Here is a 60,948-nt window from a genome sequence, read left to right as displayed (position 1 = left end):
CGGACCATGACATTCGCTCCCCCGCTTGTGCAAAGAAGAAGCAAGCGAAGAAGTTTCACAAGTCGCCTGCAAAAATGGATGTTCCTACAAGTAATCGCTTTGCAGCTCTCGCATGTGACGACAACGACTTCCCTGAACTTCCTTTATCTGAGCCTGCTGCTCACCATATGTCTCCTCGCCAGCGTACATATGCACAAGCGGCTCACCTTCCCGGATCCAATGGTACGCCAAAACGTCCAGTGCATCCACCACATGTGCATACCACAGATGAAGACACAGCTTTAGACAATGCAATCGCGGAGGCTCGCCGCCGACTAGACGAACTCACCCAGCGCCGGGAACAGCGTCGTTCTCAATCCTCTCGAAGAATTCTCATAACTCGGGAGCAATCATCAGAGGAATCACCTAGGGTAAGCACTGGCCCACAATCAGGTGCCGACCACCTGTTAGCCGTGACTACCCCGACAGTGGATAAGATATCAGCGCTGATGAAGCAGGTGACATCCCTCATCGTGGAAGCTCTTCGGCCTCGTCATGGATAGCGCATCATCATCGGTGGTGGTGCAGTGGAACTGTCGAGGATTCGCTAATAAGGCCTCTGCAGTGAACATCCGCCTTCGCGACGGAAAGCTGAGGGCATGGGCGTTCCTACTGCAAGAGCATAATGCACTCCCACGCCTTTCAGGTTTCTGCGCATACCATTCACCTTCTATCCCTGACCGCCGTTGCACCGCCTCCTCCCTCAGCCCAGGTAAATCTGCAATTTATATTCACAGTTCAGTTCCGCACACACCGCTCGACCTTTCACGGTGGTGCAACACACGTCAAGAGGTTGTCGCCCTTCTCGTAAAACCTGCACGCACACCCCTTATTCTAGTTTCTTTTTATACTCGTCCTGGCTCCGCATCTCCCAATCTGGGATGGGTTCGTTTTCTACGTTCTACCAACTCGGGTATCCCTATTCTAGTTGGTGGTGACTTCAACGGCGCACACACTGCGTGGGGTTACCCATCGGATTCCTCAAGGGGTTCACACATCCAAGGGAGCTTTTCGGATCATTCCTTTCAACTTTTAAACCACCCGAATACTTCTACCCGCCCACGAGGTGGCCCGTATTCACCTGATTTGACTTGGTGGTTAGGCCCCGGTAACCCTCGTTGGGCTGTTGATTCTGATACTTGGGGTAGCGATCATAGCCCTATTTTTATCTCCCTCACGCCTACGCGTCTACGGAAAATACGCCGCACTGTACGAATAACATCATGGGACTCTGTGCGCGCAGACAATCATTTATCTACATTCAACCCCTCTTCAGCATTGTCTACTCTATCTGCTGTTCTCGCTACTCACACTATTACCACTACTGTAAATGAAGACGACCCAAACCCGGACATACATCTCTTGAATCTGCGGGCTCTTCGTCGCCAGGCGGATCTTTACGCTACTCGTCACCCCGATGACCCTTCGGCTCTTCCTACTCTTCACCGCGCTACCGCACGGGCGCGGCGCTATGCAAAGCGGCTAGGCAGGCAACGCTGGGCTGCATGGTGTGCCCGCCTGTCCTCTACGCAGGGCAATCGACATCTTTGGAGAGTGTTTCATGCCATGGAGCGCCCTTCTCAGGTTGAAGATTACACAGAGAGCATTCGCCTCGCGCTCAATGTGGATGAGGACACATTTCCACAACAAGCGGCCCGTCAATTTTTTCCAAACCATGACTGCACCGCTACGTCTCTACCTGACTTATCGGTAACAGAGCCCCCCGATGGGATTACTTCTGACCTCACCATGGCAGAGTTGCTGGCCTCCATTGACCGTTTAAAAACTACTACTACTCCCGGGCACGACGGCATACCTAACTCCTTATTCCGTAACTTGGAAGGGAGGGCTTTGGAAACCCTACTTGATACTTTTAACGAAGTGTGGCTTTCTGGCGTCATGCCGGGAGACTGGAAGCATTCTATTGTGGTTCCAATACCCAAGTCAGGTCAGCCTCCAGTATCTCTCTCGGCGCTTCGTCCAATTTTCCTTACCCCTACCATCTGCAAGCTTTATGAAAACATTCTAGCCGCACGCTTATCATGGTGGCTGGAATCCCATGATTGTTACCCAGATTCCCAAATTGGTTTCCGCCCACAAACTGGAACGGAGGACGGCCTTGCTACTTTGGCTCACTCTGCCATTCTTGCCTCCCTTCAAACTCTTGGTCTCCCTCACCGGTTCCTCCTCTCCATTCACGCCTTTTTAGCAAATCGAACCTTCAGCGTGCGCGTCCACGGAAAGCCCTTTGGTAATTTCACTTCCAATAGAGGAGAGCCGCAGGGCTCCGTTCTCGCCCCCACATTATTTAATGTGGCTTTAATTCCTCTTGTTCGAGCCCTAGAGACCATCCCTTCTATCCGCGTGCTTGCATATGCCGATGATATCACCTTGTGGTGCTGTCATCCAGATGCGTCTATTCATCAGTCGGTCCTTCAACACGCGCTGGATGTATTGACATCTCGCCTCCCACCTCTGGGTCTAACACTCTCTCCTACTAAATCATGTTTCATTCGAATTGGAAATAAAGCCGCCTTACGGAAAGCTCCCCCTTTAAATTTTAGGGTACATAATTCTCTGATTCCTCAGGTAGAAACTGTTCGTATTCTTGGTCTTCTCCTCCATACATCTGGGACTGGCACCCCGTGGCTGACAGCCACCCGTAAATCGGCTCACGCTACTTTAGGTCTGATTCGTCGCATAGCTATGCGCTCTGGTGGCGCACGTGCTCATACGGCCCGCCAGCTTGTGCGCTCTATCCTTCAGCCACGGATAGTATATCAGGCTCAATTTCAACGTCTCACCCGCAGACAGTGGGACTCCCTTGAAGCTATCAATCGTGAGGCTATGCGCGTCATAACATATCTGCCTCGTTTAACACCCATACCTGTGCTACAGGAGTTCGCGCAACTTAATACACTCAGTGAAATCATCGACCAACGGGTGGCAAATAGAGCTCGAAAACAGTCTCTCAAACTTCATCGTTTAAAGACACTTCCACCGTGGTACTATTGCCAGCTCACTGACAATCACCCCACTGTTTCCCCGTCGGTATCAGCAGCCTATCTGCCTGAAGGGTGCATATTGTACACGGATGCATCACATTCTGCAGAGAGGGGAGTTACTGCTGTGTATAGTCCATCTCATCCGCGTCTCAACTCTCGCGCGACGTATACTGCGGATACGTGCACTCCCCTGGCATTGGAACTTCAAGCCATTTATAATGCCATTGCTTCCCTTCCGCTCGTTCCAACATTCAATGCAGTTCACATTTACACCGACTCCCGCGCCGCCCTTAAACAGCTTAAGGCTGTTCGACGAACGTTCCAGATTTCACAATCTATTCATGTGCTCTGCGCAAAGTATCCATGTCCTGTGCGCATACACTGGATTCGCGGCCATGCCCAGGATCCACATAACATTCAAGCGGATGCTATGACTCATCTTCATACATTAGACGATCCGCCACCTTCCCCTCTTCCCCCAGATCCGTTCCTGTCCTATGTTTCCGATTCCGAAGTTCTGCGCCAGCGAACACTCGCTCTAATTCCTCCGTGTTCGCACCCTCTCCCCCGTAGTCTTACTCGGCAGGAGGAGGTATCCGTGCGCCGGATTCGGGCAGGGGCGGCTCTGACACCATCTGTCCATCATCGGTGGCGTGCCAAAGATCTGCCACTACCTGACAGGTGCCCTCACTGTAGCGCTGCACCGGACATATGTGATGTGCGGCACTTGTTGTGGACGTGCCCTGCGACGGCTGCTATCAGAAAACGGCTCCTCAGGGAGGTGGGCCTGCGGTGGAACCGCGAAAGTGACTTCGTGAAGTGGACAATGAACAACCGTTTCATTAACAACCTCTGCGACTACCTCAGCGCAACGGTTCTTCACTCCTTTTAACTTTCAATCTCGTGCATTCCTTCCCCCCTTTCCTTTTTCAACTTATGCCTCATGGCACACTTCTCGAATAAAAAAAAAAAGAATGCTGCTAGACGGACGCAGAAACGGCTCGCTCCGCTAGGTGTCGCAACGGCTTTTGTTGGCTGGGATGAAGCTCGCTCCGCTAGGTGTCGCAACGGCCTTTGTTGGCTGGGATGAATCGGTTTCTGGACCACCCCCTGGTTATCGCTTTCTGCTACCGTAGCTGCCATTTGACGAATGTTTGCGTTAATGCCTTTTTTTGCACGGTGATATTTCGAAGCGTCCGTATCGAGTAGAGGACTTCCGTCAACCATTTGAAGATGCCGGCGTCCTTATGGATATCAGCAGCATTGGTGCTTACCAGATGTGCCATCTCTGGCTCGTGATGTTCGGCACCCAAGAGGCGAAGGACGCTGTACTTGCGGTCGGAGGCTTGAGTGCGAAAGGCAGCTACTGTGCCATTATTGACCACTGTCGAAAGGAGATCAAGGCCAACATTAATAATTCACTGGGTGCCATTTCGCATACCCATTGAGACCCTTCGGAAGGCCCTGAGCGAGTTTGGAGAAGTGCTGGAAATTCGGCATGAGGAATGGAATGTTCCAAGATTTGAATCAGCGGAGTCGACAACACGTGTCGCCAGAATGGTGCTTAAAGGGGGGGGGGGGGGGTAACGGCAGAGGAGCTACCGCATCTTTTCAAATTCTACGGGGGCTCCGTCCTTGTGGTTGTGCCCGGTGGGACACCTGTTTGTCTCCGGTGTCGCAGACGCGGTCATATCCGCCGCGACTGCCAGACGCCTCGCTGCACCAAGTGCCGCGTCTTTGGTCATGCCCGTGAGGACTGCATACGTACGTACGCTAATGTGAAAGGGGCGGCTTCAGAGTAATGTGGCGATAAAGAGGACATCATGGACATCGAGGAAGCTGAAACGGCGGCCCCTGATGACAATCGGAAGAAGAGCGTGTCTGGTGAACAAGGAACGTCTGGGAAGGAAACATGAAAACATCATCGAGCCAGACGCCGAACGAGCAAGGTGCTGTGAGCAACGCGACTGGAACGCCGCCGATGAGCGACCAGACGTCTGCAATGGACGCCGAAGCGGAGCCAGGCCAGGGTGACAGGGCATCACAAGATGACACCTTCGGCCCGGCTAAGCGTGCCAAGACAATGTTGCCATCCCCTTCACAACCTTCCGCCGAGGTCAGGTTGCAACGCCTTGAGCGCCGGTGGCTCAGAGCCACCGGGGCCAAGGGGAAATATGTGACTGAGTCTCAGTCCTCGTCCGCGTTTCCCGTACGCAGCGCAAGGCGCGCTGATTAACCGTCCCTTCTCATGGGGTAAGGCGCACGCCTGGTAAGGCACCTTTATCTTGTTCGTGCTCAGAATTCTCAGCATGACTTGCCTTCCATCAAATTTAAAATGCGACACGTTAAACGTGCGTAGACTAGCAGCTAGGCGTAAGCAATGCCAGCTAAGGTGTCTGTTGTATGACAAAGACCTTGACATTCTTGCAGTACGTGAAACAAAGGCAGAGAGTGAGAGCGCGACAGACGCTATGGTTGCGCAGTTCAAGTCGCATTATAACTTGCGTGCTAGTCATGCAGTGGAGACATCAGCGGGCTGTGTTCTGTTAATTAAGAACTGTCTTGGTATCGAGGAACAAGCAGTGGTGTGTTGCACGAGGAGAAGGCTTGTGCTGTGTGATCTGTTGTACGGGGAGGAAAATTTGAGTTATATGTGCGTATGCTCCTACAAAACCGCATGAACGTCTTTTGTTCTTCCAGGAACTGTGTGCGTATATCGAAAGCAATAGACTTGTCATTCTTTCGGGGGATTTCAATTGTGTTCTCTGTGCAGATGACCGATCAGGCTCAGTGGTTACCGAAAGCGAAAGTGCTGTTTTCTTGAATGAAAAGTATTCACTTCAACACGTAGCCCAGTTTGCAAAGGGAGGAATGAGACGTCATTATACACATTTCTAAGGGCATAGTTGTGCTAGGCCAGATAGAGCTGATGTTTCCCTTGAGCTAGCGGAGATTTGCGATAACTACTTCGTTGAACCGGTTACATTTAGCGACTCGTGTTGTGTCATATTCACCATGGGAAAGGACGTGACACCTCAAACGAAATTCAGCTGGGACTTGTGTAAGCTCAATGCAAAATTATTAAAGGATGAGACGTTTCTTTTAGAAACAAATAATGTCTTAATTATAGTTTGGTTGAGTTATGAGAAAAGTTGGGCAGAAAAGTGGGAGGAATTTAAAGTTTATGTCAAAATGAGGGCTATCGAAATGTCCGTAGAAATCAAACACGCTGAAAAAGCTGAACAAAAGAACCTAAAACAGATGTTGAAAGAATTAATTATAGAGGAGAATCGAGCTCCGAGACTATACACTGATCTTATCAGCGAAGTGAAAGCCAAGCTTGTGGTTATCGGTGTGACAAGGTTTCAGGCAGCTGCAATCCGTGCACGAACAGATCGCTTGCTGGCAGATGATATGCCCAGTAGGCGGTATTTGACGACAGACAATCCGAAGGTGATAAGAGAGGCTTTCAGTCAGTATTACCGTGATTTGTTCGCTTCCAAATAGGTGAATGTACAGGCCTTTCAGGCTGAATTTTTAAGTGTATTACCCCGACTCACCAATGAAGACACTGACATCCTGTCTGCCGACTTATCAACAGCGGAATTGGAATACGCCATTGATGAGCTCCAATTGGGGAAATCGCCCGGTCCTGACGGGCTAATAGCGGAATTTTATAAGGCGTTCAAGCGCGAAACTGCTCTCATTTTGCAACGTGTTTATGAAGAGTCATTTATAATGGGTTTCTTGCCTCCGTCGTTTTCCCATGCGTTACTGGTTATCAAGTTACTGGTTATCGGCCGATAACGCTTACCAATGTTGATTACAAAATTTTTATGAAAGTATTAGCCAAACGTTTACAGTCAGTTATGAACATATGGGCTGCCCCCCACCAGACGTGTGGAATTCAAGGGCGGACCATCTTCACAAATGTTCATGTCACTCGGAGTATACTGGAATGCTGTGACGCTGACTTTAGGCGAGTCGCAATGCTGCAGATTGATTTAGAGAAGGCCTTTGACCGTGTATGTCATGACATGCTTTTTAAGATCCTCGAAGATGTCCGTGTTGGAGAAGTTATTTTAAAAGGGGTTAAAATGGCTTATAGTAACTGTACCACGAATCTGGTTGTTAACTGAGAGCTCACAGACAGAATTGCCGTTGGAGCATCCGTGCGGCAAGGCTGCCCATTGTCACCGCGACTTTTCGCTCTGTACCTAGAGCCACTTTGCTGGAATGTAATAAATAACAGCTGTATTCGTAGTTTTGAACGAGAAGCATGCGAAATTAAAGCATTGGCTTATGCCGATGATGTGGCAGTTTTCTGTAGCGACCACAGCAGCATAGAACATGCGATGTCGGTTGCTCGCAGGTTTTGTGATGTAACCAATAGCGTTGTCAATCTTGACAAATGTGCGGGCCTTTGGCATGAGAACTGGGCATCAGCGCCTTTGTTTCATGCAAGTGTAAAAAGGTCACATGTTTTTTCCAAATACCTAGGTGTTCCCCATGACAAGTATCGAGATAACGATGACATTTGGGAGGAGAAAATTCAAGAACTGTTCACGCGTAAACAGAAATGGTCGGGAAAGGAACTGTGTATATTCGCGCGCGCAAAAATATGTAATGTGCACCTGGTTTCAAAAGTGTGCTATTTGTTGCAGGTCCTTTCGTGCTCTCGACTTAGCATTCAAAATTTCATCGCCTCTTCGCAGTTTTGTTTGGCAGTCCTCATGGGATAAGACTGAACGTGATAATTTATTTCTGTGTTTGAGAAAAGCGGGTCTTTCCACGCTTGTACCTGAGGCAGGTGGTGTCAAGGTTTATGTTTCTTCGAGATCAACGCGACCCTTTCCGGCGGACATTTATTCAAGAGAGGCTTCCTTCGGCTTTGCCAAACTATGTTATTTCCACTGTAGGCGGAATGCGATACAGTGCAAGTAGATTTTTGAAAGAAGTGGCCTTTGCTTTCCGAAATACCCCTGCATGCTACGTCACAGATCATCGGGCAGTCTTCGTTTCTGTCAAGCAAAATGAATAAAAGATGTGTATACCCAGTGTCCCTCATTGCTAAACATACAGTGACCACAACAAGCTCAGCCATGGAAACGTACCTCTCGCTACGTATATCCTGGCATAGCCGAGCTAAGCCATGGCCAATTTTTCGCTCACGGCCAACGCCGCCGACGCCGAAGACACCGGCTTTTCTGCGACATGGGGCCCTTAACGCTTTCGCGTTAAAAATATTAACGGCGGCTTAGCTCTGCTATGCCTAATATACGTAGCGAAAGATTCCGCAACGAGCAAGGCTTCTCTTCTTCCATGGCTTGCAACTGACGGCCTAGCGTGTGGCCTCCCGTAATCATTCGACCCCACGCGCATGCGCAGTAAGGCGCATAGCTAGTCGTGGCGTCAACGCGCAGCGGGGGAGGGGACGAGGCGGCGGAGTCGGCGGCGCGCGTTCGCGGCAGCGGCGCAGCTGTGGCGTCACAGCCGTGCTGTCCGGACGCATTTTTCGGTGCTCTTCGGATTACGCGTGGTGACCGGGACCGGACGGACGACTGCGAGAGCGCCGTGACTACATCAGATAGATGAGCTCTTTCCTTTAATATTTTGAGTGTTTAGATTTAGTCTGGTTTTAGTTAGGCTAGTTTTTAGATTTAGGCTAGTTAGGTGAGGTGCAGGCGAAAGAGCAGGTCATTGACCTAACGGCCGGGTCTATTCTTGCCGGCAGCTATAAATCTTCAGGGCTCATTTGTGAGTTAACCGGCTTAGACAGGTAGTGATTCCTTTTCCAGGTGTTCGGCTTTTGCGGTAGGCAGAATTTTATTTGAGCAAGTGGTGGCAAGTGTTTTTTTTTCTAACATTTTGTGGTAGCGATAATAGTGTGCTGCTAAGATGGTCAAGCAAATGAAGGTTAAATGCAAGGAGTGTGAGGCGTCGGTGAATTTGAAGGAAACACGGTTCGAATCTGTAGAGGAGGCCGGAGGCGCGGATTTTATGTGCAAATGCTGCGTGTTAAGTGCACGCCTGGACAGGGTTGACGAAGCGAACACAAGCCTAGCGTTACGTACGGATGCTTTTGAAAAAGAGCTAAAGGTAGAGAGGGCACAGAAGCGCAAACTCCAAGAGCAGCTTAGCGAATTGTTGGAAGCAAAAATGGCTGACACCGCCATGCGAAGTCACAATGGCGGACATTCCAGCGCCAGCCACATGGATGGGGCCTGCACTGGCATGGAAAGCAATATGAAAGTACGTCAGGCAGGTTCAGAAAGGAAGAGCTACACACGCGTGGCAGCTAGGAAGTCTGGAGGCGATGGAGAGGAGAGGAACAAGCTAACCCCAAGGAATGAGGTCACAGTCGCTGATAAGAGGCAGCAAAATCTGGAAGCTAGGATGGAGGAAAGGAATAGCGAAGTGCTTATCGGTGGTGACTCAAATATGAGTAGGTGCAAAAGAACTATAATGGAGCCTGTAAAGGGTGATAAGCGGGTAGCAGTCGAGGCATTCCCAGACAGGACAATGGAGGCAGTACTAAGAGAGACAAAAAGCGAACTTTCTGAGAATGTTGCAGAGCGCAACTTGGTAGTGGTAGGGGCAGGGCTAAATGATGTCCTGAATGGTGAAGCTGCACAAGTAGTGGAGAGATTAGCGGAGGGATTTGACATTATAAGGGCGACAGCACAGCAAGTGCAAATCGTGGTGTGCACAGTGCCGGAGGTGCAAGGACGGAACGTAGAGGTTGCCAAGGACGTTGTGGCTGTTAATCGAGAGGCGACTCCCAGGCGACTGTGAGGGCCACGACCCAAGCTTCTATTGGCCACACATACTTCCGGTGGCTGAAAAACCGCGAAGAGCACTCGACGGCAAGTAGCTGGCAGGTCCGAAACAAACCCTCAAAGTCGTGGAGCAGCCCGAGGTAGCTGACCCCGGGTTAGGTTCTTTTGTCTCCGGCGGTCGGAGCCCGTTGCGTTTGGTGGGTGGTCGGGCATCCCGTGAGCGGGGCCGCACCATTGGGCAATCTTGACGCCCTCCCTGTCCTGGCCAGGCAGGCCAGCAATAGTCAAGACATTCCAAGGATCAGAGCAAAAAACTCGCTGTTTCCATTTCCATCCCTATACCCTAACCCCTTCCCGACAACCATACAACCTATCTCTTTCACCCATCTTCTCCGCTACATCCCAGGGGAGATCAGGGAATTCTCTCCGGGCCCGCTCCCCCGGCTGTGGGTCACTATGTAGCTTTTCCTCTCCCCGCCCTCATTTTTTTTCCCATTTCCCCACCTACGGGTGGTAAAATTACCATTGCCTTTGGGCCTTTTCTTTTATCCTCAGATTGGATTAAGCCTGTTATACGTAAGTGGGGCAGGCGGGGGCTTATTATTTTTCAATATTTTTAGGTTGCCCCAACCTAATAATAATTAATCGACAAATAAAGAAGATAAGCCATGAGAAGGGCTTTGAAGTGGCAGACATAAACAGGGAAGTGCATAAAGCAGGCTTTGGCAGAGGCTTTACACGAGATGGCATCAATTGAGTGGAAGGCTAGGAGCAGAGATCGGCTGGCGCCTGACAGGCCGGGCAGTAGCTTTTCTAGGGGGTCCACTGCGGCTCAGAGCGTAGGGGTAGGTAGAAGCGAAGTGGAAAGGGTAACAATGGCGGCTGAGCCGAACAAAATGACCACTAGAAGGTCCAGGAAGAAAACTACTAAAAAGAAATTTAACACCAGGGTCAGGTACATAAACATGCAAGGCGGTAGAAAGAGAGCGAAATGGTTAGAAATAGAACAGGGGTTAAAGGACGAAGAAGTAGGCGTATACGCGCTATGCGAGACATACCTCAGGGATCTAGAAGACCCACCGTTTATTGATGGCTACGCCTGAGATGGGAGCAACAGAACAACAATGGAGAGGAAGGGAGGAGGAACAAATTGGGAAAGAATAAAGTCAACTTGCAACGAACATGTCTGGGTATTAGGTACAATTGCCGGTAAAAGGACACGGCTAGGGGAAGTTTGTTTAGGGACAGGGGACAAATCCAGGCAAGAAAACAAGGAACTAGTTAAATGTCTCAATGGCGATATAAAGCAGTTTGGAGACGGTGCAGATAATATTCTGCTGGGTGACATGAATGGCCACATCGAGGATCTGTATGGATGCACAGATTGTAACGGGAAGTTAATTCTAGACTTCTGTGAGCGACGGAGCCTAGTTATTGTAAACAGAGAAACTAACTGTGAGGGACAAATCACGTTGGTATCCCGTAACAGGCAGACGGGCATTGTCCACTGCCTAATGACGCAGGGGATCTAAGCAAGCTAGCAATAATGGAAATAGACGAAGAGGGGAAGCACAGCCTGGGAAGTGATCATAAGCGTATTATTCTACAGTTGGGAGCTCTGATCAAAAGAAAAAATCAGAGAAGTCAAAAAGAGAACGCAAAATTAAATGACGAACAAATAAGGCTAATAGCGACCGGCATAGTGGAAGCAATAGAGAAACGCCCCATGGAAAAGTGGGATTATAATCAGTTAGAACTACTCATTAGGACATAAATGAAAGAAGTAAAGGGAGTAAACCGCTGGAGAGGAAGGAGGAAACCACGGAGTTGGTGGAATAAGGAAATTAGGGAGGCGATCGAACAACGACGGTTGGCATCGCGGGAACACAGAGAAGCAAAGAGGGCGCAGTTATCTGAAGAGGAAATAGGCCAAAAATGGGAATCTTATTGACAAAAGAAACAACAAGTGCAGGTCCTCATCCAGGCTAACATAAAGCAGTCCTGTGATCGCTGGCTGGCTGAAGTTCGCGATGCAACTAAAGGGGGGTCAAGAAAATTCTGGAACCACATAAGCTGCCCGGGTAAAGCGAATCACAGAAAACAGAAACTGATTCACGATGCCGAGGGAAAATGTTTAGAGGAAGATGACGCTGTGAACTACATTGCGTCAGTTATAGCTGAGTCATTTAGGAAAGAGGATAAGGTGATCGCCCCAAATGAGGGAGCAACACAGCATAGCACAGTAGAAAACAGCTTAGAACTGACCAATCTTAACTGGAAAAAGGCGGAAGCAAATATTCCAAAATGCACGTTCGCAGGGATTGACGAAATTCCAATCAAGTTAATTAATGAACTCGGCCCAAGAGGCAAGGAAACGCTGATAAAAGCATTGGAGGCAGTCAAAACAAATAAGCAAATTCCGCACAGCTGGAAACAGAGTGAAATTAATTTGATTTATAAAGGAAAAGGCAATAAGACGAACATAAAATCCTTCCGACCAATTACGATAACATCAGTTATATACAGGCTGGCGATGCAGGCGGTGAAATTAAAATACAGTTATGGGTAGATAGTAATGGAATACTCGGACTTCAGAACGGGTTCAGAAGGGGTAGGCGCTTTGATGATAGCCTGTTCGTGCTTACTCAATGCATAGAAATAGCTAAGGCGGAAAACAGATCTTTGTGCCTTCCTAGACATAAGCGGTGCATACGACAACGTTAACAGGGAACTCCTGTGGAACATATTAAAAGATGAAGGTATCGGTCACGAGGTAATTGATTTTCTACAGATAATATATCGAGAAAATAAATTTGAAATAACATTGCAAGGGATTAAGAGTGCGACAAGTGTCAAGTTGCACAAAGGATTAAGGCAAGGTTGTCCTCTATCACCGCTGCTGTTCATGCTTTATAGGATTAATATGGAAAGAAGGCTACAAGTAAGCAATCTCGGTAATAATCTCTCGTACAGATTAGGCGGAAAGGTTGTTGAGCAACGACTACCCGGTTTAGTGTATGCGGACGATATTGTACTGTTAGCAGATAGCCAGGAATATTTGCTAACTCTGGTTAATTGCTGCGGAGACGGATGAGACACTCTAGGTTTCAGTTTTAGCGCAACTAAGTCAGGTGTGATGATTTTCAACGACACAACTGATCAGGAGATTACAATACAAGGCCATGAAATACCCCGAGTGGCCGAATACAAATACCTCAAGGTATGGGTAAACGAAGGGCAGATGTACACGGAAAAGCACGAAGAGTCTGTATAGCGAAAGGGCAAAGAGATGACGGGTGTTACGTTTCGCCTACGACGCGCGGTATAGCCGGCGCGGATGCAACGGACGCCGGGGCTTCGTTCAAAGTGGCGGTCATTTTGGGCCCGTTCAGTGCTGCCGTAACGCCTCCCGCCAAGCGCGTCCAGGCAGGTTTCAATGCCACGTGTCGTCGTGTGTGCGTGTGTGTGTGTGTGTGTGCATGTTGGTGCCCACGCTTGTCAAAGCGCGGCAGCCGGGGAGAGGAGCTCCCCAACTGGGAGGCGAGGAGGTCTGACCGGCGCCGGCCCGGCGGACGCGCACGTCACGTCTGAACATGTCCGAGCGTCGCCGTATCGGGCGCCTCATCCCGAGCCGTTCCTTCTTGCCATCGACTCCGAGGGTATAAAAGGCAGCTGCCCCGGACGCCAAAGGGAGACTTCGATTTCTTCCTTAGAGTAACGTGGTCGCCCTGACCGGCTGCTCTTTTGCGATGCCAGAATAAACAAGTTGTTCTGTTGGCAGTCGACTCATCCTTTGCCGGGACCTTCGGATGTTTCCAGCTGTGCCCCAGGCCGCCAGGCCAACGCAACCCTTGGGGCTTGGAACCCATTTGCAACACGGGATAATGAAACATAGGGCATTGTGGGGGTACAGCAATTAGGATGTACTGAGAGGTATTTGGAAAGAAATAATGGTGCCGAGGCTTACTTTCAAGAATGCGGTTCTGTGCTTAATGACAGAAGTTCAGTCGAGATTAGATGTAAATCAGAGAGCTGTTGGAAGATTAGCACTAGGTGCCCAAGGGAAAACCACAAACGAAGTAAGTAGTATAGGGGGATATGGGCTGGGAATCGTTCGAAGCCCGGGACGCTCAGAGTAGAATTCTGTATGAAGAACGCACGAGGAAATTGGACGATAGCAGGTGGGCAGCTAAGGTATTTAAATACCTATATAGAAAGAGCGTTGACTCACAGTAGCGGAAAAGAACTAGGAAGCTAACTAGTAAGTATGCCAAAGATAAGGACGGAGATAGAAAGAACATTAAACGACAGGTTAAAAACCCGGAAGGTAAAAATTAGATAAATTCAATGAAAAAGAAGCATAGTGTAGAACTATATCAATACTGGAAAAGGCGGATCAGGAAGGAAGCGTTTTATGATAACTCTAGAAGTGCCCTACTCTTTGAAGCTACTTCAGGGTGTCTTAGAACGCGCAGCTACAAAAAGAAATTTAACGAAGACGATCACACATGAGCTGTGTGTGGTAAATCTGTAGAAACAATAAAGCACCTCATACTCAAATATGATGGTGTCCATCCCGAGGTCGATGCAGGCACAGCCATTCTTCCTGAGGCCCTAAGGGTTTAGCGATAACTATGGTCATGTAAATAAATATGCGGTGGAAATTAGCAAAAAGTAATTTGAAGATTGGTGGCTCAAAAACAGAGAGGTGACATAAGGTTAGAAGCGTAGGAAGACGTATTTAAAGAAAATGGCGAGTTTGAATAACAACTTACAGCACAGTTAAACGAAAATAATGAAAAAAAGCTGAGCAGGGTGGAAACTGAAACCACCCCGTTTCAAAGGGGACGCTCCTTCCTTCCTCCCTTCCTTTTCATCCGTCCGTCCGTACGTACGTACGTACGTACGTACGTACGTCCATCCATCCATCCATCCACCCATCCATCCATCCATCCATCCATCCATCCATCCATCCATCCATCCATCCATCCATCCATCCATCCATCCATCCATCCATCCATCCATCCATCCATCTATCCATCCATCCATCCATCCATCCATCCATCCATCCATCCATCCATCCATCCATCCATCCATCCGACCATCCCTTCGCCCGTCTGTCCATCCGTCCATCCATCCGTCCATCCCTTCTCCCGTCCGTCCGTCCGTCCGTCCATCCATCCATCCATCCATCCATCCATCCATCCATCCATCCATCCATCCATCCATCCATCCATCCATCCATCCATCCATCCATCCATCCATCCATCCATCCATCCGTCCGTCCGTCCATCCATCCATCCATCCATCCATCCATCCATCCATCCATCCATCCATCCATCCATCCGTGCGTCCCTATCCATCCATCCATCCATCCATCCATCCATCCATCCATCCATCCATCCATCCATCCATCCATCCATCCATCCATCCATCCATCCGTCCGTCCGTCCGTCCGTCCGTCCGTCCGTCCGTCCATCCGTCCATCCATCCATCCATCCATCCATCCATCCATCCATCCATCCATCCATCCATCCATCTACCCACCCACCCACCCGCCCACCTACCTGTGGTGAAACTGGCGCTTGCGCAGTGTAGGAGCAGATGGCCAAGACGGGCGAAATCTCTCCGGCTAGCATAGTGTAGCTTTCGCTACAAAAGTACCAGCTGCCGCTGTCACGGCAAAAACTGCAACAGCGAGGCCCAGCAGCACATCCACTTTAGTCTCGCACTGCAGCTAAAACCACATGCTTGATCTGCGTCGCAGGGCTCCTTCAAACACACGACAGAAACGAGGGCCTCAGCTTTACCGAAAAGCGCGCTTAGTTTTCGTCTCGTTTGCATGCTTGAATCAAGCCTGTGTAATTAGTTCGGGGCAGGGCCAAGTATGTCAGTTTCCTTGGGAGGCAGTGGCAACTCTGGGCGCAGTCCAATGAAATAATGGACACAGGCGAGCATCTATAAGCATCTACTGCAGTACTCCAGAGTCTACCTTATTCTGATTGGTGCCGATAAGCGGACAGTCGTTGTTTCAGGAGCAAGCATTGGCTCTCTGCATATATGAGCACTCATAGCCACTCACATCCACTCACGTCCACTCACACCCAATCATCACTCACGTCCACTCAAATCCACTCACTCACACTCACAGACGTGCGCGCGAGTGAAGCGATATGAGTGCACTCATGAATGAGTGTGCCGACCTATGCCCGTGACGCAACGTAACAAGAGAGCAGCGCAGTCAAGTTCGCCGGCTTCACGCGCGACTTCCTGTCCGTTTCCGCCTCTGGCACGGCTGTAAGAATGAGCCTGGAATTCAGAGCGAAAGCCGTCTATTCTATCCTGGGTCCACGGATTCCGGCCGTCGTCTAGGCGGTTGGGCTCAAGCCCATCCTATATCCGTCGGAAAATAAAGTTATGGACTACTACTACTACACTCTCTCTATTTCTTATATCCCTGAGGTGTGCACAGAGAAGTGAGACGATTACTGCGCCTTTCCGTTCCGCAAAACCAATTTTGCTTTTTCCCAGACCCGCCGCGGTGGCTCAGTGGTTAGGGCGCTCGGCTACTGATCCGGAGTTCCCTGGTTCGAACCCGACCGCGGCGGCTGCGTTTTTATGGGGGCAGAACGCTAAGTCGCCCGTGTGCTGTGCGATATCAGTGCATTCCTGAAATTCATTCAAGCAAGACCGAGCTTAGCCAAGTATAACTACGAATAGCCCTCAGCTTTCGCTTTGTCTGCTTAGGTTTAGTCGTGTTAAACCTTTGATTAATTTTTTTCTTACAGATTACGAAAGCGCGCTCGAGCGCAGCATAGAACTTGTCCCAAAAACGCACTGCACGATTCAAAAGGATAAAAAGCTGCAACGTTTTCATGGAGTCTTTCTTTCGTCATCGCGTGAGGATATTGTGTGCTCATAAGCGGGTAAAATTTATTCTCATAGGGTGTCTTTTGTATAAATATTGGCTGCCCCCCTTGTGCCTGGATGCGTGCAGAATTAAATTTTTGAGCAACGCTGTTGTTAGTGTCGCACTAACTGCAAGCATTATCTTCTACAACCTGCATGCCAGGCGAAAGGGGGTACTGTTGCTGCAGCAGTCGCTTTGGCGGAAGTGGCGGCCGCGACGCGCCTATTTCATTCATTTTTTTTTTGGCACCGATTTCTATAAACTCCCTTCTGTGTGCATGCAGTAGTGATAATGGGCCAGTTGAAGCCAGTCGGCAGGCCCATGCACTTCCCTCCTTTTTCGTGCTGCGGTCTCGGCAGCAGCCAGGTGGAAGAACCAGCAGGGCCGTTAGCGCAAACGGCCTCAGCGCGCCGCGTTTCCACTATCCATACTGACACCTAAAATGCACTGGTTCGAATCAAACTAAAGCCTGTATCACTCTTATCTGCTCGAGCTTTCTCGTTGTGTGTGCGGATGGACGGAGAAAAATCTGCGGGCCCCCACATTGTTTTTTTTTTCTCATTTGCAGTAGCACAGGTCCTCCAAGGTTCCTTGATTCAAAAGCCCTGCAGGTCGGCAAGGCCCGACTGCTTCGGAACGGCAAAGTGGATGTGGAGGCCACGGGTTGTGCTGCCTCGTTGCGCGACAAGAAGAATCACGCTAAAAGACCTTTTCTTCCCACAAAGCTTTCAAGGGCGTCCAGTGGCTGGGCAGGACTATTGTGACATCTGCGCAACTAACGGTTAGCGCAGTGCGCCTCTGATACCGAGGTTGCCCGAGCTGTTTACCCCTTCGCGTTGCTGCCTCGTGACACAGAGCACACCTCATGCACGGCGAGCCTGCGCACTATACCCGATGTGTCTTCTTTACACGACGCGGTGCGCATTTCTTTGTGCTGTTGTCTCACCGTTTCCCAGCTCCGCGCGGCGGCGACGACGCTCCCCGGTGTAAGCTGGGAGTAGTGTTGCAGCACCTCACTCTGCTTCGCGCCCCACCACTCGCCGGTCGCGGATCAGCTTGTCTTTCGACGCGCCATCTTGAATAAGAGGTGAGTTGACATGAGCTCTTAATCTCTGCATTTGGAGCCGTGCACGTTTGTAGATTACATTCCTTCCCGGGATGTATGCTGTTTGAACGCCCTCCCGACACCGTCGCACTTGGGCCTCTGCTCGTCAAGGCTACCAGAGTGTTGCGCTGTCGTGCATTGAGAGACTAGGAATGGCTGCGTGTGCTCCCAACGTTATAATCATGGGCCTCAATTGTTCTGGTTACAGAGCACAAGCTTTTCGCCCAGTTTCACGGTGAATTGGTTGCAGGCGGATGCTGGAGTTGGATCCACTGTCTGTCGTTGTTGCTGAACCATGACGTCATTGCTAGCGGTAAGCTGGGCACAGGATTGCCCTATTTAAACAAGGCGGTGGTCAGCAAGTACTTGGCATGCATTCGCGGTCTACCGTTGCGGACAAACCGAGCTGCGCGCAGTTAAATACGCCGTGAAAATTTTAGGTGTACCCCGATCCTCCTCTCTCCGATTTGGAAGACTCGTGTCTGCTTCTGCCTGACGTTGCCAGCTCTGCAGTCGCATCCGCCTTCTCAACGTCGTTTTTATCCACTTTATCCGCATTTTTATCCGCGTTTGTGGACGTGACTTTTCAAACTTTTTTCGAAGCTGTAGAGCTGCCTCCATGAAGTCACTGATGCCAGCTACATTTCAAATTTCAAATCCTTGCTGTACAGAATGATAGGGCCATTTTGCGCTTAGAAAAAAAGATATCGCTTGTAAAAAAATATTAAGATGGACGTCGCGAAGTTCTAAGGTGCGCCTTGGAAGTGCTGTCTGGTGCTGCAACTTTTTTCTTCTCTCATACGGTGAGATATGTTTTACTAAGGGACACGGATCTGAGTTTTCTTTGCGGAAACTGCTGGCAGATGATAACGAAATTAATCAATTAGGTATAAATGTTTTTGTTCTTGAAGAATGCGGCTGCAATTCTGTGAGTGTGGATGTGTGCGCCTTTCGTGAATCTTAAAAAAAAGTTTTTAGAGTGCAAGCTCTAATAGATTTGTAGAAGCCATTTAGTCGAAGCAATTTAGAGGGGCACAACGGTAGCCACGTAACGCGTTTAGTGGGCACCTCCGCCACGTACCTCAAAACGCGATTGTGGAGTCCACTAATCCAGGGAGCGAGTTATGCGCCTTTCCGTTCCTCAAAACAAACGGAGTGTTTAGAATGCGAATGAGACAACACTGGGAACTAGACTATGTGTTTCGTGCAAGCCGGCTCTAAAGTCGACGCAGAGTGCCGGGAAAGCGATCGAACCGAAAACCGCAAACCGAAGAAGGCCGAGTATGCACGTATATAGTGTACATACGCCAAAACGGGCCTTTGGGACGCCCAAATATATCAGTCGCCTGTGAAACGTCAAAATGGGCCTGCCGTTTTATACCACTCGGCCGCTAACGCCCATCAGCTTTCCCTGATTAATGCGCTGAGCCGGTGAGCTTAGATCGAATAATGTTTTTGAGTCAATGGGGGATTATATATACGCACATACATTATCAGTCTTTCTTCAACAGTAGAGCATAATGCGTGTCTGAAAAGGTTATGTTATAGTATTTTAAGGGGGTGAGCTTATAAGCGAATGCCGAAACGGGACACCAACGTGCCCTAAGGAGGGCGGCACGGGAAGAGCGCCCTGTAAACCGACAGTACACGTTGCTGGCGGGAGTCAGACTGGCCCGTCTCCTTGGAAAGCGGGGGAGCGTTTATTATCTTTTCCCTCTCCCTTTTTCCCCGTGCAGCTGGGTGCCGCTGAGAAGGCGCCTGCGGTGTCCTTCGCGTCTGCTGCCTTGGGGAATCGTCACAGGTTATAAGCGATAAATTGAACTAATGAGTAGTTGGCACTGCTTACTTCGGAGGTATCGCGAATGGGGACTCAGAACAAAAAAAAAGGGGGGGGGGCACTATAATTTTTGTAACTAGTTGAAGCAGCACCTCGCCTACGTATGCATGTTATGGCGAGAAGCCCAGAGATATTGGAAGCGCGTCGCTCTATGGAAAGTTCGTGCAAATATTTGGGTTCGCTATTTTGGCACCATTGTGCCGCGGCAACCATATTTCTTTCAAGCCAGGCGACGCGGCGAAAAAAAAAATTGAAGGGGACACTTAATCTCCGCCTTAATGGTATGACGCGCGATAGCGTAATGCGTTAATTCTCATATATGCAGGTCACTCGGCTTTTCATTCATAGATTCCTCATACACCTCCAGGCGCAGTGGTGCAGCGGCTAAGTGACGCGCCACTGCCCTGCGATGGCAGGTGCTTCCAGCCGTGGGGCCTTGTGCGGACCAGGCAGCTATTCCCGAGCGACCAATAATTAAACTGCCACCTGCCATGGTGGGCAGGTTGTGATGACGCCGCAAGGTCATGTGAACTAAGTGGCCCACCCGCATCCTAGATTGCCCTCTAGGCGCCACCTGCCAGAGTCATGCTTGTGGTTTTTCGTTGACAACGCCGGCAACGCTGACCGCAGATTTTCTGGGTAACGGGGCTTGTAACGCTATCGCGTTAGAGCAATGCGATAGTATGAAAAATCCGGTGACGTGCGGCCCTGTGTTGTGCGACAGGTGCCGCGGCTCTGCTTGAGCACGGTTGCCAGACCTACGTGTTACCCGGCGTGGAGGTGTCATTTACTGGATGCAAGAGCGCTACAGCCGACAAACAGACGCCACACAAGGAGGAACACACGCACATGAGGCTGACTAGCAAGTGAACTTTATTTAGGCAAACAAACACATAAAGTGGAATGACATGGAGGAGGGTAACAGAGAGGAACGTATGCTGCGTTGTGGCGGGAGATCAGAAGTAATCAACTCAAAAGGCAAGAATATATCAGATAAAAACTACTATGATCCGGGGCTATAAGGGGCGCACCTTTACTTCTTAAAAGGCACGCCTCGGCAAGTGAAGCCGCAAGATCCGTTCAAGATCCGCAACTCAGTCCCGGTTTCTAGCTTCCTTCAGGAACATGGCGCTCGTGTTGTTTCTGGTTTTTCAATTGACACTCAGGACATGTTTTACTCTATTCTCCACGCAAGTCCTCCCCTGGAAGTTAGGGCGGCGTTGGGAGAACAAAGTGTGATTCCGTTCCAGAACTTCACCAGAATCACACTGAATGCTTTCGTGAAGTTGCTCAGCACTTACCTAACAGCAACGACCGCCTGTTTTAAGGGATGGAGTTTCATCCAAACCAATGGTACCTTCCCCTGCTTGTTGGCGACAGCGCGAATGTGTGAATAATATTTAGCTGCTTTTGTGAGGAAGATGCAGGACTTACTCTGCGACAGGCGGGTGTGAGCGGTCTTCAGATATGTTGACGATTTTCTCATCATTTTTGTTGAAGATGTCACACTTGGTACTTGTCACTGCAAGGTCGTTGTTTTGGAGGCCTTCCACACCTTCTGTCCCGATCTTGCTTTCACGTCAGGACTCCCACAGGACGATAGCATCCTCTTCAATGACTTAGTGCTGAATTGTAGCCCTAGCCACGTATGTTAGAAGTACGAGCCCAGTGCCAAAAAACAGTTCCTTCTATACGACTCCAGCCACTCGAAGGTTGTCAAGCGAGGGTGACGACTGCAGCGATTTCATCGGCGCTGGAGCTTTCATGTGACCATCAAATGCGCCCTACTTCACCTCACAGTCGTACTGAAACAAGCTGGTTTTGAAGCGAAAATCTTCACTACGCTAATCAACACCGCGCTTCGCGCGAACCGGCGTATGTCGGAGCACGAGTTACGTCACGCACGGCGCAGGTGGCCGCCTCCGACTCCGTCACCTGAACTTTCGCCGCTGCCGAGCGTGACGTCACGCGCGGTGCGGGTGGCCACTGCCGCGCGCTATGCGTCATAGTTTGACGTTCGCCGCAAGCGCGTGTTTATCGCGGAGGTCGACGATATAACGGCTTTCCAGAGAATAGGCGTGCGCATTCAACATGGAAGGAGAAGAGTGATACTACCGATACAGAAGTGCTACCACGGGAGTTGGCTGAAAAGAAGCGAAGAAATGAAAGGCTGAAAGCTCAACGAGCGTCTGAGACACCAGAACAACGAGAAGAACGTCTCGCTAAACGAAGCAGCAAAGCATAACCATAAGCTAAACCATAAGCATCACCGAACCTTTTCGCTTCGAGATATCCAGGCTTAACCTTAGCTAAGCTCCAGGCATTTTTTTTCTGCAAAAATTGTATTTTCTGCGTGTGAAACGTTGCTACGACGCTATAAATTCATTCCCAACGGCTGGACGTCCAGCTCGTTCACGGAAGGAAGTGGCGTTTTGAGGAACGCCGTAGTGGAGGGCTCTGGATAATTTAGACCACCTGGGGTTCTCTAACGTGCGCAAGCATCGCACAGTACACATGTCTCTAGCATTTTGCCCTAATCGAAATGCGACCGCCGCGGCTGGGATCAAACCCAGGTCTTTGGGGTCAGCAGCCGAGCACCATAACAACTGAGCCACCATGGTGGCTAAATGCGAAGGGAGTGTCCGATTCCGTACAAGCATGGGCTTGTGCACTATCTCAAAAAGATTTTCGCTCGGTGTAGGGCTTCAGTACACTTTTCTGCACCTAGGGGAGCCATTTAGCGAAGGTAAGCAACGCAAGAGCAGCGCCCTAAGTGTCACACGTAACATCAAAAGCCGCACACAATGTGTGACGTTGGCGGGGTCTACAATATTCCTTTGTCGTGCCTAAGAGTGTATATTTGACAGACTGCAAGATCAGTCAATAAAGTACCGGGAAGAAACCTGCCTCAGTATCGCAAGCACTGTGAGCTGAGCGGAGGAACTCTGTTCTTACATGCTTCTGTTTCCCTAGCCAAAAAGAATGCGAAGCTAACACACGAACTTTTAGAAACAATGACGATTTCCGGTCACAGCGAATCCTGCATTAACACATCCCCACTCCCTTCCCCCATTCCCCCCCAAAAAACCTGGCTATGCGGCTGATTCTTACCCTTTTTCCTCCTCCTTCCACGGCAACCACTTTCCATGCTGGTTCCCACGGCGTCACCGAAAAACAGCGTGCTTTCGATGACATCCACCTTCCGATTGCTCAATCCTCCGCTGTCGCCATACCCTCCACCTTGCTCGGTAACCATTCTCCGGTTATGCACTCCTGCGCTTTCGCCAAGCCCTCCTTGTTCCTTATTAAACCTCCTCCCCATTGTTCCTGTGGCAACACATCTCCGGATGCGAGTTCGTATGCTCCCGCAATGTCCTCCTCCTTCACGGCAAGCACCCAGAGGGTGGTTCCCTTGGCATACACTCATGTTGCGCATTCCTCATAATTACAGTGCCTACTTCCATGGTAACTGCACTCCGGTAACGCACTCTTACGCTCTTGTCATGCCTTCCTGCTTCCAAGCTTACACACCGGAGGATAGCTCCCATGGCAATCACCCTCCTCTTGCGAATCCCCTCCCTCTCCATACCCCCTCATTCCATGGCAAGCTTCCTGCGGGTGGCTATCGATGCAACCCATCCCCGGTTGCGGATTCTTCCTCCTCCTTCCACGGCTTTCACCCAGAGGGCGCTTCCTGGTATACATACTCTGGTTGCGCAATCGTGGCAATTGCAGTACATTCCTACTTCCATGGCAACAACACTTCTCTTGCGAATCCACCCGCTCTCTCCATACCCTCCTTCTTCCGCGATAAGACCCTTCGTGTGGTTCCCGATGCAAGCCATCCCCGCTTGAGGATTCTTCCTCCTTCCACGACTTTCACCCAGAGGGTGCTTCCTGGTGTACAGACTGCGGCTGCGCAATCCTGGCAATTACAGTACCTTCCTACTTCCATGGCAACAACTCTTGCGAATCCACCCGCTCCCTCTATACCCTCCTCCTTCCATATTAAGGACCTTCGTGTGGTTCCCGATGCAACCCATCCCCGGTTGAGGATTCTTACCCTTCCACGGATTTCACCAAGAGGGTGCTTCCTGGTGTACAGACTCCGGCTGCGCAATCCTGGCAATTACAGTACCTTCCTTCTTCCATGGCAACAACACTTCTCTTGCGAATCCACCTGCTCCCTTTATACCCTCCTCCTTCCATGTTAAGCCTCCTCCGGGTTGTTCCCGATGCAACCCATCTCCGGTTGAGGATTCTTCCTCCTTCCACGGCTTTCACCCAGAGGGTGCTTCCTGGTGTGCAGACTCTGGCTGCGCAACCCTGGCAATTACAGTACCTTCCTACTTCCATGGCGACAGCACTTCTCTTGCGAATCCACCCGCTCTCTCCATACCCTCATCCTTGCATGGTAAGCCCCTCCGTGTGGTTCCCGATGGAACCCATCCCCGGTGGAGGATTCTTCCTCCTTCCACGGCTTTCACCCAGAGGGTGCTTCCTGGTATACATACTACACTTGCGCCATCCTGGCAATTACAGTATCTTCCTACTTCCATGGTAACCGCACTTCGGTGACACACTATTAAGCCCTCGCCATGCCCTCCTAGTTCCACACTTACACGTCGTAAGGCGGCTTTCATGGCAATTACACTCGTCTTGCTAATCCCCTCCGTCTCTTTCTACGCTCCTCATAACATCGTAAGCGTCCTTGGGGTTATTCTCGACGCAACCCCTTTCCGGTTTGCGGATTATTCGTGCTACTTCCACAGCTACCACCCAGACGGTGGCTCTCTTGGCATGCACTCTCTGGTTGCGCATTCCGCGCACTTACAATGCCTTCCTGCTTGCATGGTAACAGCACTCCTGTGACGCATCCTTGCGCTCTGGCCATGCCCTCCTACTTACAGGGTGAGTGGTTCCAGATGAAACCCCTCTTCGGTTGCGTATTCTTATGCTCTCGTTATATGGTTCTCTTTGCACAACTACCATCCAGAGGGTGGTTTTCTTGGCATACCAACTCTGTTTGTTCATTCATTGCGCTCGGATTACCTCTTTGTTTTCTTACGCTCTCGCTATGCCCTCCTAGTTCTACACTTACACCCGGCAGGGCGGCTCCCAAGACAACCATACTCCTCTTGCTAATCCCCTCCCTCCATAATCCCATCGGTTTCTTTCTACTTTCCTCCTAACACCGTAAGCCTCCTCATGGTTTTTTCAGATGCAACCCCTCTCTGGTGGCGGATTCTTGCTGCTCCTTCGGCAGCTACCACTCAGACGGTGGTTCTCTTGGCAGGCACTCTCTGGTTGCGCATTCCGCGAACTTGCAGTGCCTTCCTGCTTGCACGGTAACCGCACTCCAGTGACGCAACTTTAAGCTTCTGATTACGTTCCCCTTTCCACGGTAGGCTTCCTTCACGTGGTTCCCGATGTAACCTCTCACCGGTTGCGCATTCTTATGCCCTCTAAATATTGCCGCGAAGCTTGCTTTTTGTCTGATCTTCTTATCGCGGCAGGCACGCCGCATTATCAATTTTCTGGGACGCGAGACGCGACCAGAGTTATCTCGATTTTTCCTAGCCTCGCGCAAGTGTGAATACTATGTTCTGGAACTTTCCTTGCCGCCTTTAAAATCGAGCACGGCTAAGAGCGGCGGGCATTCTGTTAGTCGACGACCGCCGAGCACGTTCGCTGCTATCGCCGCCGCTGAGTTTTCAGAGCTGTTCTTAGTGGGCGTAAGCCAGCCTATTAAAGTATTCTCTTATGAGCTGCTCTGTGCCTTCCTCAAGACCGGACCCCAGTCCGTGCTACGTGACCCCGGCGGAGTTCCCGTCACCACCTCGTGACATCTGGTGGAGGTGCTGGGTACATGCACCCAACCCAACCTAGAAGATCCACCGTAGAGAACGAGAGCCAAGAAGATCCCGAGATACGACACAACCGCCGTCTTCAAGGCCTGCAAGCTCAGCACGGATTACTACCGGATCCTACTCGACAACGACAACAAGCTCCAGCGCCCACCATGACCGAGTCCACCCCTGTTATGCTCCACCAGCCACGGGTGCCTCCAACCTTCCACGGCTACCCTGGCGACGACCCGGTAGATTGGATAGACAACTTTGAGCGCGTGGCTACATTTAACAGGTGGGAAGATGACATGAAGCTCCGCTATGTTTTCTTTTCCCTTGACGGTCCTGCAAGAACGTGGTACGAAAACCACGAGACTACCTTGAAGACCTGGAAATTATTCAAGTCTGAAGTCGTGAAGCCGTTTACCAACATTCTCCGGAAGGAAAAGGTGCAGATGCTGCTGGACTCACGGATGCAGCACCCAAACGAAACTGTGAGCATGTACGTCGAAGAAATGCAGCGTCTTTTCCGCCGAGCTAACCCGAATATGACGGAGGAGAAGAAAACCGGATATCTAATGCGGGGCGTAAAGGAGTCTCTTTTCGCTGGCCTCGTACGAAATCCGCCCAAGACTGTTGCCGAATTCGCCGAAGAAGCGTCAACGATTGAGAAGACCCTGGACGCCCTCACAAAGCAGTACAACCGACCACCGCAGGTCTGCTCCAGCTTTCCGGACACGACGACTACAACCAGCGACTTGCGGGAGATCATCCGTGAAATCGCCCGCGAAGAACTACGCCGGCTGCTGCCATCATCTTCACAACCTCAAGTAGCGAGCCTGACGGAAGTCGTCCGTGAAGAAGTGCGGCATGCGCTTGGCTCCCCTTCTGCGACGACTGAACCTCAAGCTCCAGCCATGAGTTACGTCGCTGCAGTACGCAAGCCCGCGCCTCGACGTGCCACCCCAAGCCCTATTCGACGTGAGCCAGCAGTGCTGGACCGCCGCCCTCCGGGCCCCGCCCACCCGACCTACGAACAACGTTGGGGCCCAAGGAAATGCGACACCTGGAGAACCCGTGACAACCGTCCGCTGTGCTTCCACTGCGGTGAAGCCGGTCACGTCCTGCGTCACTACCCGTTCCGACGCATCGGTCTTCGCGGATTCGCCGTTGACGCACCACGACCACGCTTCGGCCAACATCCACAAGAAATCGACGACTACCTGCGCCGCGACGAATACGTGTCGAGCCGATTTTCCCGCTCACCCTCGCCGCGAGCCTCGCGCTTCACGTCGCCCTGCCACAGCTACGCAGCGGCTGCGCGAGGAAGGTCCCCCAGCCCCCGTAGGGGAAACTGAAAACAGCAACCTTAGGAGGTGAGGTTGCTTCCCGGCAAAAAAACGAAGACCCTCCAACGACGAGAACTCACGGCGACGCCGCACCGACGACGACACGAAGCAACTTAGAGACCCCCAGGCCACCGACATCGACAAGCTCCTGCAGCCGCAGTCGCAATCACGGACCAAGCCGTGACCCGACGCCGAAAGTTACGTGCAACGCAAGAGCAAGGACTTCCGATCTAGAGGTGACTGTCGACGGCCGAAACGTTACTGCTCTAATCGACACGGGAGCTGACTATTCCGTGCTGAGTGGTTCCTTCGCCGACCGGATCAAGAAAGTGACGACGACTTGGGATGGCCCGCAGATACGCACAGCAGGCGGACACCTCATCACGCCATCAGGAAGGTGCACTGCGAGACTGACTTTCAATGGACACACATATCCGACAGTATTCGTCGTATTTCAGAAATGTTCCCGTGACGTCATTCTGGGGATGGACTTCTTGGCACAGCACCGCGCAGTCATCGACCTCAAGTCCAAGTCCATCACGCTTTCGACGGATGAAGCTTTACCTCCGAAAACGACCCCAGAGCAGTCAAAGGGCCTCAGTGTTCTCGATGAAGAACTAACCATCCCACCCCGGTCCAGCGTCATCGTCCCCGTCTGTGCAAGAAATTTCGAAGACGCAGAAGGCATCATCGAGGGAAACACGCAGTTGCTCTTAGACAGACGACTTGGCGTCGCAAGAGGCATCACTCATTTGCGGCATGGAAAAGCCGAAGTACTGGTCACGAACTTCAGCGAAGAATACCGACACCTCAACAGAGGCACTACAATTGCGTTCTTGGACGAAGCAACTGATTTACTGGACGCCTTCATCATCTCCGACGAACCTGCAAATGACAGCCTAAAGCAAGACCATGCTCCCACGTTCGCCATCAACCCAGCATTACCCCGGGCCCGACAAGAGAAAATCACCCTTCTTCAAAGTTACAGCGAATGTTTCGCCTCGTCATCAAAGGTGCGACAAACGACGATAGCCAAACATCGAATTATAACCGACGAACACACCAGACCTCTCCGCCAAAGCCCTTACCGTGTGTCGCCGCGAGAACGACAGGCCATCCGGGACCAAGTAGAGGAAATGCTTCGCGACGACGTCATCCAACCTTCGAAGAGCCCATGGGCGGCACCGGTCGTTCTAGTGAGAAAGAAAGACGGTGCTCTTCGATTCTGCGTCGATTATCGGCGACTGAACAAGATTACGAAAAAAGACGTCTACCCCCTCCCGAGGATCGACGACACTCTGGACAGGCTCTGCCACGCCAAGTATTTCTCGTCGATGGATCTCAAGAGTGGATATTGGCAGATTGAAGTCGACGAAAGAGACCGGGAAAAGACTGCCTTCATCACACCGGACGGACTGTACGAGTTCAAAGTCATGCCATTTGGGCTTTGCTCCGCACCCGCAACTTTCCAAAGGGTAATGGACACAGTATTGGCAGGCCTCAAGTGGCAAACCTGTCTCGTCTATCTAGACGACGTTGTAGTCTTCGCAGCGAGCTTCGATGAACACCTCCGGAGGCTGAAGGCAGTACTCGACGCAATCAAGTTATCCGGACTTACCCTGAAGCCTGAAAAGTGCCGGTTTGCCTACCACGAACTATTGTTTCTCGGCCACATCATCAGCAAGGACGGCGTGCGCCCCGACCCGCAGAAGACAGCCGCCATTGCCAATTTCCCGCAGCCTCATGACAAGAAGGCGGTCCGCAGATTTCTGGGATTGTGTGCTTATTTCAGACGCTTTGTGAGGAATTTTTCGCGCGTCGCGGAACCTCTGACCAAGCTCTCCAAGGCAGACGTACCATTCACATGGAATTCGGCACAAGCGGAAGCCTTCAACGAACTTCAGCGTCTCCTGCAGTCTCCACCGGTGCTAGGGCACTTTGACGAAAACGCCGAGACAGAAATCTATACCGACGCAAGCAGCTTTGGTCTAGGCGCCGTGCTCGTCCAGAAAAACGAAGGAGTCGAAAAAGTAATAGCATATGCAAGTCGTTCATTGTCGAAAGCAGAAGCGAACTATTCGACCACTGAAAAGGAGTGCCTTGCGATCGTCTGGGCTACATCGAAGTTCCGTCCCTACTTGTATGGACGCCCGTTCAAGGTTGTGAGCGACCACCATGCATTGTGCTGGCTGGCTAACTTGAAGGACCCCTCTGGCCGTCTCGCTCGATGGAGCTTGCGCCTCCAAGAATTCGACGTCACGGTGGTCTACAAGTCTGGGCGAAAGCACTCCGACGCTGACTGCCTGTCACAAGCCCCTGTCGACACGCCGCCAAAAGACGATGACGACGACGCTTTCCTTGGACTGCTAAGTTCCAGCGACTTCGCACGACAGCAGCAATCTGATCCTGACCTACAGCGCCTGCACGAGTATCTTGAGGGGAAGTCTCCTTCACCTCCTGCCCTCTTCAGGCGTGGACTATCGTCCTACTGTCTGCAACAGGGAATCGTCGTGAAGAAGAATTTCTCACCGAACAAGGCCGCCTACCTTCTCGTCGTCCCGAAGAGCCTTCGGGAGGAAATTCTGCAGGCTTCGCATGACGAACCAATGGCTGGCCACCTCGGGTTTACTCGCACCCTCCGCCGAATCCAAAAGAGATATTACTGGCCTCGTCTATCCTCCGACGTCGCGCACTACGTTAAGAGTTGTCGTGAATGCCAACGCCGGAAAACGCCACCGAAAAGACCTGCAGGTTTCCTGCAGCCGATTCGACCGCCATCAAGACCTTTCCAGGAGGTCGGTATGGACCTACTTGGCCCCTTCCCAACATCAACGACGGGCAACAAGTGGATTATTGTGGCGACCGATTATCTCACCAGGTACGCCGAAGCAAAGGCCCTCCCGAACGGCACAGCAGCAGAAGTCGCCAAATTCTTCGTCGAATCCATTCTTTTACGACACGGCGCCCCCGAAATACTGATAACAGACAGGGGGACAGCGTTCACGGCGGAGCTAACCCAGGCCATTCTGCAGCACAGCCATACAAGTCACCGGAGAACAACTGCGTACCATCCGCAGACAAACGGGCTTACAGAACGCCTCAACAAGACCATCGCCGATATGCTTTCTATGTACGTAGACGCAGAACACAAGACATGGGACGTCATTCTTCCCTATGTGGTGTTTGCCTACAACACCGCTGTGCAAGAGACCACCCAAATGACACCATTTAGTTTGGTTTATAGGGGTTTAACGTCCCAAAGCGACTCAGGCTATGAGGGACGCCGTAGTGAAGGGCTCCGGAAATTTCGACCACCTGGGGTTCTTTAACGTGCACTGACATCGCACAGTACACGGGCCTCTAGAATTTCGCCTCCATCGAAATTCGGCCGCCGCGGCCGGGATCGAACCCGCGTCTTTCGGGCCAGCAGCTCCACGGGAGGGAGGCCACGACCAAACTCGACGCCATGCTGCCCGACGTTACCGACGAAAGTAACCTCGACGTCGCCGCCTACCTGCAGCGCGCAGAACAAGCTCGACGACTTGCCCGTGAGAGAATACAAGACCAGCAGCGCACCGACGCCCGACGCTACAATCTTCGAAGACGCGCAGTGCAATACAAGCCAGGCGATAGAGTTTGGGTTTGGACGCCGATTCGCCGCCGCGGACTGAGTGAAAAACTTCTGCGCCGCTATTTCGGCCCGTACAGGATTCTTCGCAGACTGGGTAATCTGGACTATGAAGTCGTCCCTGACGGAGTTACAGCATCCCAGAGACGCCGCACACGCTCATAAGTTGTCCACGTCGCCCGTCTGAAGCCTTACTATTCGCGCTAATGACTCTTTGTGTTTACATTATGAGTATTTATTTTGTATGCTCTGTATCTTTATGTCCGTTATCCCTGTTTTTAAGCATCGGGTCGATGCTTCTTTAAGGGGGGAGTAATGCCGCGAAGCTTGCTTTTTGTCTGATCTTCTTATCGCGGCAGGCACGCCGCATTATCAATTTTCTGGGACGCGAGACGCGACCAGAGTTATCTCGATTTTTCCTAGCCTCGCGCAAGTGTGCCTACTATGTTCTGGAACTTTCCTTGCCGCCTTTAAAATCGAGCACGGCTAAGAGCGGCGGGCATTCTGTTAGTCGACGACCGCCGAGCACGTTCGCTGCTATCGCCGCCGCTGAGTTTTCAGAGCTGTTCTTAGTGGGCGTAAGCCAGCCTATTAAAGTATTCTCTTACGAGCTGCTCTGTGCCTTCCTCAAGACCGGACCCCAGTCGGTGCTACGTGACCCCGGCGGAGTTCCCGTCACCACCTCGTGACAATATCTTCCTTCCACGGCTACCACCCAGAGGGTGGTTTCTTTGGCATACATACTCCGTTTGCGCATTACTATGCCTTTCTGCTTTCGCGGTAACCGCACTCTGGGTGACGGAGTCCTGCGCTCTCGGCACACTCTGCTCCTTCCAAGCGTACACCACGGAACGGAACGCGGCTCTCATGGCAGCCAGCCACGTCTTGCGATTTGCCTCGCTCTCGCCGTGCCCCCTCTTTCAACAAAAATCAGCCTCCGATTGCGCAATACGGCAAAGAACCGAATTAAGCCCAGAAAACAAACGCTTAACATGTGTAACTGTAAAAAAAAACAGACAATTACGATAAAACTATCACACGTATACAATAGTCGGTAAAGCGAAATTTTGGCAGAGCTCTTCTCACGTTTGCTGCCACCGATGGCAGGTGGTGTGTTACGCTGCTATCCACCAGGGTGCCTCGATGCAGCGTCCTTTGGTAGGGAAGCTGCATTGATGCACCCTATTAGCCACCGTCCAGGATTTTCCCATGGCAGCCACCTTTCGGTTGTCCATTGCGCCACTCTCGTCGTGGCAGTTAGCGTTGGTAGCGTTTCGCTGTGCTACTACCTGCTAATACGACGGCGCTGACTACGACTCGGAACGCAGCAACGAGAGCCTAAGAGCTGGGTTCTAAGAACAACTGCGTTTAACAACACACGCGGAAAGGAGGGAGGCCGGAACTTTTTTGAGAGGGGCCAATACTCCGAGCTTGCTTTGTTATTTTTTACATTATTTTAATGATAAATCTATTACCTTAACGCGACCGCGCTAAGGAGCTTGTTGCGCCTAAATCCGGCGTTGTCGTCGGCGTCGTGGTTGGCCCGGAGAGAAAAATCTATAAAAGTCCTCAGAGAAGCAAACTAGGAGGCAGGTGAGCCACCTAGGTCACGTGACCTTGCGGCGTCATCACAATCTGCCCATCGGATTGTGACCAAACTGCCCACCGCGGCAGGCGGCAGTGAAATTAAAGATTCGTCGATCGGGAAGAACAACCTGGATCGCACAAGGCCCTCCAGTGGCAGCAGCTGCCATCGCAGGGCAGAGGCTTATCGCTTGACTGCTGCACCACTGCGCCAGAAGTGGTACGAGGGCTCAATATGGGATCTATGAACCTATAGTGGGGACGGACCAATTCCGCATATATGGGAATTAACCCATTACGCTATCGCGCCATACCCTTAAGGCGGAGCTCAAGTGTCCCCTTCAATTTTTTGTTGATATTTGTTGTTATTTTTCACTGTTCAGATATATATTTTTTAATGCATGCGTTTAAAACAAAGTGAAATGGGCAGCTTTATAACAATGTACGCACGAGTAGTGATCGAGTGCATAAAAAACTGCGTATATAGTCCTTCAATTCTGCTAATCATGGTCATGAACCGAGTCAATCAATCGATGACTTCTTTTAGGGCATGATAGGTTGTTACTCAAACGAAATTCTTTACAACTGGCAATGGTGCCAGGAAACTCAGCCCCACTCTGCTTTACATTGATAACGTCATAGACTTGAAACTTTTGTCGGGAATCTGACCTGAGTGCAAGCAGGTGGACAGTGAGAGGTGACCGCCCCCCTCCCCCCTCCGCCTGTTGCGGAGTCCCTGGTGGGAAGGACGACCCTGTTTAAAGAAATAATATTGCAGGAGCTGGAGGCAAGAGATAGTGAAACATTTCTTCAGATCCAAACCCGAGAAAAGATCACCGTTAGCCCATTCCTGCGACGCGTCATATGCATCATGCTCATCAGCAAGGCAGGCGACAGGTGGGAGCAAAGGCACTTCAGAAGAAAACTAGAAACAGACGGTGAAGCCGTATATGTGGACATTAGGGCGTACCCCACGCCGGGCAGGTCCTCAATGGCTGCAACTGACCATCAACTAAAACCCGCTATCCAGACACCACTCCGCGCCCCTGCAAGGGCTCTGGCAGTACCCATCACCATCAAACATAGACTAAAATGGAGAGTCCGCCTATGTTATAACAGACTCTCAACAGGCCTGCCGAGACTTCCTTAATGGTAGACTTTCCTCAAGAGCAACAAAACAACTTAGCAATCCAAGCCAAATCTACAAAATAACATCGGCACCAGGTTGCGAAGGACTAGAGAGAGAGAGAATAAACATATATTTGTAAAAAAGAGACCAGAGCGAACCGTGGGTGGGGTCCTCAGTCCAATACTCCAGTGTCTTCCGCCGACGCTTTGGCGATGGCGACTCCTGGTCTTACAGGGTGCCGCTGGCCAGCGTTACCTCCCACTGCTCCAGCGCCACGCTGGGCGGCTTTAAGTGGTTCGGTTTAACTAAGCATGTCCATGTAATGCGCGTGAATGTGGGAATTCGCCACACCAAGGACATGTATCTGCGTATAATGTCTAGTGACTGTGGTGTAAGTGGTGGAGATTGGGGAAAGTGAGTGTTTGGATGCGTCTTAGCCGGGGAAAGTTTGTTATGTGGCGAGGGTAGAGATGCCATTTAGGCGTGAGGTCTCTAGGCGGGTTGAAAAATGGGCTGAGAGGGCGCAGAGAGTCGAGTCAGTGTGCCCCGGTCGGTTGGTGTAATCTCTAGCTAGGGCATCTCTCCTAATAAGCCATCGAGAGCTGCATGTCCTGGGACCCAGGTGATGACATGGTCATATTGAAGATGGCCGCCCAGAACGCGGAAAGCCGTGCGCAGGACACGCCCACTCGTACAGGCTCTGCAGGCGGCTTGCGAGTCTGTAAAAATGTGGGTGCCGTGGTGTTGGGTGTCGGTTATTTTGATGGGGATGGCTGTTGCAATGGGTTCTGTGGCCGGCGGATCCGGTGCCGTGAAGGACGCTACAAGATAAGACGTGTTGGCGTGGTTGACAGCAGCGCAGGCATATGTGTGGGGCTGTGCATAGGAGGTCACATCCACATACCTAGCCGAGGACGTGCCTTGGCCGTATTGCCTATGGAGGCTGCGAGGAATAGGGTCCATGTAAAGGCGGGAGCGAATAGCGTTGGAAAGAATTCTGGTCAGGACCATGGTCCCGGTGGCTTGCGGGTCTCCTGTTCTTGAAAGGATAGTCCTACCCGCCGAGGTGGTGAGGAGAGGAGTCTGTTGGGAGTTCAGAACATCCTCCTGGATTTCAGCTAACGTGTTGTAAACCCCAAGTGCAAGCAATCTAGAGGTGGATGTACACATGGGGAGGCCCAGAGCTTTCAAAGAGGGTAACGGATAAGGATATCGATCCTACTTTTGGTGATGCGGTCAGTATTGTGGTATGGGAGACCATAGTGAATTCGATTCATGGCCAGGGCCGTGAATGGTGTCCTCGCGCACGCCCTTGCGATGTCCAGCGATACGTCGTACTATACAGGCGATATTGAGCACGACGTGAGTAGAGTGGCAATGGTGTGGGTAGGCTTGCCGTCATGTTGGACCCAGAGGCCAAGCACTCGGATGAGTGATTTTTCTTCTATATTGTGGTTGTGAATTTCGAGCATGATTGGGCCGGGGAACGATAGCGGGGACCATGAATACAGATGATTTCCGATTTGCCCGGTGCACATTGCACACCGCTGGTCTGAAGAAAATTTTCAACCACAGAGATGGCTGTTTGTAGGGCCTGCTCATTGGCGGTGAGGGATCCTGGGGTTGACCAGATTGTGACGTCAACCGCACAGATGGTATATCTGATGTCGGAGAGTGTAGAGAGCTTGTGGGTGAGAGAGGGGCCATGGCTATATTGAATAGCAGTGGTATTAGGACAGCACCTTGTCGAGTGCCCTTGTCCGAAGTTTGGGAGGGAGCCGATATAGTAGATTCAATGCTTATCGTGGCTGTGCGGGCAGTGAGGAAGTTGGAGATATATTGGAACGTACTGGTGCCCACAAAAGTTTTCGGAACGTTGAAATCATGAAAAACGTGAATTTCCTCGCTGGCTGGAAGCGCAGCCAGGCACTAAGGGGTGCAAGTACACCCTTCGGTTCATGGCTGCATGCTTACGCTGCGGAGTAATTAGGCTTTGCTGCAATTTTCGTGTCCCGAAAACTTTTCTGGGCACCTACGAGAGATCCGCAGTATATCTGATTTAGGCCCTCTAGCATTGCCCATAATGTCGCGTTAGAAGAAGGTACTCTCCGCCGGGAGGTATCGCCGTGCGGACTTCGTGTTTGATAAGAAGGAAGACGTCTTGTGCAGAAAGACCTGGTCGAAAGCCGAGCATAAAAGGGGGAAACAGATTATGATGTTCAATATAGTTATGCAGGCGTGTCTGGATGACTCTCTCGTATAGCTTGCCCAAGCACGAAGTGAGCGATATGGGCCTGAGAGCAGAGAGGGAGGGTGGCTTGTTGGGTTTGTGGATGAGTATAACTTCTGCATGTTTACATTGAGGGGGTATTTTGCCTTGGGTCCACAGCTCATCATTGATGAATTGGATAAGTACTTTGAAGGGAATTATTGGAGAGGTTGCGTAGCATTGCGTTTTGATTCATAAGGGATGGACGCGTCGAGTTCCGGGTTGGTGTGGCCAGCAGTGTAAGTGGTAATTGAGGTATGTGGCTGTCTAACGCCGAAATATTGGGAGCGGAGAGGGTCCAGAAGTTCTTGGTCAGTGACGGTGAATTGATGGCCTACTTTTTGCAAGGTGCTATTGGTAGACGCCTTTGTTGCTTCACGATGTAGAAGGCTGCGCACTATGGCCCATGGTTTGGAAGCACTCAGGGTGCCACAGAGGAAGTCGCAAAATTTGTTCCAGTTTTGGATGGAGAGCTGCGTTGCGTAGTCCTGCGCATGTAAGGTAAGCTGCGCTATGCGCTTTTTGAGGGTACGATTATGTCATTGTCGGCGCCATCTATTCAGCAGGCCATTATGGGCCTCCCAGAGGTGGAGGAGATGGGAGTCGGCTGCGGGGTTGTCAGTGGTCTGTTGAAGGGTTTGCGTGAGCGATCTTGGGCGACCCACTCGAGTCTTGGGTGTTGACGTACGTGCTTTCTGGGTCGCGTTTGGAACCAGGTGTTGGCGGAATTCCCGTGCGCAAGTGAGGTGAGCTTCCCCGCAGGATGCGCACCTCGGCATGCAGGGATGTCCAGAGGTTGGGTTGAGAGCGCCAAAGGTGTGGCAGACAGAGATGTTCGGTGTGGGGCAGACGCCGGAACGGCGGGCCAATTGGTGGCAGACTTGACATACTTGGTTGGTCGCCTTGAATAGGTAGCAGGGCAATTCACCTCCACAGTAGATTACCGCCCGCGGAACATTACGGGTGTTGAAAGTAAGGCGCCCAGCATGCGAGCCTGGAGGGCTTTCACGCCGGGATAGGGGGTCCAGAGGCCACGCATAAGCTCGGTTACTGAGAGGTGTTGGTGGTAAGGCAATGAATAACGCCCTTGGAAACGGTCTCCGGGCGTGCCACGTAGGCAGCCTCGGCACATGCCTTGGAGGCGGGCGTAAGGCTGTCTATTTGACGGACTTTATTGGCCGTATCAAGATCGGAGGTGCTGGTGATAATGATGTTGCAGCCCTGGTGAATGCGCACCCTGAGGGAGCTCATATTTATGGGGTCGCGGTGGGCTTAGGCAGCTGCAATGGAGATCTCGGGGGGGGGGGGGGTGAAAATTCTTCAGAGGAAGGCTGTTCTTGGGGCGGAGAATATTTTTGCAGTCCTGCTTGGGTAGCAGGGGATGGCGATGACGGTCACGGCGAGGCGGAGACCTCGAAGAGGTGGATATAGATAGCGCAGATGAGGGTTTGGTTGTGAGTCCCGACACCGTGACTGGCTTACTTCTGGCCAGTCGTTTCTGTTTGCTGTGCGTCAGATAGAGTCCAGTCAGAAGATTAGTCCTCCACAGGCGTCCCTGTCAGAGGACCAGCGTTCTCCTGTGTCGGCGGAATGTCTGGAGGAGGAGCATTGAGCTGCACGTCTTCTTCCTCGTCGGTAGTGGAAAGGAGGCAGCGTCGGCGGCAACGGGAGCTCAGCAGAGCTTCGTCGTCGTCGGCTGCAGCCTCGTGGCTTATGGCTCGTGCGTCGCCGCGGTGGTGGTGGTGGTGTAAAACATTTATTTGTATTATTTACAAAGAGGTATTGCTTGCACCGGGCCTGAAGGGCCCGGCTCTCACAATCACTAGGAGAGATCCCTAGTCCGGGGCCCCTGTTGCTTCCGCGGCGGCCTGAGCGCTTAATTGTCAGCAGGACTCGCTGGTCCTGGAGAGTTGAGCAGCCGAGCAGGGCAGCCTCCCAGTTCTCTCGGGTGGGTTGGGGTGGGAAGCAGGATTGGCAGGGCATGCCCGCACTATGTGGTACGTGTCCACAAACACTTCCTCACAGTGTGGACACTCGCCCGAAAAAGGCCGGATTGAAATCTTTGAGCACTGCGGGGCACATTACCGTGTTGGCATAGAGGCGAAACCAACGCTCCTCCGCCTTCTCGAGGCCTTTACAGGGGGTGGGTATCGGCCGTGATAAGTTTCATACTGGAGAGCGATCTCCCGAAAAGTAAGAACCGGATTGAAATCAGGAGCCGGATCAGGCAGCGGTAGAGGCGTTGCTAATTGCTCAAGCGCGCGGCCGGCAGCGTGCGCTACCTTATTCCACTCTATACCCGCATGTGCTGGGGCCCAGATGATTGTGCGCCTGGTTGGAAACCCTGGTACTCACATCTATGTCAAATTTCGAATGCACGATCTGGAACCTCGTCGCTGTTCAAAATTGCGGCAAGCTCCCCTTGAGTCGTTGATAATGACTCGGGACGCTGGATCCTCGGCTGCTAGTGCGAGAGCCACTTCCTCCGGGAATGTAATGATGCGTGTTTGTGCACGTGTTTCGTGCTTTGTGGCTATTCTGTCTTTTTTTTTAGTTAGGTGCGTCGTCAACAGCAGGTGTTTTCTGGCATGCATGCGAGCCGCAACAAAGGTCGTCGAGAGCATCTGTTTATTTGCAACATCAATTTAGACGCTCTGCGCTTTTTTTCTTAAAAAAGGGGGCGGAGTGGGGAACAACCGTAACGAAAGTAACTAGTAACGTAACACCTCACAGTACCGAAAAATGTTAACGAAAGTACGTTACCATTTACTCGCCGCGGTGGCTCAGTGGGTAGTGCGTTCGGCTATTGATCCGGAGTTAATAATAATAATGTTTTTGGGGGGAAAGGAAATGGCGCAGTATCTGTCTCATATATCGTTGGACACCTGAACCGCGCCGTAAGGGAAGGTATAAACAAGGGAGTGCAAGAAGAAAGGCAGAAAGAGGTGCCGTAGTGGAGGGTTACGGAATAATTTCGAACACTTGGGGATCTTTAACGTGCACTGACATCGCACAGCACACGGGAGCCTTAATGTTTTGCCTCCATAAAAACGCAGCCGCCGCGGTCGGGTTCGAACCCGGGATAATCCGGAGTTCCCGGCTGCGTTTTTGGGGAGGCAGAACGCGAAGGCGCCCGTGTGCTATGCGATGTCAGTGCACGTTAAAGATCCCCAGGTTGTCGAAATTATTCCGGAGCCCTCCACTACGGCACCTCTTTCCTCCTTTCTTTTTCACTCCCTCCTTTATTCCTTCCCTTACGGCCCGGTTCAGGTGTCCAACGATATATGAGACAGATACTGCGCCATTCCCTTTCCCAAAAAACCAATTATTAATTATTAATAAAGTATGTTACCCGTCACAGTTCCCAAATGGTATCGAATACGTTACTAAGTTAGCGAAAAAAGGAACGCGTTACCGGTAACGCAGTTACTTGTAACGCGTTACCGCCAACACTGCTTCCAGCCAGCGGCGTCGGCCGATGCTATTCATCCTGTTAGCGTGACAATGCAGGGAGTGCCAGTTAAAGGGTATAGTCCCCTCCCTAAGCGTGTGTCCTATCTCTTACTCTTACTTTGGTCCCTGTCTGTGTTTGCGCTAGTCAATATGTTTCCCTCCAAAGTCGGGGATAGTCCCCTCCCTGCAGTGTAACTCTGGCAGGGTCATGAGAATCGGCCGACGCCATTGGCTGGAAGGGGGCCCTTTGTAAGGGAAAAATCCACTTCGTTGTTGAATTGTATGTGACTACAGAGAAATACAGATCGCTCGCCGCGGTTCGCGTGTAGCTAGGACAGCGACAAGCAGTGAAACTCCAGTGGCTCTGGCAAATTGTCGGGACGCAACGGGCGGTGCGAGTCGATGGTGACTGCGGGAGTGGAATATGCACTATCATAAATGAATGTGTGCATAGCGGGGCAGATCCGACAGGTTTTATGTCATTATTAACATATAAGTGACGCTACGGAGGAGAAATTGCCGGAAGATATAAGCAAGGCTAATCCCACCTGTAGCATACAACTCAACTCGAGCTGCCTGACATCGTTCAGCGGCGCACCTGACCGAGTTGCTCGAGTGTCGGCGCATGTGGATGCGGCGGCGGTAAAACATTGAATCTTCCGCACAATTGCTCCTTGCGGGCCCCGTTTGAGGTGGAAAAAGTTTTTGGCATGGCTTTTTTGGTGCTGACCAGAGCGGGTTATGCGCGACGATTCCACTGTCCTGCATCGATTCGGTATAGAACGGTTGTGCACCGTTACAAATCGATATATTCATCCCGAAATGGCGAGCGGGTGCTGCTTTGGGGGGCGTTATATCTCTTTTTAGGATATCTTCCTTCGTAAAACATACTTATCAGATACATACGCTTCTGTGGGGGCTTCGAAGAGAAATAGCTATTTATTTGTTATAGTCATTATTTTGTTATAACGCGCTTCGTTATAGCGGGGTCTGGCTTTATTATGTATCCTTATAATTATGAGAGTTGGAGAAAATGATATATATTCGTGTTTGAAGCTATCTTGTGTCAGTCTGTTGTGAAATGAATTTTGAAGTGTTTCGCCTTGGCATTATATGTAGGGGCGCAGGCTCTTTCGAAGCCGTTTTCAGGGTTGTTGCCCTCGCACCGCACTGAAAATAGAGAATGTTATTACGTTTAGGAAACTACATGACGCTCTTGTATATAATGTGCCCTGGAATCTTGCATGGATATGGAGTTAAAGAAATGATATATGGTGGTATAGGTATTGGTTGTCATTAAATTTATCTAACAGTACGACTTTCACAAGTTTATGGTATGCACGGATTCTGCCTGAAGCTACGGATATTTTAGTAATTGCAGCCATGTACTGTATGTCCACAACGAGTACCGTACAAGAATAGAGTACTGCATAGTCATGCCTCGCACAGTTTTGTATCCAGGTTGACTATAACGTTCAGAATGCCTTCCTTGTTAACAGCAATATCATTGATTTGGGGGATGGAATAAAATCAAGCGGAGCATCCATCAATTATCACATTACACCATCGATTGTTCCTTTCATATAAAAGATATTGATGAGAGCTTGGTGTGCGTGTTTATAGGGGTGATCATTTCAGTTCATTTTATTTTGTAGTTAGAGCTACACTACGTTACCCAGTCGAGCATTTCGCCGTGAGCCTGCGAGGACGATAGTGCGCATGCGCGAAAGCAGAGAGGAGCAGAACTTGCGCGGCGCATGACGATTCCTTTACTTACGGCGTGGTTCGGGTGTCCACTGAGATATGTGAGAGAGGCATAATTTCCTTTCCTTAAAACCAACTTTCATTTCACTTTCCTTCCCTTACGGTGCGGTTCTGGTGTCCACTGAGATATATGAGACAGGCGAGACATGCGTAATTTCTTTTCCTTAAAACCAATTTTCATTACAATTTCCTTCCCTTACTGCCGCGGTTCGGGTGCCTGTCTCCATGGCAGGCGTCGCATGGATCACACTTACTGTTCCGCTGAACGCATCAAAGTTCACTGGCGTTTTAGTAGAAGTAAGTGGTTTTTTTTAAATAGTAAAAAAAGAAAGGAAAAGGTTTTTTCTAGCCCTGGTATTTGCCATCGATACCGAAATTTGGCTTTGGGGGAAAGGAAATGGCGTAGTGTCTGTCTCATATCGGCGGACACTTGAACCGCCCGGCAAGAGAAGGGTAAAAGGAAGGAGTGAAAGAAGGGAGAGATGTGCCATAGCGGTGGGCTCCGGAATAATTTCGACCACCTGGGGATCTTTAATGTCAGTGACATCGCACAGCACACGGGCGCCTTAGCGTTTCGCCTCCATCGAAACGCAGCCGCCGCTGTCGGGTTCGAACCCGGGAACTCCGGATCAGTAGCCGAGCGCGCTAACCACTGAGCAACCACGGCATACCCCACTTTGATGACCTGCGCATGCGATGCCACCGTGACGTCTGCGAGACATGTGTAATTTCCTTTCCTTAAAACCAATTTCCATTTCATTTTCCTTCCCTTGTGGCTGCGGTTCGGGTGTCAGTCTCCATTGGGTGGGTATCAGTACTGTGTACGCAGCACTGAGACAACTGCGTGTTGCTTTACCGATCATCGGGCACTGTTTACCTCTGTCAAAAGAATTGAATAAATAAACAATATGTTTTACCGAATACTTCTTCAATGCTTAACATTTTAGTCTCAACAACAAGCTCGACAACATGCGTAACAAAGGGGGAAATGCAGCTCTCGCTACGTATATCCTGGCATAGCTGAGCTAAGCCACTTCCAATTTTTTTATTCCAACATCAACATTACAGATGCTAAGGACCGTGAAGTCGCCGTGGTGGCTGAGTGGTTATGGCGCTCGGCTGCTGGCCCGAAAGAGGCGGGTTCAATCCCGGCCGCGGCGGTCGAATTTCGATGGAGGCGAAATTCTAGAGGCCCGTGTACTGTGCGATGTCACTGCACGGTAAAAAACCCCAGGTGGTCGAAATTCCCGAAGCCCTTCACTAAGGCGTCTTTCATAGCCTGAGTCGCTTTGGGACGTTAAACCCCCATAAACCATAAGGGCCGTGAAGAAAAAGCCTTTAAACAGGCTTGACGTGGTGCACGGCCCCTAAACATGGCATTGGCAACAATTGAGGACACAAAAACAACGTATCAAACATGGAAAGATCTGGTACAAAATCAAGAGATGAGCAAGGATAATTACAAGATAAGCAAAGAGTTTGATGAAGTATAAGGCTAAGGTGGAAGTGAAAAAAAAGGAATAAAAGTGTTGGTACGAGGTTACAATACATTTTGCAAAAACAATATTGTGGCTATGAAACACTTCCCTTGTTTAGAAGCGATGGAGCATATTGTGTGGCATTTGGCAACGATAGTTGGCTCGTGCTCGAGGTATTTTCTAGAGTTCAGTACTGCGAGTATTACATGCGTGTCGTTTACGAGTCAGGCTTGCCATGATCACCTAAATTTTTTAGTCTGTTTAATTTCGTTAGCATATCGCTTAATGAGCATTGTTTAAAAATATCAGGAAGTGTGATAATGTTCATTTTCTTGAACAAACTTCCTCAGGACTCAGCACCTCTGTTGGGTCATTTTTTTCAGTTTCCTCTACTGATTGTCCAGTACTTCCTGCTTTGGAAGCACAGCGCGGGTTCTTAAAGCAGTAGCGGTGAAGACGTCCCCTGGAACTGCTAGGCCTCGACAGATTCAAGGCGGATTCAAGAGATGGCTCCTACTAAAGAACCAATCAGCTTCATTAGCTGGGAGTTCAGCATCCCACGCGGGACCATGAAGAAAATGATCAGGGAGTCCTTTCCCAACCTGCACGTAGCCAACGAAGCTCGCGAGCTCATCGGGGCTTGCTGCACGGAGTTCATCCAACGCCTCTCGGCCGAGGCCAACAGGATATGCAGCCGGCAGGACAAGAAGGTCATCTCCCCGGGCCACGTGCTGGGCGCGCTGGACAGCATGGGCTTCGGCACCTACCGCCAGGATCTGGAGGCGGTGCTCAAGGACTGCACGGCGGTGGCGGCCAAGCGTAGGCGCCTGAGCACGGGCCTCAAGAACCTCGGCATTCCCGACGAACAGCTGCTGCGGCAACAGCAGGAGCTCTTCGCTGAGGCGCGTCAGCGGCTGGCGCAGCAGGAGTGGGCGCTGGCGGAGCAGCAGCAGCAGGTTATGCGTAGCCTCGGTGGGCAATACGAGGAGGGGCACTGATGACCTGCCTACCTCAAAGCACCGTGGCGGAAGCTGTTTCTCCCCGTGTCCGTGCTTGGCGGCGATCTCTGGCGTTCTCCATGCAGGGCCACTCTGACGCAGAGGGGGTCGTTGATTAAAGACACCTTGAGCTTGAATCCTGCGCTTTCATTTCCTTGTGCAGTCGAATAGCTGCAGTTTTTTACACAATCTGTTTCTGTGCATAACATGCAGAAATAAGAAATAATAATAATAATATTACTACTACTACTACTACTACTACTACTACTACTACTACTAATAATAATAATAATAATTTATTCACAAATGTACAACTACAGAAGTCAGGCTCGCCTAAGCCATGACTGTGGCTTGCCACGCGAATCCTGTCAGTCAACAGCAACTCTCGACCGGAAAATGACTTTTTGTAGCGAGAGAAAAAAAGAAAGCACAAAAAACGGGAAGAAACCAAGAAGTTTCACAATGGCACAGAAATTATGGTTTGGTTTATGATTTGTGGGGGTTTAACGACCCAAAACAACTCAGGCTATGAGAGACGCCGTAGTGAAGGGCAGCGGAAATTTCGACCACCTGGGGTTCTTTAACATGCACTGACATCGCACAGTACACGGGCCTCTAGATTTCGCCTCCATCGAAATTCGGGCGCCACGGCCGGGATCGAACCCGCGTTTTTCGGGCCAGCAGCCGAACGCCATAACCACTCAGCCGCCGCGGCGGCACAGAAATTAAAGTATGCGACATAATTACTGTAAGTGCAATTTCTTCAGGTTTATGTGAATGTCAAGTATAGACTTTCAGAGAGACAAGAGAAAAATAACATTATCACCCGTCAGAAGGTTGACAGGGATCCGAGGGGCAGCTCGGTGCCAGCCATGTCCTCCCCCTCAGCCATCGACCGGAATCTCCTGGATCGCAGCAGAGGGCAGGGCGAGACGGATCACTTTACGTGTCCCTGTTTTTCCTCTTCGAGAAGCAGTGCCTTCCAGGACTCATATGCTCTGTCAGATTTTTCTCCAAAGCTGCATATCGATCATGTCCGCTAAGCCCTCGCAACGCTTGCACCTGGGGATAAAAATCTTTGGGCGCCACTTGCTATTATGCTTGGGATTTGGAAATACTGTGCTTTGTAGCTTACGCCACACAACCTCTTCCATTTTGGTGTGCTGCTTACACACTTTTGGGAGTACCGCTTTGCCTAATTTGTAATGATTTAGGATTTCTTCATACGTATACTAAGATCGTCATCGAACTGTAGGAGCTCCTCATCGCGCGAAGCGGACGGGGTTGCATATGAGATGCCACTGGGACCACGGAAGGTAGCTAATCCTCGGGCCAGTATGCGCGATTTCTCGCTCCCCCTCAACCCTTGGTGCATGCGTCGTGTCCAAGGGAGCGCGACCTGTTGTGACAGTGGTGGGCCACGGCTCAAACTCGTGCTGCTATGGCTGAAATGTGGCCCGCGTTAAAGTTTCGAATCACCGACTTTGACACACTCAATAATTTTGACCTGTTGTTCAGTGATAGGAGTGCAATGGCCAATTCTTCGGCCACCGTTGCGGTCAAGTGTCGGATGCTGCAGCACGCTGCCGGACCACCGTTTTCCGTAGTTGTTGCCGAATTGCGCCCCATTATGTCCGTGCATTCTGTGGCATCTGTATACAAGGCGTACTGGCATCTCTATACAAGGTTGCACTGTGTATCGCTTGAAGCTCCAAAGCAAGAGGGGTGCAAGTATCCGCGCTATATGTTGCGCGCCAGTTAAGATGAGGATGGGAGGGACTATAAACTGCGGTAACTCCCTGCAGTGCTGTGGAGCGACTGTCTGTGAGTGGACAGTATGACCATGGAAGAAGAGTCTGTAAACGATGAAGCTGAAGCGACAACTTGTGTGCACCGTTTACCTCACGCTGGTCGATGAGTTCAGTGAATGTATTAAGTTGAGCGTACTCTGACAGAATGGGTATGAGTGCAATACCGGGGATATAAGTCATGGCGCGCATAGCCTCCCGATTGATTGCTTCGAGGGAGTCCCACTGTCAACGGGTGAGGCGATGAAATTGGGCCTGATACACTATACTCGGCTGGAGGATGGAGCGCACAAGCTGACGGGCAGTATCAGAACGCGCCCCGCCAGAACGCATAACTGTGCGTCAGATCAGACCGGGAGCAGCGTGAGTCAATTAATGGGCCGCGTTTAGCCAAGAGGTCTCAGTCCCAGATGTATGAAGTAGAAGACCTAGAACACGCACACTTTCTACTTGAGGAGTTTGAGAATTGTCTATCTTGGAGGTAAAAGTAGCTGCTTTCCGTAAGCCACATCTGTGTCCACTGAGAATAAAACATGATTTATTACACGATAGGGTTGCACCCAAAGTGAGGAGTCGCGATGTTAAGGCATCCAGCGTTTTCTGCAGCACCGACTGTTGCACAGACGTATCTGGATGACAGGACCACAAGATTATGTCGTCGGCATAGGCAATGACACGTACAGAAGGCATTTTCTCTAGGGCTCGGACAAGAAGTATAGAAGTTACGTTGAATAATGTGGGGGTGAGGACGGAGCCCTGGGATACACCGCGGTTGGAGGTAAGGTGACCAAACGGTTTCCTATGGACACGTGCACTGAAGGGTCTGTTTGTTAAAAATGAGTTAAAATGCATAGTAGGTGCGAACTCATAGGTCTAGCGCACCAAGGTTCTCCAGAATGGCCGAGTGCTTCACGTTACCGAAAGCTTTTGACACGTCGACACCAACGATCACCCTGGTGCCTACTGTTGAATTGTATGTTATCTGTTATTTTAGCTGTAACATGACATCGCATGCAGACAAATGCGGTTTGAATTCGATCATGGTACTCGGAAAGATTTTCTTGTCCTCCAAAAACCGGTTCAGCCGGGCATGAATCACATGCTCAATCAGTTTGCCCACGCACGACGTGAGCGAGATGGGACGCAATTGCTCGAAACCCGGCCGCTTCCCCGGCTTCGGGAGGAGCACGAGGTTCGCGTCCCTCCATGCCGCCGGCAACCGACCGGCCTCCCAACACTCCTGGATGAAGGCTGCGATGATGTCTGATCGACGCGTCATTCAAGTTTCTGAGAATTCGATTTGAGACCCCGTCCGGACCCGGTGCAGTCTTGGTTCATAGACTCTCAGGAAAGATCTCCGGCAGTTTGTTAAGAAAAACCGGAACATAAGCGCAATGCATGGCCTCACCATACGTCGGATTTGAATGAGGAACAACCTAAAGGTTATGTTTTCTAAGTGGTCTCGTCGGGGAAGTTTCGCGTTTAAATTCACTGTACCAATAATGCTTAAGGGCGACTGTATCAATGAACAACGATTTGAAGCTTGGGAGCCCGAGTACACGGAAGATATTTGCAGCTGACAAAATGGGTGACTTTTAAGCAATGTTTTTAAGAATATTCTTTAAAATGCTGTCAGTCCTGCATATCCAATGATCTGAGCAAAAGGCAAAGATAGTAATACCGTATCTTAACACACTGTACTCGAAATCATGTAAATCGTTTTTTTCTTACAGATAAACGCACAAAACTTTTGATATTAAACAACAATCATGCCACTGACCTCAGTTTAGAACAAACATTAGATAAGTGGTGATGCCATGTTAAGCTACTGTCGAAAGACACTCCTAGATATTTAAAACATTCCACATATTCAATTGGTGAACATTTACAAGAAACGCAGTTTGAAATGTGCAAGTAAATAGGAACGTTTTTAAATAACAAGTTTCTTTAATGGAGAATGAAAACAGTCGAGCTGTGTTTTTTGGAAGTTGACATATATTCCGTTGTCCGCAAACCTGCGCGTTGCATTTTAAATGTCATTTTGCAACAAACCAGAGGGCATTTTATAGCAAAGATGCTTTGCCAGTAACGCTGTGTCATCAGCATATTACACCAAAGACTTGGAAATGACCAAAGGGAAGTCATTGACAAAAATATTAAACGACAATGGAGATAAAATTGACCTCTGAGGTACACCAGCATTCAGCGGCAACTTACAACTGAAAACGCCCTTAACATCGGCAGCGCCACTAGATAACAATTGCTGCGATAGTTTTCGAGAATGTGATTAAAAGGCCCACGGAGTCCCAACAAATAAAGCTTGCTTAACAATATTTGATGGTTCAGGGAGTGAAATGCTTTTGCTACATCTCAGAAGAGAGCACACATGAAAAGATTGATCAAACGCTGAAAACAGTTCATCTGAAAATTCCTCAAGAAGGGCGAAAGTACCACGCAGAAAAAGCCAAACTGGCGATCATTCAGGACAGAAAATTTGTTAAGAAGACATAATGCAAAAAAAGAAAATTTTCCAACACCTGGGCAATTACAGGTAAGACAGAATTTGGCCAGTAGTTTAGTTTTCAATCTTACCTTATTTCCTGACTTGTGTAGGGGTAAAACAACTGCAGTTTTCAAGCGTTCATGAATTTCTTCACCCTACAAAAAACCATTCAGTATGGAAAGGAGAATATCCGACAGAGCATTAATGTTCCTGCGAAGGATGTGTAATTGTATTCCATCATATCCAGTAGGCTTGTTTAGGCGAAAACGGAAAAGAATCCCTTCAAATTCACATCTCGAGATCCTAGGAAGAAAAGCTGACTCGGGTATGGATTCCATTATCGAACTACAGCTAGTAGTTGGAGTAACAGCCCTTTGCGACGCGGTTACAAAGTGCGTATTGAAAGCACCTGCTACTGCTTGCGGAGGATGACGAAAAGATTCGATAACTGAACATTTATTAGAATTCATACTTCTGAGATAATTTACCGAAAACCAAGTTTTGCTCACATTACTTGAAGATATCTAGAATTTATAAAAAAAAGTAACGGTGCTTGGTGCCGCGCAAAAGGGCAACCCTATTTCTTGCTGACTTGTGTCCTAAACGCAGAGGTTTCTTGGACTTCTTTTGTACCGTTCCCACAAATATCTGGTCTCCCCTCTAACGAATACAATTCTAAGCCGTCATGTAATAGGCCGGAAAATTACACTAGTCTGAAGACCAGCACATGCATCCCTGCCTGGTAATGAGACAGCCCACGAGTTCGCCCGAGGCTTTTCCTTCCGGGCCGACCCGAGCGAGGTGGTCTTCACAGACAGGAATCGCATGGTGGCATACAAAGAAATTGCACAGCACTATCGTTTGCAACGAGCTATACTTCCTCCAGTGGATAGGTACTTGACCAGATACCAAGCCATCAATTGGCGCCGGTTACAAACTTACGCCTTACAAAACCCGGCCCTCAGGAGTCTTATGTACCCAAGGCCATTTTCGGAAAATGCGCAAACAGGGAACTTAGGGCCAAGTTGGACCACAGAATATGGGAATGGCCTCATGCCCCCCCCCCTCCCCCTAGGAGGGACGAGGCATAAAGACGAAAGACCAGTGGGAGACCTTACTACTGAGCTCCGACCCGGCGACTCAGCTACAACTCGTCCGACTGGCCGAAGCCGCCGCCGAGAGTCATGACCTTTCGGCCGTCGTCTAGCATAGAGTTTCTGACTGTTAACTAGAGGGAAAGCTGGCGGCGCTGCACCTGAGCCACCATGGGCACTCAAAGCATCATGTGGCGATGAGCTACTTGGTGCGGGACAGTCAGTTTTTTTTTCAGGAACAGAGAGTGGCGTTACTAAGATACCCCGTTCCGCCCACGGCGCCTACGACTTTGGCGCAAACGTAGTGCGCAAAAGCCATAGTAGCGAAAACGCAACAGCATACGACGACAATAAAACGTTCTTGTTTTTCGAAGCGCCATAAAAAAACTATTTAAAGTATTGAAGCTATAAAATGTTTTCAAGAACATATTTCTTTTTAAAAAAAGCGCCTGTTAAGCATGAATTGTTGCCTTTTGTTGTCTGCAATACTTTGCAAGTAGGAGAGCAAGCCATCGATAAATTTGGGCAAACTTTATAATTTCATGTTTTCCTGCTCGTTTGTTAGCATTTATAGACAGGATGTTGAATGTTAGGACATAGTTTATTATCAAACAACGTTTGTTTTTTCCTTATTTTTGGCCAAAAGTTGTGGTTCTGCATTCGGTAGCTCTCCGCCCCATGATGCTTAGAGCGCCTAGGGTGGCTCAGGTGATCTCGAGGAAGCTACATGCAAACTCCCATAGGCGGGCGTCAGACTTCCCTCTAGTTAATAGTAAGAAACTCTATGTCGTCTAGGTGGGTAGCCCTCTGGCTACCCTCTTTCTGTTGGACATAAAGTTTTCCTATCCTATACGAAATTGCATTAAGAATTTCTGACCTCATCCAGCAGCGACCCTTTCTGACGGCTTTAGTTACCAACCGAGTGCATTGTAGTTCAAAGTTTTTCATCTGCATACAAAACCTTTCATTGACTTTTCCCGCTGAAATTTCTTTAGTTAGCGATGCCCAATCAAATGAAACAATAAGATTATCAAGCTTGGATTGATTGACAATAGGGATAAGGCATTTACGTTGACGAGAAGCAATTACCGTATTAGGGATTCTAGATGCGTTCGGTAAAGCAACAACAACAACAACAACAAAAACAACAACAATAATAATTTTATCCACAAATCTACAAATCCAGTTACAGAAACCAGGCTCGCCTAAGCCATCGTTGTGGCTTGTCGCGCTAAGCCTCTCAATCAACAGAAAGACTCGGCCGCAAAACTGACTATTTTTTTTCGGGGGGGGGGGGAGAGAAAAGAAAGAAGACTGTAAAGAAACCAAACAGATTGCAATACATTACCAAGCACAGAACAGGAAGAAACCGAAAAGCTTCACAATGGCACAGAAAGTGAAGTATACAACATAATTATTGTAAGTGCAATTTCTTTAGTTCAATGCGAATATCACGTATAGACTCAAAGGAATGAATTTCACAGGAATAATAATAATAATAATAATAAAAATATTAATAACAATAGTCTTTATTACCGCTTTGTATACAGTACAAATGAGGTTCAGGCCCGTCAAAGCGAACAAGAGGCTTGCCGGACAAGGCCCGGCAGTCAAAACAAAGCCACCGCGGCGGCTTTATTTGTGTGAGGCAAGAAACTGTTAATTTAATGGTCATGCCTGTACACTCATTACCTGGTACATGTCTCACAAAGCCTGAACATGTGTTTCTGGGCCAGGCATTCCGGCTGGTCTTGCACGTAGTGTTTAAGCAGACAGCTAAGAGGCACCATGAGCCGAAGAGCTGAAGGAGAACAAAAACATGACTGTAAATTTACGGGCACTACATACAAGGAGGAAATTAATTTCTTTCATTACTCTGAAGGCCTGAAGGCATACAAAAAGAGTGAGGGAGCATATAAAATTTGTAACCGCTTTTTGGAATTTAATACAGCCAGAGATTGCAGCAATGGAGGCAGGAGCATGGCAAGAAAAGCACAAGCATAAGATTAGACAGAAAATAGGCAAGACAATCAAGGTTGATGTGGCCCACAGGACAATATATGGGAGGCGCCAATGCTGATAGCGGTAGTGTTGTGGTTCGGGCACTATTAAAATAAAAGTCTCGAGGATGCACAAAAAGCAATTTAGCCAGCGACGGTAGCCACAGGCTTTCAATGCTTTCGGTTAGGTTATTTAATGTGTGCGACTCATAGGATGTATTCATGATAATTAAGAAAGCAAAGGAGGATGTTCTAAACGAAATAAAAGATCCTCACAACAGCGCCATACAATAAACAGCTAAAAGGAGAGATCAGTAGTATGAATTGCAATGATACAGTGCATGTACATCCTTACGTGAAGACTTCACGCCACAGGGTTCAATTTTAGCTGTGTAGTGGAGTATTCAAGGCACCCATCATAATGTAAACTTCTGTACGGTGCGGAAAACACTGGTGTTAGCCTTTCAAGGTCCTTTCAACTTCAAGGACACTGCGAGTTTTGCACTTCGGGGATCAAAAGCAGACCATACGGCCTGAAGGCTTGACAAGCTAATATTTCAGGGAGCTTAAATTTTGTTTAATATCACTTCCAGTGCACTTAATTTCCTCTAACATGTTGCAGTTTCCTCTGCAATGTGCCAAATACGAAGCAGAGCAAGCGTTCCAATTTTTCATCTAGGTATTGTTTACAAACATACATACTCGAGCTGTTGGTTGCTATGCTGTTGTCTTCTGCCCGAGATATGTTTGCTGCAACCATAAAATCACCCTATTTAGAGGACGATGGATGCTTAATTGAATTGAGATGAATAAATCAGCGACAACTAAATCAAACTCTGATAGAAATGAGTTCGCAATGTACTCAGTTGTGTACAAAGTGCCCTAAAGGGTTGAATGCATTTTTCTCGTGCATTTATTCTTTTGCGTCTTTTTGTTGCCGAACATCAGTATAGCCATGCATACACAGATAATTTTACACAGAGGTCAGATTAGACATTTGTGGCACTGACACAGTTAATCGCAAGGGAAGGCTCGAGTACTGGGTATAGTATAGGATAAACTTGTGGTCAAGATAGATGTAAGGGAAACAGGTGCGTTTTATTGACTAAAGAAATCAGCTGTAATGCAGCGGCAGAAAAAAACTGCAATGTGTTAGTGGGAATTAAATGCACTAGAAGTGATAATGCACAAAATTTAAACGCCCTGAAATATTAGCTTGTTTTAAAAAATAGCTGGTTTGCTGCCAATTTTCTTTTGCAGTGCAAGCAAAAATTCGGAACAAGTCAGCTGTAGAACAGACTTCCTTTCTGCAAAGTATCACAACAAACAAATTTGTTTTTGATACACAAGAAAATTTCATGACTGCTGCAGGGCATGTGATGACAATGCCAATAGTGAGCCAATTGCTGCTGCCACAAAGCAAAAGTGGCAAAAGCCCGCACACATCAGGGTCACAGATCAGATTTCTCCGGTAACAAGACAAGTTTCAACGTGCAAAAGAAGTGTGATGTGGTATATATGGGCATCATTACTGTTCTATGCACGAAGTGGCAAATCTAGTATATTCCTGTCCTGAACGAAAAAATAGCAATGCGTTCATTGATGCCCTAATCATACCAAAGGAGCTTAGGGTGAACAGATTGTCTGGAATTTTTGTCAAATTCGCCTAACAGCATTAATATCAGCCAAGAAGCAAAGTGCCAGCAACAAGGTTGGTAAAAGCGGGGCCTTACACAGCGAAACTGGTTGAACAAGCAGACAGCTGCCTTGTCTTTCATTCATACAAGCTTGGCAGATAGCAAACATGAAAGAGTTGCCTCACTTTTTTCTCAGAGCAAAGCTAGTGGATTGCTGTATCACTACACGTAGCATGTAAAAGCAACAATAGAAAACAGGAAGACAGCACAGAGGCAAAGAAATGTCAGGGGACAAAGCCTGTTTTGCTCTGTGGGCACACACAAATAACACATTAGGGGCCTCCTATCGGACGAACAGTCGCCTGCAAAATCAGACTGCACCCTGAGCAAGATGTGGTAAATGACTGCATACACATCCCAATGTTTTTTGCATGTCAAGAAATTTCACTGAAGTAGTAATCACGTCATGGAGCACAAACTTTTAACGGAAATCAAAGCAAACTGTGAAGTACTGGTTCAAAGCTCTGGTGGGAGGAGAAAAACATTGCGGTGACTTTCTCTGTTTCACTGCACTGAAGCGCCAAGTAACATGCACATTCTGCATAAAAAGAGCACACAGCAATGCAGTATGTCAAGAATTGGCAACTCTTCAGTAGCGTTAAAGCATGTGTTTAAGCACACATCCGGCCAGTTTGCAGATGGTAAGAGAAAAGTTCCTTGGACGCATCTGTCGCGTGAACAACTGCAACACTAGAGAAAAGCCTAGTCTACACATCAAACCAACCTGTCATTACACACTCGAGTGACAAATTGAAAGTGAAATTTCGTCCTGCTTAAAGACCAGCACAAAAATCATAGACTTGAACATCTTTCTTGCTGTGTGCAATCAGACTTAAAGCATAAACAGTGTTCACATAGACTGATCCTAGTATAACTACACCTACATGTGAAAACTATGGCAGTAAGTTCTGCAGCTGAGTGTGGATGCATGCAATGTGTCACACAATGCAAGTTGTGATCCCCTTTGAAAAGAACTCTGTTCCATATGTACGGCACTTGACACCTGTGAAGACATCCGATGCAACGCTTCCAAAGAATGGTTCCTTGCTTGAGAAGCACTCTAGCTGAGAGGTGAAGGATGTCGAACCTTGCAGCAGCATTCCCCAGCACATGACTTCCTAGGATAGGAGTGATGCATCAAAGAGGCACAGTATACACACTGTCACCTGGAAGGCACTCAACACTGTCTTTAGTGCGTGAGCTTGAGTGCAATGCAATTTTCATACACACAAGAGAAAAGACTTTCAAATATGTGGCATTACAAGGCTGTAATTATCAAACTAAGATTTCACGTATGACTGTAAAAGATGCAAAAAAATCACTAGTACCTAATTAAACTTTCTTTGTAACAGATATTTTTTTGTCATCGCTATCGAAATAATGGAGGAAGTAAAACAGAGCTGTGAAAACAACTTGACTACGGCCCTACCCCACCATATGCAAACAACATGCTCTTGGTGCTTGGTGGCAGATGTACCATGTTGATGGGTATAAATAATCATTACATATTTATTTTTTCTTGTGTTGCAGTCAAGGCAAGTGCTACAAGGCACATTGTAGTGGAAGGCCCAAGGTTAACTTAACCTTAAAATATTGAACTGCATTAAAATCTCACTACATGAATGCTTTTGCAACTGCACTTATCAAAATGCAGATGCCAAGGCATTGTGTTTGTGTGCAATGAAAGAAAACCATAGACATGCAGCAACCCTACGAGTCACCCACACCCGCATATTGTAGTAATCTGAACACTCGTTATGTGTTTTGGCTTTACAGTCAGCACTGTTTTGATATGATGTTTCTATTTGCACAAGGCTTCCTCGCTCAATAGGCTACAAATAAATGTACCATAGTATTCATAACTATTTGCAAGTGATCAAAAAAGGGTAGGAGCATGAGAGACTTGTTATGACACACCCGAAGAAAACCACCAGCCATCAATATGAATAACCTTCCATTCAGCCATCTGAAGAATGGCAACATCAATTGAAACCAAGGAATGCACAACACATGTCCTTATGCTTTCCATGGTTTCGATGGCTGTTGCTTTTCTTCAGATAGCTGTATGCAAAGTTATTGTATTGGTATTCAGACTTCATTCCTTCATACCTGCCACAGTGTAATGAGCTCACCATTTTGAAGATTTCTATGTGAAGCACAGGGGAGAACGAAGAGAAGAATGGTGAGTTGGGCGAGTTGGATGCAGTTCATTTTGGCGGTAAAATTCAGCGCGAACGGACGAAGGACACAGAAAAGGGGACAAAACAAGCGCTGTCTCGCAACTAAGATTTATTAGGAAGGAACGCAAAAATATATACATATACAGAAAAACGACACAGGTGCGATAGGTACGAGGTACACAGATAGCGACGAGGGCACTATCACCTCCAACGTTCAAAAACCCGAATACACTGCGTCACAGATCAAACAAAAAAGGTGGTACATCAAGAGGCATCTAAAAAACCAATCTCGCTATCATATAACGGGACCGAGGGAGTGCTGACGCAGACATCTTTTTTCTTTTCGATGAAATATGCCTCCATTATCTCTCTAGTGCGCTGGTCGCGATGCCGGTAAAACACGGTGGGTTTTTTTTTTTTGAAATCTGCTTTGCACACCTCTTTATTTTTCTTGGTGCACTCTGCACAGTGTTGAGCGATGCTTGAACGAACGGTGTCTGAAGAAAGGTTATCGTGTTCCATGAGCCGAACGTTCGTATGCACAGTTCGTCACAGCTCCCCATTTTCAGGTTGTGTTTGCGGTGTTGTCTACGAGATACCGCTCTCTTGCAAACAAGTGTATATTGGATAGACCGGGCGATGCTTGAACGTTCGGCTAATAGAACACAATAACCTTTGTCGGTTGCAATTTTTCAGCGAAGTGAAAGCGCAGCCGTCGGCGCCATTGCAGCGCAAACGACGCGTCGCGTTTTGTATTATTTGCCTCTTTGAGGCATTGCTTGAGTGCTTGTACGGCGGACACGTGTGAAGAACTCATTCAATAGGAATGTGAGCAGGAGTGTGCTTTGGGAGCCAACGACCACAATTACGGCCTGACAACATTGGCGAGCTTCAACGGGTAAGCCACGAAGAAAGACAGTGCTGCGACGTCTTGTCATCTGTAAAGGCAACGAAGACTCCTGCACGCTTTTACTAAGCCTGGATGAATCGCATGACCGGTGAGTCCCACTCAGCGTTTCTTTGCTAATGATCTGTATTCATACGCGCTATTTGTATGCGGCTATATAGGGATGTGAGTGGAGGCAGTCTGCATGCGCAGTTGCCGCAGCTATAATGCGGCGCCAAAAAAGCAGGGCCTAAATCCTGCATGACAAGTGTTGTTCGCATTGTCTTTATGTGCGTTTAGTTTTCGCGCGCCGTGGTAAATAAAAATGGAACCAGATATCACAACAGAGTTACGCTGTCGCTTGCTAGCGCTTCGACACTCAGTACAAAAGCATGGATTTGCACTGCGTAGAAGACGATGAGCGAGAAGTGCCGCGCGACGGAGCGCTCGCGCTAGGCCAGCTGCGATCAGACACAGCACTATTTTGCTCAGGGTTGGTACTTATCGGATTAGTGCTTATGCCTTAATATTCGTCATACTAAATTATTCTGAGACAGTGATAGCATGCGAAAGGCTAGTGCATATTCCTCGTCTTGTCATTTGTAAACTTATCTGTGCTTCCCCAGTGGAACAGGATTTGAGACAGTGTTATGTCAAAGTTAGATCAATCTTTCGTCTCCTGAGCTGTATGCGTCGATGCTTCCTCACCTTCTAAGCCCTGCGAGCTGTCGGGGATGCAACTGCACACTTATTTAGGATTTCTACCTTTTTGCTATATCCCTCGCTTGTGCGGCCCGCATTCAAGTCGTTCGCCATTGTCGATGGTTTTTTTGTTACTTATTTTCACTTATTTATTCTTGGTTGCGTGCCATCAGCTGTGCTGCCGGCGATTATCCGAGCTCGGAACTTTTACCAGGCACGGGAGCCTACCCACAGACCTCCCTTCACTTTACTCACGAGTGTTCTTTGGTATTTTTTGTTTCTCTTGCCCTTTCTTGCATTGCCAGTCGACAAATGTGTGCAGTTATTAATTGTATGCAGATTTGTTAAATGCGCTACAAATTTTTATGATGATAAGCTGTGCTGTGAGATATCAAGCTTATTGCTAGCGAAGGCATGCTTTTTTCCATTCTCTTTTCATTTAAACAAGGCAGACTGGTTGCAACTTTCAGTTTAATACCTAGACATTGGTGCAAGGCACCATGATAGGAAGTAATGAAAACCTCCACATCCTATATTCAAATTGGTGAGCGGTATTTCAGCCGGCTCATCTTTCAGTGGGGTTATAAAAGTCACTGTGACTCTTCTCAAAGAATGTATATGGGTGCATTACATAAAATCTGTTCATTTCTTTTGTCATGGGCTAGCTCATTGGTTTTTATTTACTTATATTACGTCTAATTTTAGTTTTTAAAGCAGTAGACGATTTCATCTCTTGTCATTCATGACATTGCTACAGCCACTGACAGCTGTTGCTCTGGATGTATTTATTTGCAGTTGCCAGCTGCCAGCATCTATTGGGCCATGCGTGCTTCCTGCCTTCGGCTGTGTCATCCCTCTTGATCCGTTCATAGTAGTTATTCTTTTTCAGTGACTCATATTTCAGAAAAATATTTTCAACATAGGCTTGCAGCTAGGTTTATAAATGCATGTAAACTCTACACGCACTTCACAGCAGTACCTCAGCTTATAATTACCGGAACTGTAGACTTGTACAAAATATAGTCGCTGATGTAGCTCTTCACGCAGCTGCTGTTAACATAAACGTGCTTTGACTTTGCACACCTGTTGCCTGGTATGCATATTTGTCCTCGAAAAGGACCTATATGTTCATTTATTCCTTTAAAAACATTGTGCTCTACGATGATGGTTTACCACTATTTCTGATAAAGAGACCAAATTGTCAGTCAGTAATGTAACATTGCACAATGACACCAATCCTTGTATGGCATAGCATCCGTGCAATGCACTGGGCAAGCTGCTGTCAGCACAGATTTATTGCTGGTTTATTGCCATAGCATATGGTTATACTGCAGAGTTTGTACCTCTACCTTCTTAAAGCTGCATCCTTGAAAAATTTAAAATTAGTTGAAGGAAAATTGAAGGAAATGTAACAGTAACTGTCTCACATTTTTGTGGACACTTGAACCGTGATATAAGGGAGGGGTACAGAAGGGAATTAAAGAAGAGCTGCCATAGCGGAGGGCTGACGCCCTTGTTAGATGCCTCTCTTTAGTTAAACATACCTCGCAATTAACACACTTGGTGCAAAACAAACATGGGACTTGCACGCTCACGAGCACCCTCATGTCAGTAAAACAAAGTGCCAATGTTGCCGTACTTTAGAGCTTTGATCTTAAAAACGCAGCTGACTGCTGCTCAAAGTTGAGAGCAAAAATATGTCTACTTTTCCTCATGTGCAGTCCGCTGTGCTGGTGCCATTTGCAATGGTGATTGACATTGAGTCGCATGATGCGCAATCCGTTCCTGGAGTTAGTGATTTTGTCTGTCGTGTGAATGTGCCGTTAAAATTAGTGCAGAACAATGGTTTTTCAGTTCATCTTAGGTAACTGTATCCTGTGCCACATGCTACCGCCCTTTTTCCTCAAATTTCCTAATCTTATTTAGCCATCTGATTGCCACCCATTCATGCATTCACCTACTCTTGGAATCCTCCCAGTGTTTTAGTGTGGTACTGCTTATATCTTCTCTGCATTACACATGCATTGCACTTCCTCTTTTTTCGATTTATTTTAGATATCTCTATTCCTGTTTCTTGCGTAAGCAGCTGTGCTCTTGCTGTTTAGAGGGGAGGGGTACAGAATTCTAAACACTAACAATTTTATTTTTTTACTGGTCATAAACAGGCACATTCTAGCAAGATTGAATCATAGGTACTGAGTGCAACATAATATTGGCCTACCTAGGAGCCACTTCAACCTTCACCCGCATGAAGTAAAAACATGGAGTGCGGCCTCAAATATCAAAACGTCTTTGAAATCGCCTCTCAACAGTCACTGCTTGCTAGTGATGCTGATGGGGTCCTGTGGGCTTGCTAGCAAAACCTGTTGGCATAGCACTTATCGGTTACGCACATAAAACCTCTGTGGTCACTCTAGATTGACTGCAGCAGCACCAATGATGGCCAGGTATTCAGTGGTGTGAAAGGCTTTGTAACGAGCGATGCCAACGTGACTGACAGTCGCCAAGCCAGGCCTTGGCAGAAATGTGGCGAGCGAAAACTTGTCACTGACGAAACAACAAACTGAGTGTCCTCTCTCGTCTTTGACAATATGTCGAGCGGAAACATTAAAGAAATACACTACATGTGTTCATGTGTGAACACTGACGAGAGATAAACACCACACTACAGTGCCAGCCTCCTTCTGTGACGAGAAAGCCTAGTGAGTACGTATGGGTGGAGATGATTGTAGAGAGCGAATTCGTAAGTCCTAGCGTATGAAGTTTGTCATAAGTGTATTTTTGGCAGCACTGACCTGAAATCAATGGTTGCTTACTGCGTAGAACACATAGAGTGAACTAGATGTGACAGTGCTAGATGAGGTGACCCTCTCTGTCTAGCAATGGATTGGTTTGGGAAACGCGGACTTGTGGAGAACGGCTTTGTTACATCGGCTTAAGTTACATCTCGTTTCATGGTGTTATTGCTGTAGTATCAGTGATGAGGAATTGTAGTTCATGACGGCGGATATAAATACTTAGTGCGCAAATGAACAGAGCTAAAATACTCAACAATCCGGAAAGAGAACATTTTACGATAGATAGTGAGGTACTGGAAGTGGTAACAGAGTACATCTAGGCCAGGTCATCTGCACATTTGAGCCAGGTCGTACACAAATGCAGAGCAATTGAAAGAAATGGCTGTGAGTAGATTGGGGTTTAAGGCCTTTGGCATGCACGCAGAAGTTACGAACAGCGCCTTGCAGTATGCTCAAAAGGAAAAATTTTAAACTGCGTTGCTGCTACAAAGTTGTCGGGCAAAAAGTGGTACTCTAAAAGGTTTAAAATAGCGAATAGTGCTGAAAGAAAAATACTGAAAGAAATACTGAAAGAAAAATCACAGGGTTAATGCTAAGAAATAGAGGAGAGAGCTGCGTGAGTTGGCAATAAATGCAAATCAAAATCTGAGCTGAAATATCGAATAGGCATAGGCAGGACATGCATTTTTAAAAGCTGTCTTCCCTTTTGGGTAGTGGAGTGGTTGCTGGCAACAAGGAACTCTGCTCTTGCCTTCATTTTATGGAGATATTGCTTTGCGCTTCAGGTCCCAGAGCCTGTCATAGGCACCCTATACTTGTAATGAATTATCTGTGCAAATATGTGGCATTGGTAGACTAGACAAACTCTAATACCTTATCAATGCTCACTCTCTCTGTAGTGAACTTTGTAAAGCCTGTTAGTCACCACTTTGTTGCATGTCACCCCTTCACTACAACGTTCCTCGTAGCCTGAGTGGCTTTGGGATGTTAAACCCAAATAAACTAAACTAAGCATGCCACCCCAAATGGGAGCCGCGGTTATGGTACTCATCTGCTCACCCGAAAGATTCAGGTTCAATTCCAGCTTCAGTGGTTGCATTTTGATGGAGATGAAATTTTAGAGGTGCAGGAACTCTGTGATGCTAGCACACTTAAAGATTTATTCATTTCTCTAATATCTAACATAGCCTGCGCCGCTTTGGGGTGTTAAACCTCATAAAACCAAGCAAATGTAGTGGCTGCATCAATCCTTAAAATTTCTTTAAATTTATAATTATTTTCTAGACATTAACAATTTTCTGCACCTCTTTTCCTTCATCTTTGCCTCTCTGATTCCCTTCCTCGCTGAGTAGCAGGTCAGTGGTTTTGAATGCCAGCTAAATATTGTTTTTCACTTCATTAGAAAAACTCTCTCTTGCTGTATTGCTTAGTTAGTTGTATCCGCAGTATATTATTATGCAGAAATATGTGAAGCTTAGATCCAAGAGCTATGACCTGGATGTTAAGTTCTATATTCAAGGATAGTCAGTTTTATATTCAACCATACTTACATTACTTATCACGCTGTCTATGCAGACTTCTTTTGTAATGGGCTACCTGGCACAGAAGTGCTGTGACCTGCAGCTGCAAACATCTTTTCAAGGCAAATTTCTCAGTTACATGCATAAATAGATTGGGCAAGCTCATGCACTTATGAAGCTCATAAACTTGCATTTGTTTTCATAACCTTCACTGTGACGCACTGACTCATTGGAATACACTGCAAATCTTCACTCCAATTAGATCTGCCTAATATAGTGAGACATTCATGTACTGAAGTTTGGCTTGAGGGAAAGTCCACTGTGCTCAAATGAGTGCATGGCAGCTTGTCTTTATGAACCAAAGCATTTGCAGATAATTTATGGAGTTTGTTAGCTGGCAAAGATAAAGCAAGGGTGGCAGTGTATTGTAATGTCCACAGGTTATTCTTGCAAACTCCAGTATGGTGTCATTCCTTTCTTTCATGCAACATAAACAGTCTTCCCTTCACACTCATGTTTGAAACAAAATGCTGCACGCTTCACTGTAAAATCGAAGGCCATTGTGCTGCTGCACAAAATGATAT

At 48.8% G+C, this 60,948-nt stretch overlaps 1 protein-coding gene and 1 pseudogene across 6 annotated transcripts in view; both read left to right on the top strand.

The window, feature by feature from the left end:
• The first annotated feature begins 4,751 nt into the window (after positions 1–4,751).
• Positions 4,752–43,313, top strand: LOC144130204 (protein Dr1 pseudogene; annotated as a pseudogene). Of its 4 annotated transcripts, XR_013314007.1 has the most exons (4): positions 4,752–5,297; positions 17,302–17,820; positions 18,047–18,151; positions 42,562–43,313. The product of XR_013314007.1 is annotated as a protein Dr1 pseudogene, transcript variant X3 (transcript). The 4 variants fall into 4 exon arrangements; XR_013314005.1 differs by lacking the exon at positions 18,047–18,151 and having other exon boundaries at positions 4,753–5,297; XR_013314006.1 differs by lacking the exon at positions 18,047–18,151 and having other exon boundaries at positions 4,753–5,313; positions 17,690–17,820.
• An 11,697-nt stretch (positions 43,314–55,010) lies between these two features.
• The window catches only part of LOC144130203 (uncharacterized), an 18,284-nt gene continuing 12,346 nt past the window's right edge, over positions 55,011–60,948 (top strand). For both annotated transcript variants that reach the window (XM_077664189.1, XM_077664188.1), the window contains exons 1-3: positions 55,011–55,456; positions 56,220–56,313; positions 56,842–56,917. In XM_077664189.1, coding sequence (XP_077520315.1) covers positions 55,441–55,456; positions 56,220–56,313; positions 56,842–56,917 — 186 coding nt within the window. In that variant the 5' untranslated portion in view covers positions 55,011–55,440. The remainder of the gene's footprint in view (positions 55,457–56,219; positions 56,314–56,841; positions 56,918–60,948) is intronic.

The sequence above is a fragment of the Amblyomma americanum genome, chromosome 4 (assembly GCF_052857255.1).
Source record: "Amblyomma americanum isolate KBUSLIRL-KWMA chromosome 4, ASM5285725v1, whole genome shotgun sequence".
NCBI classification, from domain to species: domain Eukaryota; kingdom Metazoa; phylum Arthropoda; class Arachnida; order Ixodida; family Ixodidae; genus Amblyomma; species Amblyomma americanum.
Note: the sequence above shows the minus strand (reverse complement) of the source record. Positions and strands in the feature narration are given on the sequence as shown.